The 72,089-nt window shown below is 38.4% G+C and overlaps 1 protein-coding gene across 1 annotated transcript; it reads left to right on the forward strand.

Annotated features, from left to right (window-relative positions):
* The first annotated feature begins 6,316 nt into the window (after positions 1–6,316).
* LOC141630012 (uncharacterized) lies at positions 6,317–42,083 on the forward strand. Its single transcript, XM_074442909.1, has 6 exons — positions 6,317–6,320; positions 6,727–6,968; positions 7,112–7,324; positions 7,607–7,687; positions 41,632–41,736; positions 41,820–42,083. Exons 1-6 carry the CDS (start codon positions 6,317–6,319, stop codon positions 42,081–42,083), a joined length of 909 nt encoding a protein of 302 aa, XP_074299010.1.
* Positions 42,084–72,089: the final 30,006 nt, after the last annotated feature.

Genomic DNA, 72,089 nt, shown 5'->3' on the forward strand with positions numbered 1-72,089 from the left:
TGCTAAATACTTGAGTTTTTGTTTAACAGGAAAAATCAAAGAAAGATTTGAACTGGTTTTACTTAATTGTCCTCAAGTAATACAAATTTTACTTTAATGACCTAAGCTTAGGGTATAGAAGAGGCAAAACATAGCATGTAGAAAGGTCATACTCTCGTCGTAAAAATCGCTAAGTTTGACATCCTATTAATTTGGCTTGTCTTCATCATCTGATGAAATTAATTTTTTATCCGAATCCGCTCAGTCTTGAGTTAACGCTACTTAAGCGTTGAGGAAAAACAGTAAGTAAAGTTTTAAAAGAATGTAATACAGGGGTGATAAATTCAGCTATTAGACAAAAATTTATCGTTCAATCTTAAATAGGTAATGTAACATTGCATATTTATTGCTCAATCTGATTTTGATGATAAGTTGAAATCAGTTTTAAGATCAGTGATTTGTTTGGAAACATATCGACAGATTGTTTTTAAATCACTTCAAGACTATTATATATATATATATATTAGTGAATCATTTTCAATGCAAATGGTTTATCATAACTTTAATAGATGTGCATAATTAAAGTTTGGAAAACCATGTTCCTTGAATGATAGAAAATAAGCACTTATAGAAAATTAAGTTGAAGTCTGTACCAGTGTAGAATCAATCTTTGAACGTCTCCTTAGCCTTACAAATTTTTTTCCAGTTCCAAGCAGTCATCTTTATGCTTATACTGCTCCCAATTCCGCCCTTTAATATTTCCTTTGATTCCGCTTTCATTGAAAAAATTTCACTCTTTGTTATGCTTACTATTTTGTGCAATTTTCTTAAACTTATATATTTTTTTTAGAATTATTAATAAAAATTGAGCAATTACTTGTTCCGATCTTAATTATAGAGCAGCGAGAAGTCAAATTATTGGGCGTAGTATAGAGAATTCGCATAAAATGGAGATACTGAGAACATTAATTTCCAACATAAAAACTATACATATCAAAAAAGAGATAAAGCATAGCATGTAGTCCTGCGACTTTTGCAAGGAAGCAATACAATTCAGCTAAAAAAAAGTGAATCGCTGCATTATCTTAACAAGAAATGTGCCAAGAGGCAGCTTACTAGCTCGAAGGTCCCTTAGTCTCCTAAAAGTCTTGACTTAGTTAGCTCATAGTCTCATGCTTAGACTCGGCCTAGGTCCCTTTCTTCTTATTCTTTTTACTACTTTTATCTCCCCTTCTTAATTCTAAGACTGTCATACTAGCTAGTAACAGCCTCTGCAGGTTATCCTTTGGCCTGCATATACGGTTCGATCCCCAACTGCTTTCCTGCTTTTGGACATATTCCTTCCAGTTCTGCCCTCTTAAGTGTACTTGATGTACCCACTTGATCCATAATTTATCATTCTTAGCAGTAACCCACAACACTAACTTGCCAGCTAATGCTTTGATTCCAGATATTCTGGTATTTAAATGTAAATTAGTCTCATGTGCAACATGACATAAGTAGCAGCTCAAGTCTGTCTATCCTGAACTTAGGCGGGCTTTTAGTTGTAGCGAGGGATTTTTCATTTGAGGAAATACTGACAATTTGTTTGCTCGTTTTTAACCATCGCTGTCTGAAATTAAGCTGTCTTTTTTGGTTTCAAATGGGGATAAATCTTAAGTAGATAATGTAACATTTCATATTTATTGCTCATATTTTGATTATCAGTTGAAATCAGTTTTAAGATCATTGATTTGTTTGCAAACGTATTGACAGATTGTTTTTAAATCATTTCAAGACTATTATTATTATTATTATTATTATTATTATTATTATTATTATTATTATTATTATTATTATATATATATATATATATATATATATAGAGTAAGGATCAAGTGAGTCCACTAAGAAGCATTGAGTCCCTAAGTCCTATTTGGAGCCATTAAAAAGATGGGATGGAGGGTTGAGATTGAAGGGGAAAAGGGAGGGATTAATGCTAAATGGAGGGGATTGAAGCTAATTAATCACTTTCCCTCACTACCTCCACTAATCAACCACTAATTTTACTATATAACATTTATTTTCCACTCACTTCTCTCTCATCTCACACAATTATCATTCCTCTCATCTCTCTAAAAATCAAAAACATTCAATTCCTCTCAAAAATCCAACAAAAATCAAAAACCAAATAATTCAAAAAAATCAAAAAACAAAATTTCCCCCTCATTCACTCACACACCCGCCACCACCACGACCCACCACCGCCCAAACCCAACCACTGCCGCCGCCATCAACCCGATCCACCGCCGCCACCACCACCACCCAAAAAAAACTGCAGCCCCAACAACCCTACACCGACCAGCCGCCACCACCACAGCCCCGACCTCCCTCACCACCGCCATTCACCACCATTTCCGACCCCAGCCGCCACTCCAACAACCACAGCCGCACTCACCACCATTCCCGTCGCCTCCTCTTTTTTTTTTTCAGATCTGGCCGTCCTCATCACGCCGTCCTCACGCCGATCTCTTCAAGTTATTGTGGTGTTGTTTGTTTGTTCAATTTCAAAAACAATGGCTCTTGTTTGTTGTTTGTAGATCGCCTGTTTCAATTTTTTTTTTTTTTTTTTTTCTTCAAATTAATAGGATCTTTTAGTTTTCATCTTTTATTTTAATTTAATAGGTTATTGTGTTGTTGTTGTTTTGTTGTTTGTTTGTTCAATTTCAAAAAAAAATGGTTCTTGTTTGTTGTTTGTAGATCGGCTGTTTCATCATTTTTTTTTTTTTTTTTTTTTTTTTTTTTTCAGATTAATAGGATAGTTTAGTTTTCATCTTTTATTTTAATTTAATAGGTTATTGTGTTGTTGTTTTGTTGTTTGTTTGTTTAATTTCAAAAAAAATTGTTCTTGTTTGTTGTTTGTAGATCGGCTGTTTCATTTTTTTTTTTTTTTTTTTTTTTTTTTTTTTCAGATTAATAAGATCTTTTAGTTTTCATCTTTTATTTTAATTTAATAGGTTATTGTTTGTTGTGGGGGTTATAAATTTTTTGTTAAAGTTATAGATCTACTTTTTTTTATTTAAAGTTATAAATTCTTTAAATTTACACTTGTTTTTCCTCACATTTACACTCGTTTTTATTTAAATTTACACTTGTATCTCCTCACATTTACACTCGTTTTTATTTAAATTTACACTTGTATCTCCTCACATTTACACTCGTATTGCTCTTAAATTTACACTTGTATCTCCTCACATTTACACTCGTATTTCTTTAAATTTACACTCATATTTCTTAACATTTACAATCGTATTTCTTAACATTTACACTTGTTTTTACTCACATTTACACTCGTATTTCTTTACATTTACACTCGTTAAAATTATATAAATTTGCACTCATTTTTTTGTGGATATGAGTTGGTGGGGAGGACGATGATGGTGGCTTTTTTTGGTAGTCGGACTAAAGTTTTACTCGTAAAGGACAAAGTTACACTTATAAAGGACCAAATTCACGCTCAAAGGACAAAAGTTACACTCTAAAACCTTCAAATTGACTAAAAAATCAAATTTACACTCTTAAAATGTTACATTTACACTCGTAAAACATCACATTTACACTTGTAAAATGTTAAAATTATATAAATTCAAAATTTCCGTCACAAAAAATAAAATTTACACTCTTAAAATGTTACATTTACACTCGTAAAACATCACATTTACACTTGTAAAATGTTAAAATTATATAAATTCAAAATTTCCGTCACAAAAAATAAAAATTACACTCTTAAAATGTTACATTTACACTCGTAAAACATCACATTTACACTTGTAAAATGTTAAAATTATATAAATTCAAAATTTCCTTCACAAAAAATCAAATTTACACTCTTAAAAATGTTACATTTACACTCGTAAAACATCACATTTACACTTGTAAAATGTTAAAATTATATAAATTCAAAATTTCCGTCACAAAAAATCAAATTTACACTCTTAAAATATTACATTTACACTCGTAAAACATCACATTTACACTTGTAAAGTGTTAAAATTATATAAATTCAAAATTTCCGTCACAAAAAATCAAATTTACACTCTTAAAATGTTACATTTACACTCGTAAAACATCACATTTACACTTGGAAAGTGTTAAAATTATGTCAATTCAAAATTTCCGTCACAAAAAATCAAATTTACACTCTTAAAATGTTACATTTACACTCGTAAAACATCACATTTACACTTGTAAAGTGTTAAAATTATGTCAATTCAAAATTTCCGTCACAAAAAATCAAATTTACACTCTTAAAATGTTACATTTACACTCGTAAAACCTCACATTTACACTTGTAAAATGTTAAAATTATATAAATTCAAAATTTCCGTCACAAAAAAATCAAATTTACACTCTAAAAATGTTACATTTACACTCGTAAAACTTCACATTTACACTTGTAAAGTGTTAAAATTATATAAATTCAAAATTTCCGTCACAAAAAATAAATTTTACACTCTTAAAATGTTACATTTACACTCGTAAAACTTCACATTTACACTTCTAAAATGTTAAAATTATATAAATTCAAAATTTCCGTCACATTTACACTTGTAAAACTCATACAACATTACATTTACACTTCTGAAATCTAAAACTCAAAACTGATTAATTAGGGGCTAGAGAGAGAAAGAAAAATTAATTAGTGTGTAGAAATTTGATTAGTGATAATTTTTTTTGGTAATTTTCAATCTCAACCACCCATCTCAATCCAACCATCCACATTTTTTTCCTTTTCTTTTTAATGGCCTTTAATCAAATTCATCTCAACCTTCCATTTAGTCCATCCAATGGCCCTTAGAGGGACTTATGGACTCAATGGAAGTGGTGGACTCATTAGATCTTGACTCTATATATATATATATATATATATATATATATATATATATATATATATATATATATTAGTGAATCATTTTCGTTCCAAATGATTTATCATAACTTCATTAATATATTCACAATCAGTAAGCAAGGACTAAAAAGTAGTAAGCATTTTGGCCTTTATGGTATAATTAAATACTTCAAAGTATTTGATAATCCTTAATTAAGATTAACAACAGTGGTTACTGTAACTCTTTAATAGTCAGGTCTTATGGTTCTTTATTGTAGTATTCATTTATCATTTGATTGTCTTCAATTTCAGGGCAGGATCCGGATAATTGGAATTTGGACCAAAGTTTGAACAGTGACGCTACTTCAGTAGTTTCTACGGTGGGTATTTCGAATTCCTATTTTAGTTTTCATTTATTATTAATTTTTTTTCTTTTTTACTTTAGCTACAATAAGTAAGCCTTGTTACTTTGACATCACGTAATAATTTCGTTCTCGTGTATGTGATTGATACTTTTATTCTACAATGTTCTAATTATGTGATTTAATGTGCTGAGATTTATGAGTATTCAATCTTTATGATGTGTAGACAGGGGAAGAAGCACAAGTAGGAGAAGTTAAACCACCTGATTCGTTGTGGAAAATTTTTACTACAAAACCTGCCCGATCCCTTACTACAAACCCCCTACTTTCAAAGACCCACGCCACCGTAAATTCTCATGATCTTGCTGCTAGAAAAGCCCGAGAACTTTCTGCCAAGCAAATTGATGCATCTCAAAAAACAGGGGAACAAGCACAATTAGGAGTTCCACCATCTGGTTCATTGTGCAAAAAATTTACTAAGAAACCTGATGGATCTTTTTATATAAACCCCCTACTTTCAAAGACCCATGCCCCTGAAGATTCTTATGATCTTGCTTCTGCCTTACAACTTGATACAGCTCAAAAGACGGGGGAACAAGCACAAGTAGGAGGAGTTAAACCACCTTCTTCGTTGTGGAAAAATTCTACTACGAAACCTGACCGGTCTTTTATCACAAACCACCTACATTCAAAGACCCATGCCACCACAAATTTGCATGAACCTGCTAATAGAAAATCCCGAGAACTTTCTGCCAAACAGCTCGAAGCATCTCAAAAATTTGGGGAACGAACACAAGTAGGAGGAGTTAAACAATCTAATGTATTGTGGAAAAGTTCTACTAACACGTCCCGAGTTTTCACTCTGAAGTCCACTAGTAGTATAAAGCCTGCATTTTCACTTTCTCAACGGACATCTGAAATTGTTGGCACAACCAACAATGGGTCTAATACTCTTGAGAATTCATTAGTTTAGCCTCAAGAAGAACAAGTTTTGAACCAACAAGATGCTAATCAAACTAGTTTAAAATCTTTCAAACCGAGACGTCGTAGGGTGGTCCACGATTGGCATGATAATGTATAATTTGATGAAAGTGAGGAGGTTCTAGTTATGGGTAAGTTCTCCATTATAATTGATATGTTTTATGACTTGTTTTATTTTGTTTAATAAACAGTTTTTATAAACAATTTTCCATATGCATGCCACAAATAGGCTCTATACAAAACCTTTATCTTGTCAATCACAACTTTAGGGATTATTAATATGTCTGGCCAGTAGTTATGCATTGTCTTAAAACATACTCCGTATTTGATTAAGACTAATATGGCTTCATAAGATAACTTTCTAGATCCCATGCCTCTTATCTTGTCCATTACTTTCTCAACCAAACAGGAACACCAAAACAAATAGCAAAAAGGTCAACAATTCAAATCTGGCTGACCCGACCTGCCACATGGTTGGTACTTACTCTATTGAGAGCACACTGATCTTGCTTCTTTATTTAATATGTGTTTCGACAGATGGAGAAGGAAATATAAAAAAGGTCAACAATTCAGTTCAGCCGCATGATGTATGGTATGCTAAAAATACGAGATACTGTGTCACTTTTAATGAATTTTATCAGCCACTCAAAAAGGGAGGACGCATCCTTGTTAGATTTATTGGTGATACGGCTCGGAAGGAAAACTTTTGTCTAATTAGAGATACAAATTGGCACCATGTCCCTGAGACATTCAAAGTTGATATGATTAAGTGTATTCGGGTATGTTATTGATAACTTGATAACAAGGATTTTCATTTCATTGACCGATGAATGTAAACTAATTTAGATATTTGTGCTTGTTTGATCAACTTATTTTTTTAGATTAACAGTTTTTATGTTTTTTTTTCTTGTTTTTTTCCTAGGAGCATTTTGTTATTCCGGATGGTGATGGCTATGATAAAGGTATTCTGAAACGTGTAGGCAAGAGTGTGAGACAATATAGACATGACCTAAAGAAGGCTTTTTTTAAACCCTTGACAAAAACTAGAGAAGAAATCTGTCGAGCTGTACCAGATGGGGTCCCTCGTGATAGTTGGATTCGTTTAGTGGATTATTGGTATTCTGAGAAGGGAAAGGTATTTGCCCAAATATTAAATAGTCGCTATCATTATCTTTACTATAGAATGCATCTAGTCATAATTACTAGTCATAATTTATTTAATGCAGAAATTGGTATTCTGATAGTTGGATTCGTTTAGCTGCATTCACATAAAAGATGTTGGCTGAATTCGTTTAGCTACATCTAGTCATAATTTGTTTAACGCAAATGTTGGCTGATTCATTTAGCTCCATTATCTTCACTATAGAATGCATCTAGTCATAATTGGTATTTTGATAGTCGAATTTGTTTAATGCAGAAATTTGCTGAATGCGGAAAAGAGGCACGTGCATCACAAAATCATGTTCACACTACCGGTTCAACAAGCTATGCTAATATTGTTGGAGCTTGTGTCCTCCACAAATTAGTGTGATAACATTTATAAATCTCTTTTAGGTTCACAAGGGTATACTTCGTATTTTATCAGTTGATTAACGATTACCTAATAACTGTTGGCTTGCTAGAAAGTTTGACGTTATTATCATACTGATGGCGGTGATCAACTGGTCCCTAAAAGTCACACCTAAAGGATGTGTTTGAGAGATGTGATTGTATGAAAATATAATCACATTGATGCCTGACTAAAAGGTTAGTCCAAGTAATTGACTAAACAGATAGTCAACGTGTTGATGAGACGATTATTTAATGCAGATTAAATAATATTAGCTGAGACGAATTAACTGTCAATTCGTAAATTGAATATAATAAGTTATATTTAATTAATGTATATAATGTTAGAATGTTAGCTTGGACGAATTAATATGTTAATTCGTAATTAAATATAATCGGTTATATTTAATTAGCAAGTTAAAGTATATATTATACGATATTGTCACAGACCGGCATGCATTATTAAATCCACTGCAAGCTGTTGTGTGTAGACTTATTAATACGGAATGATATAAATGACAATTTATAAATAATACATTTTATACATTTTGTATACTACCAAAATAAGAAGATTTAATCTCCTTATTTTTGGGTAGGTAGAAAAACCGAAATAAGAGAAAATAATTCTCTTAATTTCGGATATGGGCCGAAAAATTAAAAGAAGAAAAATCTACCCTAATCACTCCATATACTCGGTTTATAGGGAGATTAAGAGGGGTTTTTTCTAACCTAATTTTTCTAACCTATTCTTGCCTCTCATCTAAAACACAAAACCGAAAAACCCTAAGCAATTTACAGAAATAAGGGATCGATTCTAGCAAGAACACAAAGGGCATATCTCATATCATCTTGGGTGCAACTGATAGGTGAATATCATTGCGATATTGTTCTTAGGCCGATTTTGCTAGGACCGAAGGTTGTTTCTTCATTCTCTACTTTTGTTTATGTAATTCATTTTATGACTCGCATTCGTCATTATAATTCGTTATAATCCTTAATATTAAAGGAAGTATACAGATAATTTCTCACAAGTGGTATCAGAGCCAAGGCCACGAATTTTATTTTGATGATTTTCATAAAATGAATTTGAACAAAGGGTTTATGAATCGAAAAAAAATATATATATATACACATATATATATATATATATATATATATATATATATATATATATATATATATATATATATATATATATATACACTAATTTGAAATTTTTTTGCCGATTGAAAATTTTTTTCTGCCGTGTTTTTGTTCTTGTTTTGATATTATATTTCCATTTTGATTTTTCATATGGTTGTTTTAATCAGTTAGAATGATTATATGAAGAATTGGTAGATGTTTGATTTAATGAAGATTAAGTTAAAATGTAAATGGAATCGTCATGTTGATGATATAAAAATTTGTTTTTGCTATATAGTTTCTGGCATATACGGTTAATTATGTTTCATTAATTCATATGCTAATCATGTTCTAATAGCAACTATAAACGATTTTCTTCATCAAAATTTTTGTTTTAGGGCATTTTTGCCGCAAAAAGAAAAAAGGGCTTTCTTAAGGTTTGCCGAGAGCTCCTAAGAAAAAAAGGGTTTCTGGTTTTTTGTGTTACGTTTTTTTTCAGAAATACCGTATAAAAAAATTTTTTTTGTTTCGGTTTTGCTGAAATACCGAAAAGAGAAAAAAAAAAAGGTTGCTTTGTATTCAGCCGTGAGCAAAGGAAAAAAAGGGAAATTTTTTGTTTTGATTTTGGCTAATTAATTATTGTGAAGCGGTTCATAATTCATAGATACCTAATTATTTTAAAGAGGTTTAAAATAACGATTGGATTAAATTCATATTACAAGTTTAATGTGAATTAAGATTAAAATTAATGTGATTAATTGAGGAATTGTCACTTAATTTGATCATTTAAATAGGTGGTTTGGGTAAAATTAATCTACATAATTAAAGAATTATGTCTTGTATGTTTAATTTTTTTTAGTTGATGCATTTTATTTAGTTGAATGAATCGTTGAATGGTTTACGTATTTTTGCAATCGGTTGTAATTTGTAATACCTAGTGTGGCCTTGGTCAAATTATGTTTTCGTAATGATGGAAACATAATTTTTAATGTAATTTGAGATCTCGTATCTCCGTTTGGTTTTCTTTATTTGTTACGGTTTTGAAATTAGAATGTAAATAGGTTTATTATGTAATTTTAAATTGTAATTTTTGAGAAGACCAAAGATGGAGATTGGAGCTCACTCCCGCTACATGGATCAAGATGGAACATCAAGACAAGCTTCTCGGGTCCAAGGATGGATTCCAAAGTTTTATTTATGTTCATTTTGATAGGATAGGCCACACTAGGACTTTATATTTGTTTTACGTTTTACCGTTCTTATTGCTTTTCATTCACATGCTAGTTAGTGCATCATTTTACGCCTAAAACCAAACCATCTACTAAAATGCATGAAAATTGACACATATAGGTTGTATGTTAGTTTTCATTGACATACAGATGTCACATGTTTTTAAGCCATCACCTTAGTTTATTCATTCACGCATGCTAGATATTAGTTCACTTAAAATGAATTAAAACAAAGTTGATGTGATCTTCCTCTAAAACGGAAATTGAGACTAGTCTTTATAAGGGCAAACAAATATGAATCCCTTCTTCGTCGGTAGGCATAATATGACCCCTTCTACGTTGGGTAAGTAGTTTGTGTTGACTTAGTTTATCTCAACATTATAGTCCGAAGAGTTTCTCGTAATTATGATGGACTAAAGATAGAATTTAGTAAATTTATCGACCAAGAATTCTAACAAAGTAGAATTAGCCAAAAGGTTGGCTTATCAATTTGAGATAATTGAGTCTTGGGATCATTTATATAATTCTTGAGGAAGGTCAATTGTATAAATGCATGAGTCTTCGCGTTATAACAGTATTGCATTAGACTTAAATTAAAATCGATGCACATGCTTATTATTTATTCTTCTTTTCGCAGTGTAGAACACGTTTATATTACTGTTACAACAAATGGCTGGAAATAACGAAATCCCAATGCCAAGTGCCACACTTGGACGCGAGTCCTGGCTGAAAGTTTTTATGGACAAAATGAATTAGTACACGATACTGAAGAATGATGGGTCCAACTTTGCGGACTGGGAGGCAGCACTACGAAATGCTGCCATTGATGACGGTAAGCTCAAGTACTTAGCTGAGCCAATACCGGTAAAGCCAGGCCCCAATGCGGGAGTTAACGAATCACTTGCTTATAGTGATTTCGTCATGGAAGCGGGTGCGATAAAGAACGTACTCATCTTTGCAATGGAAACCAATTTGCAGAGACGCTTCATTGCCCAAGATGCGAACAAGATTTTCACCCTGCTCACTAACGATTTCTCAAAAGCACCAAGAATCGTTACTTATGAGCATACCTGTCGCTTCTTTGATGCGAAACTTTAAAAGGGCCAACCGGTTAGCCCACACATTCTTAACATGATTGAGAATGTCGAGAAATTGGAGGCACTTCATTGTAAAATCAGTGAGAGCATAGTCATTGACCGTATGCTTCATTCTCTTCACGATGGTTTTGCCCTTTTCAGAGCGAATTACTACATGAATGACTTAAAGAAAAGTCCTCATGAGCTACACTCACTTCTCGTACAGACCGAGAAGGATATGAAATTGAGTGGGAGCATGAAGTAGGATGTTCTCACGATTTCCAACAAGGGTAAAGGTAAGGGCAAAGCTCCAGGCGACCTAACTGTGAAGGAAATGTAGATCTTTATACATACTAACATACTCATATATGTTTAAATTAATTTGTCATAAAATTAAATACGGATTTTATGCATGCAAACAAATAAACAATATAAGGAAGAAAAATAATTTTCTCACCATAAAAATCGGATTTATGGGCACAAGTGAGTTCACCTACTCACTTGTTCTTGAGCTCTCCAAATGGAAGAACAAGGACTCAAAGGTAGAATCCCTCCCAAAAGCATATACCCAAGGAATACATCTTAATAAACCAATACTATTTAGATCTAGTAATAATATTAGTTTTACCATAAAAATGACACAAAATAAATTGTATTTTGGCTCTTGAAAATTTCGGTCAAGAGGTGATGTTTTGTGAGATTTTATTTCTCTAGAATTATCATAAATTGTAGAGAGTTTTTGGAGGATTTTTTTACACTAGAAAAGATGGGAAGAATGAATAATGATGATAAAGAGAAGAGCTCTCCTCTCTTTCTTGTGGGAGGCCGAAAAAGAGAGCATTGGGTAGTATGCCCAATGCCTTTTGTTTTTGCTCTTCGCAAAAGCTTAGGCTTGCAAGGCTAGTACTTAGATATCATGATTGTGTTTTCCACTCAAGATAAAAACACAATACATATCTTACACTACCTCCTCATTTTCGGTTTTTAAGCATAAAATGGAGAATCCATTTTATTTTGTAATTTGTCAAATTTGTCACATGTAACATGTTACATGACATGTCACAATGTAATGTATTTTTAACATATTAAAAATCAACATACTCATAAAATATGTCATTTACAAAATCGACTAGTAATTCGTAATTACTTGTACCAAAAATGTTTCCAAATTATAAACTACAACATTCTGTATTTATAATAATTTATTCATTCCGTTTCAATTGTTTCTTTAAACAATAATTTCATCTAAGTGATAAAATAATTCGATTACTTAGACCGTGTCTCATTTAATCATATTTACAATAAGATACGTAAATTATACTCACAAAATCACTCGTCAATTTTAAGCAATTTAATTAACTCGTATCGGTATACGATTAATTAAATAATCAATTAAGAGTATTTCCCTATAGGTATGACCTAAGGGGATCAACTGATCACCACCGCCGCACTACAAGTAATGTCAAACTCTAGTCACCAACCATTACCGATATGTGTGGACCAGTTGACTGTAAAATATTACATCCCATATGTATTCTTAAAATGAGATTTAATAATGATATTTAAATCATGTGATCGCACTATTGTTGAGGACACATTTCCCAACAATCTCCCACTTGTCCTCGACAAGTGTGCGTCACCAATTCTCTTGTCCTATTACTATCTCCCACTCAATGCAAGGTGTCTTTCGGTCGTACTTGCAAGTGATCATATCGAGAGTGGTTTCCTCGATCCGGAGAATAAGCGATTGACCGGATTTATCCACTCGGATACCTTCCGAGCGTGGCCACGCATTTCGATTCATTACTCCTCGAGTGGCCCCGAGATATTGTTTTAACCCTGACAAGGGGATGGACAATTCCTATCGCACTCATTCCCTTCGACTAGCCACAGCCATCATAACCTAAAATATGCCCATTTGACCCCATTTACGAAGGTTGTAGTAACACAAATCAAAGTTAATCTGAAACTGAGCCATCTTAGGTGAATAGTCTTTAGTCAAAAGAATCGACTTATTTGAATACTATAGCAGCTCTCGCCATGACCAGGCTATATAAATTTGCCAGAACTCTATAAGAGGTCATAAGGCCCGACAAAGTGTTCCTAACAATCTGCCTATGTGATCGACTAGTCATCTCACATGACTGTATGGCACTTGAACTTGCCATCAATCGCATCACACTCTAGTCACTTCGAGACGTCACCTCATACAAGTGACTATGGGCGAATACAATGCTAATCCGCGTTCACTTTAACGGGGTTCAATTGTCTTTACAACCCGTTTGGATGTAACAAAGTATAATATAAGAGTTTTAAAGTAAAACTCGAACGACAAATGCGATTATCACATATGAATAGTCAATGCCTGATTACTATTTCATATTCTATAATCTAATTTGATCTTGTACGTAGTTTGTTCATTTCAACTCAATTGAAATGACATGACTCATCATGTTTAGCCTTTGAGAAGGCTTTGGTTAGTAGGTTTTATCAACTTCTTGTACCTTACTCAACCTTACTACATACTCGTTTTCCTTTGTAATGTATACATTTGCATTACAAAACTTTCTGAGTACGTGTCGAGATCTAATCAAGACATAGGCCCTCTAGCCTTAGAATAGCTCCCACTGTTTTCACAGTGTGCGGGACTCATCATTCTTGCACATCTCATGATTGCAAGTGTACTCAATTTCCGTTATAAATATCTCTCATTGTTCTTTATTGCCTAGAACGATTCTAGAAAATCTACTTCTTAATTATCATAGCCACAATGGTATCTTAACCATCCTAATGTGTTTTGATTATGGTTTTGTCGGAAACCATGCGCAATCTCAATTGTCAATTGTCACTTGTGTAACACCCTTTACACAAAATTGCATCATAAACACTTTGCTTTACTTCCTTAATGCTTCTGCAAGCACTTAAGGGTAATCTTTATAGCTTACTTGGTAAAGATTACTTAAATTCGATTTTTGAAAACAACTCATCATGCTCAAAGCATATGAAGTGTTATACATCATTTCCTTTTAATTGATTCGGCAGCGGAAGCAAATGAAACCAATCAAATATGTTCAATTTAATTGAACTGGTCATGAATCTTATCAACATAAGACTTCTTATTGACGCTAATATCACGTGGATTTATCTTCATAAATCCGTATATTAAAGATGTATTATTATACTCCAAAAGTCTTAAATCATTCGCAATGATCAATATGTCATCCACATATAAGACTAATTAAAACTTCCGTAACTCCCACTAAACTCCATGTGTAAACACAACTTCTCGACTTATCGAGAAATGTTTTACCACATGATCAAAACGTTGATTCTAACTCATTGATGTCCTACTTAAGACCCTCTCTTAAGTTTTACATTATCTTAGGATTGCAAGAATCTACTAAACTCAAGACATGTATTGAATACATTCCTTCTATTGAAGAAGTGGGTTTTAGATTCACTCGCTATGTATTCCATAACCTCATGATGAAACACAATCCCTAAGAAGATCCAAATAGACTTAATCATTTCAATTAGTGCAAAACCCTTTGCAACCAATCTTGCTTTGAAATATCTCTTTATTAGTGCAAAACCCTTTGACACTAATCAAGCCCTTTTGTTTCGGATTTTCATGGCTCTAAGCCTTGTATTGAGTTGTGACTTAAACACTCTTATGTAAGTCATATGTTCATTACTTTCTAGAAGTAATCAACTTGAATCAACCAATTTCTTTTGTAAGTTATAAGCTCTTTACTATCTTAAAGTAGCATGAATTCATCATCTTTAACAAGTGACGAATTTAACCTCCTAGGTTTTAAAGAAACAACGTCTTACACAAAACGTCTCATGTAGCCAAGAAAGACCAGTTTCTTGCGACATAACATTCTTTGTGGCTCTTGTATAATTTTCTCCCACTCTGTCTTCTAGAAATAAACTTGTATTTCAGAAAGATGACTTCACGAGCCACAAACCCGGTGTACTCGTGATTATAATAAGAAAAATGAGCATTTGTTTCTTGTGAAAACTTACAAACATGGTACCCTTACCATTTCATATCTCATATGATTCTATTTAGTGGAAAAAATAATTTAGACAAAAATGATAAAATCCCCAAAAGTATCAAGTAACTCAAAGTAACTTGATTGAAGTCCAAACCATATCGAATAGCGTTTGATTTCTTATCCAACCACACATTACTCCATAATGCGTGCTAAGAGAGATTAACTTGTGATACTATATAACATTTCCTTTGGCTTATATCAAAGTCTTCACTTTGATAATCCCATCACGACTAAATCGTGATTCCTTGAACTCTTTGAATTTCTTCAAAAGATTTTTCTATTTACCTCGTCAACTTAAATCGTTGGTAAAAGAAAATGATCAACCTATTTTGGATCAATGATTTACAACCTCGATCTCCTTTTCAACCAAAAGGCACGAGACATCTTGCTTTGAATACAAGATACGCATATACCATTAACAATCTAATGGTTTCAAGAGTACTCGATAACTCTTTGCGTTCATTATTCCAAAACTTAAGGTTTAATCTTGGGTTACCAATTTTGAGTCTTGCATCATCTTCATGATTTATCATTCTAGTTTGGTTTAGAATATAATCACCTTGATAATGGGCTAGCCATATATCAAATCGTGGTGTATAGGGTCACAAAAGTGAAACCTCTTTTGTAACTTAACAAGTTTATATTCTTATTTAGAGTTTATGCACTTAATAGTCACAATTAAGTACAACTATAAACCCAAAACTAGATTGATTACACAATGACTCTATATCTCAATACGATTGTTGCTAGTCGTCATATTCTAATCATCCTATGTATCAAGTACAATGATGAAAACCTCCATTGGTTTCTAATATTGACGAAGTGGTACTAGCAAAATTTATGTTTAATCAAATAAACATTTAAAGAAGAAGGTCCCATTAGATGTCCTACAACTAACTTGTTGATTCTTCAATAATTTGGGGTAGTTTCCTTTCTCGTGTCCAACATTTGAGACACTGGAAACTTTATCGGTCGGGATTGATAGGTTTAGTATCGTCATTCTCAACAACTTTACTTTTAACATTACCTTGTATCAATTCCATTATAATCTTTACTTCTTGAACCTCGTCCTCATCTTAACGGTTTAAGAGAATGCTCCCACTCATTTCAATGAGTCTTTGCTTTGAGTAGCGAAATTGAATTCATGAAGAACACTCTTAATTTGTTCGTTTTAGTCTTAAAAACTTTCATTGAGGTGGTTGCGTTATTTTGGTCAATTACGAATTCTCGACAAAACTAATTACCAAAATAATTTATCGCTTCAAGGTACTTAATTCAATTAAGTATATGAATAACAATCCATTCTAAGTAGATGTGTTAGTCAAGAATCAAAAACCTGTTTGATAATGAATAACTTTAATCTATACTCTTTACAAGAGATCCTTAGCAATGGTTCATTTGAGGTTTTTAGAAGCAAAATTCAAATTTGTCTCTAGTTACGATGTTTTAATGGAGATTTTGAAAAATCGAAATGATATCGTATATGAATTGTGGTAAAGAAATAGAACAATATAATAACGGAATAGTGGAAAGACTTAACATTTATCGTTTTAAATCATACTTGTAAATAAATTAACAAGATATGAGCATTTATATAGTGACCTCTACCCAACTATAAAAATGATTCCGAGATCCAAATTCATATCAACTTGGGCACGGGGTAGCCGATGCAACCCTTATCAATATAACTCGGTGGATTAACTCTTTATTCGATTCTACTTTTAGAACTCTCGGTCGATAAAATTACATTAACATTTATCTTTAGCCCAAAACACATCCGACAAGGGCACGGGGTAGCCGATACATCCCTTATCAAAAAACTTTTGTTGAGTTCAATCCAAATTTCGAATAAATGTGTCCATTATCCAAACCCACATTAACTTGGGCACGGGGTGGCCGATACATCCCTTATCAACATGAATTCGGTGGATAGACATTTATCACCCACTTCCCCTACGTAACAAGGTTTGTACCCCGGGGTAGCCGAGCGCACTCCCTCGCGAAATAGGTTTTCATGGTTTCTACTATTTGGTAAGGCTATGTCTCAATTGATTGTTTTAGCGAGAGGTCATGTCAATTTATTATCTATCACGTTTTAAGTGAACTAAAGCGGTGAACTACGATAATTTTAATTGACACGGTCGATAAACTCGATAAAATAAGGATGCATGTTTTAGTTATGGCGATTTAGCGATGCATGTGACATAAAATAAAATGCAAGCATAAAGATAAATAAATCCTAGTATGGCCTTTCCTAAAATAGAAAAACTATTTATCTATTACATATTCGGAAACCAACTCCATTGGTCCCTTGAACTTCGGTTGTGGCACGCATCTCGAGGTAACACCGTCTTTATGTATCGCCATTCTTGAAGAAATCCGTCTTTGGGAACTCCTGATTGAATAAAATTACATAATAAATTACATAATTTCCTATTATACATTTGTAACTTAAAATAAAATAAATCTATTAAATTACAAAACGGTGATACGAGATCCCAATAAAAATTACAACCGAATCGATATTCCCATACATTTCGGGAAATACCAATTAAAAACTAAGGCCATACTAAGTAAAATTACATAATTCAAAATTACATAAATTAAAATTATGACAATCATAAAGAAAATGCAGCATTATAATATGTATGAACATGCTCAATTTTATGCTAAATCGCCTTTAATTAGCCAATATCGTACATTACTTGGTTTTTACGGATTTGCGTGATTTCAACATTTTATAATCACAAAAATACATAAACTCATATTTATGCATAAGTTAATTACCCTAACCTCTTAGGACTCAAAATTTAGTCTTCACTAATAATTTGACCATAATTAACCAATATTTTATAAAATTGTTCATAAATGGACCAAAAATTACAAAAATAAGCTATTAAACTTCAAATAAATCACAAAATTTCAAATAAATTCAAAATTTGAAATTTAAACTCATGAACATTCTGAAAAATTTCCATGACACTCATAATGTTCAAAATCTTAGGTTAAAAATTTCGAAAATTTACCGGAAAAACAATGTTGCGGTTTATCGATTTTTAATAAAATAATCATAAAAACATGGAAAAATTACTTTCACTAACTTTTTAATTTTAGATCTGAAAAAGATAATAAAATGCAACATTAGACGTTTTTCCTAAGTCATAGATTATGTTTTATTAATTTTCCACTAATAATGTCACTATTTATGCTATTTTTCTTCAAAAATCCATAAATCATGCAAAAAGACTTCTTTATAGCCAATTATTTTACACACATCTTGTAAAATTGCATGTGACAACATATTAATTTTCTATGACCAGATTCGAAATTTAACTCATATTAACCTATTTTTCACCTAAATCCGAATTTAATAATGAAAAATTCATTTTTCGAGCATAACAAGTCCAAAAATTATGAAACTTTACAGATTATCTCAAAATAAAATATGTAACAACATATCCAAAAACCAACTGAAAATTCGAAGTATAGCTAATTTTAGACCAAAAATGACATTTTTACTCATAAAATCATATTTAAATGCCATTATTGTAAAATATGAACAATAAATATCCGTAAAATTAACCAAAATATCCTAAAACATTTTAGGACCAGAAATATTAATATGCATGGATTAATTTCGTGATATATCATAATAACACAAATTTTACAAGTTTTATTTGTTATTCTTATAACTCGGAAAAACTTTTAACCGATTTGCATGCAAACAACCTTGGCTCTTGATACCTGTTGAAGGAAATGTAGATCTTTATACATACTAACATACTCATATATGTTTAAATTAATTTGTCATAAAATTAAATACGGATTTTATGCATGCAAACAAATAAACAATATAAGGAAGAAAAACAATTTTCTCACCATAAAAATCGGATTTATGGGCACAAGTGAGTTCACCTACTCACTTGTTCTTGAGCTCTCCAAATGGAAGAACAAGGACTCAAAGGTAGAATCCCTCCCAAAAGCATATACCCAAGGAATACATCTTAATAAACCAATACTATTTAGATCTAGTAATAATATTAGTTTTACCATAAAAATGACACAAAATAAATTGTATTTTGGCTCTTGAAAATTTCGGTCAAGAGGTGATGTTTTGTGAGATTTTATTTCTCTAGAATTATCATAAATTGTAGAGAGTTTTTGGAGGATTTTTTTACACTAGAAAAAGATGGGAAGAATGAATAATGATGATAAAGAGAAGAGCTCTCCTCTCTTTCTTGTGGGAGGCCGAAAAAGAGAGCATTGGGTAGTATGCCCAATGCCTTTTGTTTTTGCTCTTCTCAAAAGCTTAGGCTTGCAAGGCTAGTACTTAGATATCATGATTATGTTTTCCACTCAAGATAAAAACACAATACATATCTTACACTACCTCCTCATTTTCGGTTTTTAAGCATAAAATGGAGAATCCATTTTATTTTGTAATTTGTCAAATTTGTCACATGTAACATGTTACATGACATGTCACAATGTAATGTATTTTTAACATATTAAAAATCAACATACTCATAAAATATGTCATTTACAAAATCGACTAGTAATTCGTAATTACTTGTACCAAAAATGTTTCCAAATTATAAACTACAACATTCTGTATTTATAATAATTTATTCATTCCGTTTCAATTATTTCTTTAAACAATAATTTCATCTAAGTAATAAAATAATTCGATTACTTAGACCGTGTCTCATTTAATCATATTTACAATAAGATACGTAAATTATACTCACAAAATCACTCGTCAATTTTAAGCAATTTAATTAACTCGTATCGGTATACGATTAATTAAATAATCAATTAAGAGTATTTCCCTATAGGTATGACCTAAGGGGATCAACTGATCACCATCGTCGCACGACAGTAATGTCAAACTCTAGTCAGCCAACCATTACCGATATGTGTGGACCAGTTGACTGTAAAATATTACATCCCATATGTATTCTTAAAATGAGATTTAATAATGATATTTAAATCATGTGATCGCACTATTGTTGAGGACACATTTCCCAACAAACTGTAGGTAAGCCAAAATTCAAGAAGCGAGGAAACGGTAAGAGTGGGCCTGGTGAGACTAGTGGCTCACAGGGCAAGGCAAAGAGCAAGGGCGGTGACATTGAGTGCCACCATTGTCACAAGACTGGACATTGGAGGAGGAACTGTCCCGTGTACCGTGACGACATTAAAGCAGGCCGCGTCGTTCCTGTTGTATGTCATCTTATATTCATATGATTGAGATTAACCATGCAAGTTTCGGAACTTGGGTACTTGATACTGGTCGTGGTTCTCATCTGTGTAATCATTTGCAGAGCCTAAGAAACATCACACCTCTCGGAAAGGGTGATGTGGACCTGCGAGTCGGGAATGGAGCTAGAGTTGCTGCATTCTCGAAGGGAACATATGTAATCCAACTCCCTAGTGATTTTGAGTTATTTTTAAATAACTGTTACTATGTACCCAGTTTGTCTAAGAACATTATTTCAGTTTCCGTACTTGATAAAGATGGATTTTCATTTTTAATAAAGGATAATAGCTGTATTTTCTCTTTCAATGAAATGATTTATGGCAAAGCGGTTTCCATGAATGGAATTTACATCTTAGATCAAACCACGGAAGTATTACACGTGAATAATAAGAAATTAAAGGTTGGTGACAAAGATCAAACCTATCTATGGCATTATCGAATGGGACACATAAATGAGAAATGTGTAAAGAAACTCGTCGATAATGGGACTATTGCCGCATTCGAATTTTCTACATATGGCACGTGTGAATCATGTCTCATTGGCAAAATGACTCGAATTTCCTTCAAAGGTGTTGGAATGCGCGCTAGTGACCTATTAGGACTCATACATACTAATGTTTGTGGACCTATGTCAATTACCGCTAGAGATGGCTATAGATATTTTATCACTTTCACGGACGATTTGAGTAGATACGGATATGTCTACTTAATGAAGCATAAAAGTGAGTCCTTTGAGAAATTCAAGGAATACCAGAACAGGGTTGAGAACCAACTGGGTAGAAAGGTTAAAGCACTCCGTTCGGATCGGGGTGGCGAATATCTTTCAAATGAGTTTGATCAACACCTTAAAGACTGTGGAATCGTTTTGCAGTTAACTCCACCTGGAACACCTCAATTAAATGGTGTGTCCAAACGGAGAAATCGAACCTTACTTGACATGGTTCGATCCATGATGAGTCACAAGGTAGTGCCTGATTCATTATGGGGTTTTTCTCTTTTGTCAGCTCCTCTTATACTTAACCGAAGTCCGACTAAAGCTGTCGATAAGACTCCATATGAAATGTGGAAGGGAACGGTCCCTAACTTGTCCTTTATTCGGGTTTGGGGCTGCGAGGCTTATGTCAAGTGGATACACGAGGATAAGCTCGGCCCGCGATCGGTCAAGACATACTTTATAGGTTATCCAAAAGGAACGTTTGGTCATTACTTCTATTCGCCTACCGAACATTGAGTTTTTGTTGCGGCTAGTGCGACGTTCTTAGAGAAAGAATTTCTCGAGAACAAGACAAGTAATAGAACCTTCGAGCTGTCGGAGATTCAAGAACCAACAACCGAGGAACAGATGGAGGAAGTTGTTCCTCCAACTGATGATACGGTTAATATTCCAGAGGAACCTAGGAGGTCGGGTATAGTCTCTAATCCTCCGGACAGATACATTGGTATGGTCGAGGATAATGACGTTTTGCTCCTAGAGAGTAATGAACCCGCTACCTATAAAGGTGCTATGGCATGTTCTGACTCAAAGCTATGGCTCGAAGCCATGCAATCCGAGATGGATTCCATGTATGAGAATGACGTATGGGATCTTGCTGATTTACCTAATAAGGTAAAACCTCTATAATGCAAATGGCTTTACAAAATAAAGCATTCTGTAGACGCGCAACCAGATACCTATAAGGCACGAATAGTGGCAAAAGGTTTCACTCAAGTGCACGGATTGCATTATGATGAGATTTTTGCACCCATAGTCATGCTACATTCCATTCGGATAATCTTAGCGATTGCCGCTTTTCATGACTATGAAATTTGGCAAATGGATGTGAAAACTGCCTTCTTAAACAGTTTTTTGAGGAAGAGTTGTACATGGTGCAACCCGAAGTTTTCATAGATCCTGAACACCCTAAAAAAGTATGCAAGCTTAAGCGTTCCATTTATGGACTTAAGCAAGCTTCTCGGAGTTGGAATCATCGTTTCGACCAGGTGATAAAAGAGTATGGTTTCACTCGATCGGTCGAAGAACCATGCTTATATATCAAGTCGAGTGGGAGCACGATTGTATTCTTGATATTGTATGTCAATGACATACTGTTGATTGGGAATGACATTCCTCTCCTATCTTCGGTTAAAGGATGGTTAAAGAACCATTTACAGATGAAAGATCTGGGTGAGGCACAACGTATTTTGGGAATCCGTATCTACCGAGATAGATCACGACGAACGTTATCACTTAGTCAGGAGTCTTATTTGGATAAGATTCTTGAGAAGTTCAGCATGACCAACTCCACGAAGGGGAACCTTCCAATGACGTCTGGGATGCAGTTGAGCAAGTCTCAGTCACCCATGACGCCTGAAGGGATTGAGAGCATGAGTCGTGTTCCTTATGAATCTTCAATAGGATTAATCATTTATGCCATGATATGCACACGTCCAGACGTGGCATATGCATTGAGTATGACGACTCGGTACCAAAAGAATCCAAGTGAAACACACTGGATAGCTGTTAAAAATATCCTCAAGTACCTACGGAGGACTAAGGATAGGGTATTGACTTATGGAGGCGATACTAAGCTATGCGCAATCGGTTACGCAGATGCTAGCTTCCAAACGGATCGAGATGATTCAAAATCTCAGTCCGGGTTCGTCTTCACTCTTAATGGTGCTGCGGTCAGTTGGAAGAGTTCCAAACAGAGTATTGTAGCAGATTCTACCACTGAGTCCGAGTACTATGCCGCTTTGGAAGCAGCAAAGGAAGCTATATGGATGCGTCAATTCTTACAAGGACTTACGATAGTTCCTAGTTCGAATGACTCGATCACCATCTATTGTGACAATAGAGGTGCCATCTTCCAGGCTAAGGAGCCTAAGTCTAGCAATAAATCTAGACATATACATCGGAAAGCTCACCTGATCCGTAATTACGTGGAGCAAGAAGAGATAATGAATGACAAGATAGCTTCGGATGACAACATCGCGGACCCTCTCACTAAACCGTTGAATTTTGATAAGCATGAAGGGCACGTTATTTCCATGGGAATTAAACGTGTTCATGAGATGTAGTAGTTGATTATGGATTTGATACATTATCTTTTTCATATACTATTTATAACTTCATCGTTTTTATAATATTTTGTTTTTCATGTGGATTGTACTGACAACATTGAACGCCACAAAGTGAACTGAATTACATTATATTTTTGTTTTGGTCCGTAATCGCCCATATGAGCTGATAACTCTGGCTTTTATATTGTGCAGTCGATTGATGGTGGGTTCAACGAGCCATAAGTCAAATGGTTGACTGTGTGGACACGGCCCTCGGGAACTGCGTCCGCGGGATCCACACTAGGCATAATCGACTCGAGGTTCTTTCGAATCGAATTAAGACATATTAGAGTCGCCACCAAGTTTTTTGGAAACTTGGAACCGTTCAAGTCAACTTTACACCTTTCATCGAAAAGCATAAAGCCAATCGACTACGAGTGATTAAAGATAAAGACTTGTACCCTATATCACTCGATTTGAATGACTCTCGTAATCCAATGGTATTTAGACGGATCCACAAACCATAGATCTTGAGTAAGGGGTGAGGGTACGTGTTGGGAAGCCCATAAGGACACCCAACCCCGCCCGTCAATAACGGCCTCTACTAAGTCAAGTATGAATTTCAAACAAGGTCATAGCAACTACGATATATGAAATGCAAACATCGTTTTAACCCTAACATGTGAAGTTTCTATGTCGATTTAGATGCAACTAAACTAACTTTGTCAAAGTTGTAATTTAGCATGTGGGTTGATTGATCTAAGCAACATATAAACGAAAGCAAACAAGGCTTAGGGGGAATGGGGGAGCCGTTGGGATCTACCTATTACAAACCAGGCATTTCATGCCGACGCAACAACAAATTAAAGATACAACTCGATCTAAATACAATTGCTACATACAACCGTACACGACATAAAACACACGGCCGTTTGGCCTTGAAAACCGTGCACATGAGGGGTGGCCCACGGCTCACATGACCCACGGTCCTTGGGTCACTCCTCGTAATGCGTGCTCGCGCTTAATCTCATCGAATTAGACATAGGGCTACGCACCAAAGCATGCATTAGCATAAACCGGGCCATGTTGCTTTAAACAACATGCGGTTTACTACGCTCCTACAAGCATTGGGGAACAACCGTCTAACCAAACAAGACTAAGGTTTTTAGAAATCATTTGACTCGATAAAAGAAAACGAACTTGAAAGATTACAACTCGATAAACCAACGATAAATTACAAACAATGAAACAATGAGAAAACAAACGGTATAAAAACAAAACGAGAAAGGTAAAGAAAACGGCCACCTCACGGCCCAAACCAACGGCCACCCTCACGGCCAAGACGAGGCCAACCTAGTTCCTAAGTTAGATTCATTGGTTAGATCGAATGATTGCGAAAAGGGATAGGAACCAAGTTAGAAAACGAGTTAAAAACGATGTTGATTGATTGTCGCATGAGGGTGCATTCTACACGGCCTAAAGGGTCTAATTAGGTCAAATTCGCTAATTAATTTAACTCATCGAGTGTCAATAAGAAGGTGCTAATCACGCACTCTTATACTAGCGAGAAATTAGGTGAAAGAGAGAGATGCATTCAATTATTTACAGAATCGTCGATTGATTTTATAACTTACGTCGAGGCCACCTATCGTGTCTAATTAGGTTATTAAATTAAATTAATGTTATCTAAATACGTCATAGGTTAACAATCAGAGGTTAAACTAACATACAACGGGTCCTAGGGTATGTCGATTTGGCCGAAACAGTAAGGGGGTCGAAAGCGATGAAAGTTAGACAACTCGTTTTATTTATGCACTACCTTGAACACGAGGATATGTAAATGAGACGGGGGTGTACGACCGACAGAAGTAGCGGTTTCTTTTCCCATCTCAAGTCAACGCGGGTGTTCATGGTGGTACTTTAACTCATACTCGGACTAACTAGTTTCATAGTTAATTTAAAACAATCGATAAACAAAACGAAAACAAACAAAAAACAAACTATAAAAAAAGCATAAGAAAACGAAATAAAAAAAGGAGAGAAAAGGGGATTTGATGCACCTTCAACCTACATGTATCGTTGACACCATCTTGGGTTGTAATCGATGGTAGATTTTGTCTCGAGAGGCCGTCGTCGACGAAGAATAAAGCAAACACGCGTTTTGGAAACTTTCTGGACAACGATTTTAAAACAGTGATATCTCCCTCGTTTCACGACGAAAATTCGATCTAAAAGATGTTTTGGAAACTAGAAAGAGAGGAGAACAAGGATCTTAAAGCATCCCCTGCTCGTTTTGGGTTATTGGGCACGAAAAACGAGCACAAACAGAACTGGACAGACAAGAAGAAACCGCGAAAACAGAGTGTTATTTCACTCTGTTTTTCGAGGGATTTCGTGTACTCTCAAGGGCAATTTGGCTCGTAATTCTTTGTCTAATGTGTATATGGATGTTATGTGGTTAATTAGGAACAAGAAACTCGAGTTTTTATGGAGGTTTGATGGAGGAACGAATGGGTTTTCGAAGAGGACACACAAACAGTTTCAGTTTGTGTGTCGGTTTTGTTTAGGGTTTTTGAAGGATGTTTAGGGTTTGTTTCTGAGGTTTAAAGCTTATGGGTGATGGTAGGATGTATGTAGAAATTAGAGGAATGAATGTATGGTGAAGGGGTGGTATTTATAGGGAGTTAAAATAGGTTAAAAGAGAGGAAGGGCAAATCGGGCTAGCTCACGGATGGCTGCTGTCCATCGACTTTTGTGAGGGTTTGAGGGGGGTTTTCTTGGTGATTAAGCTAGGATAATATGGGTAGGATACTAGGGTATGGGTTAGGGTTAATGTACTCGAGATTCGTGCCAATTCGTAAAGGAAACGGGCTCAAAAACCGAGCTAAAATCGAGCTAAAAAACAAGTACTCAAAACGAGTTTCCTTCGCTTTTCAAATCGATTTTTCAAATCAATTAATAAATTAAAATAAATGACTTTTCAAATCAAATATACTCATAAAATGATTTTTTCAAATCAAATACTTATTTTATTTTCAATAAAATAAACTTAAGAAAATAAATTCAAAATAAAGCTTTAATTTAAATACCATTTAAATTAATAAAATGAACTCACTAAAAAACATTAATTTAAATATCATTTAAAATAATAAAATGAATTCACTAAAAAAACATTAATTTAAATATCATTTAAATTAATAGAATACTTCATCGACGACGCCCATTCTACCTCGTAAACGAGCTCCAAATAATGACAATGACAACTAAAGAATACACGTGTCCTATCATCATCGGGTGTTTGTCGGGTTCTCTATAAATTCCAATATCGACGGATACGGGTATCTACAGAGCCCCCACTTTGACTGAGGCTTGGACAAGGCGAAAGTCAAAGTATACCCTAGGTCCCTTTCGACCTGAGGATTCTTCGGGTCGTTTATAGTCCATTAGACTTGCGTATATAAGCTCGCCAGCCATAAGAAGAGATCATACCTGAAACTTCGTTGGGGGATTGACCCTTGCTTCTGTTGTGTCGAAATATCATCGTTGGTCATCGACCCATAAATTGCATAAATGGTGGGTTGAGCCTTATCCTTAGGCGCCTACGTATCCGCTTTTCGACGGAATCAAACCGCGTCGTAGTTTAAGAATCGCCGACATATGCCCAAAGTTTATCATCTGCTGGCATTTGTCCAAAATTCATCATCTGCTGACATTTGCCCAAAATTTATCATCTGCTGGCGCTTGTCCGAATGGGACGGGACTTTCCAAGGAGGTTGCCGCCGCTTTCATCATTTGCTTTCAGCTACGGAATTCTTCCATTTCATACTCTTGTATTGAATTGAATTCTTGGTGGATGTCATCCATTACATCTCGATAGTGGTCTCTGAAGCCAACGGCTTCAGAGCCCCCAGTTTGCGATGGCTCTAAAGTCGAAGACTTTAGAGCCCCCAGTTGAAGCATATCCTGCTACATTTGAAACACAAAAAACGTACTAGCAATAATCATCACATAAGCACATTTGGATCATCGATCTTGAAATTGGATCATTTTGAAGTACTGGGTCGTCGACCCGAAAGTTGAATTTGATAATTTTGAATAATTGGGCCATCGACCCGAAAATGTGTTGGGCCATCGACCCTTCGAAATTGAATTTGACAAAATTGGGTCATCAACCCAAAATTTGAACATGTTGAAGATTTTGAATAATTGGGCCATCGACCCGAATTTTGAATTTGAAACGAATCATAAAAAGAAAATATTTGAATTTTGAAATTTTGAAATCGAACCTTGATGGGTGAGCATGAAATGCGACTCAGACATTCTGTATGACTCGTGAACAACGTGGGCGTAGCCCGCTACCGCAAAACAAAAAAAGAAAATAAAACCGTAAGTGTGCACGGGCTTTAATTCAAATATGGACTTGTCGAGGGTAGAAATGTAAATCGGCCGTTCCGGCGCCAAAAGATGGCAAATGGGAATCACAAGGTCGTCGAACTTGGGACGGAGATATCGTATGGCATGGGCGTGCTCCCGAGGGCACATGGGAATCAAGATCACTTGGCATCGACAAGGTGGATTAAACTCACAGAGGAACAACGTTGGCTTCACCCAGACACTAAACACAGGTTAATTTTATGAGAACACTTAGACATCACATGTCACTCTTGTTGGGAACATTCTGTCACTCTTCTCCTCGCCTCCTTTCTTTTCAGCGAGTATTCATCATTTCTTGCCACCGCCTTCTTTCTTTTCAGCGGGCTTTTACTATTTTTCTTCCACGCCTTCTTTCTTTTCAGCGGGTTTTTACTATTTTTCTGTTCCCAACACAAACCTACATCTATATGACTCGGCATCTTTGCCTAAACCGTTAGATAAAGCTCATTCCGAGACTTGACACTACTCATCTGAACCTATATCCTCGTCCTAGCCTACGTCGAGTGCTAAGACTGAGAAGACTCCTAAAACTGACTCACGGGCACGGGTGTGTGGAAACGGTTGGGTTCAAAGGCACACTCGGGCTCAGCCTTAGAAGGGAGGCTTGGTCCTCGCTTGAGTGTAAAAGATAGGCTGGGCCCTCGGGAGGAAATGACGATCCCTCCTAAGGAGCGCGCTAGACAGAACGCAACTGCCCCTCCTCTGCAGGAGCCTCGGTCACGTGACCCAAAAGGCAAAGGGAAAAAGAAGATGTAGGAGCCTTCGACTCCAAATATATTATTTAATACTACTACTTATGATTTGTTGCTAGCTGTTTTCTTCTTTTTTTTCTTTTGAAGGATGTAATGGGCATCGCCCGATCTTTAATAAGACTTACTATCTATTAAAAATTCCCAGTTTCTGCATAAAATTTCATTTTATTTAAAGGAAGGGTCGGTTGTACTCTTTTAAAGAGCTGCCTACGTATCTGTTATCAACAGAATCAAACCGAGCTCGTAGTTCCACAAAACAAATGCGCTATAATCATCGATTTATAACGCACAAAAAAGCAGCGAAGCAAAAGTGCCGCGGCCTAGACTCGCTCACGAGCACTGCAATTCAAAATTTTTATTTTACGACATTGAGAATGAGTTCTACGGATAGTATTTCTTCAGTTGATCCAAATTCGTCGGATTCGCAAAGTCATTTCCATCTAGATCTGTCAGTCTGACTGCGCCTCCCGATAATACCTTCTTTACCAGGTAAGGACCGGCCCAGTTCGGCTTGAATTTTCCCCTCGGGTCAATTGGTAGTAAAGCGCGGACGGACTTTAGGACTAAATCCCCATCCTTTATTCCTCGAGGTTTCACCTTTTTGTTAAATGCCCTTTGTATCCTTTTCTGATAGAGTTGAACATGATGTAGTGCATTTAACCGTCGCTCGTCGAGCATGACCAAGGAATCATACGGCTTGCGCCATCGGCTTCAGGGACCGACTTTCTAACAGGATCCTTAAAGAAGGTACCTCTAATTCGATAGGTGAACGCTTCCATCCCATATGTTAAATAGAACGGAGTTGCTCCAGTGGTTGTGCGAATAGACGTTCGTATCCCCACGGCGAACGGTATCTTTTCCGCCATTCGCGATAATTGTCGGTCATCTTTCCGAGAATCACGGTGATTGTCTTGTTAGCGGCTTCTACTTGCCCCATTTGTTTGAGGTCGATAAGGTGACAACTTGTGGTGTTTGATTTTATACTTTTCAAGTATTACTAGTTTCAGCTGGAAGTGAGTGCCATGATCGCTAATGAGCTCATGCGGCACCCCATATCTGCAAATGATTTCATTCTGAATGAACTTTGCTACCTGCTTTGCTTGTAGAACCTTGTACGATTTCACTTCTACCCACTTCGTGAAGTAATCGATGGCGACTAACATAAAGCAATGCCCATTGTTCCGAGATGGGTTGACCTTTCCAATAATGTCGATTCCCCATGTTGAGAAAGGCCATGGTGATGTCAAAGTATATAAGTTGATGGCGGCACATCTTTGTATGTTTGCGAAGATCCGGCAATTGTGGCAATGTTTGACATATTGGCGACAATCTGTCTCCATCGTTGTCCAATAATACCCTAATCTCATGATTTTACGAACCAAAGATATGGGCATTCATGTGTGGGCCACACTCTCCGTCAGGGACTTCTTCCATGACTCTTTTCGCAGTTGGTGAGTCTATGCATCGCAAAAGGATATTTTGCGCAGTCTTCTTGTACAATTGTCCGTCATTGGTTCTAACGAACTGAGCGGCTAGCATTCGAATAGCGCGCTTTCCGTGGTTATCCATGTCGGGTGGATACTCTCCTGATTCTTTAAATTTCAGAATAGCATGATACCAAGGTTCGGCCTCGGTTTCTTCTGTGTCTCCGATTACATTAACATAAGCAGGTGACGATCTTCGTTCGACGCATATCGGCATAGTATCCATATGATCGGTATGTTGATCGAGCGGCTAGCTTTGATAGTGCATCGACAAACTGGTTTTCGTCGTAGGGGGAGGTGCACGTACTTGACCTCGGTGAACAACTTTTCTAGTTCTTCGATTTTTGCTTGGTACGGAGCCAAGCTATCACTTCGGGTTTTCCACGTCCCGGCCACTTGATTGATCACTAGTGACGAGTCCCCATGTACTACAAGCTTTTTGATGCCCAACTCGAGAGCACTGTGCAAACCGAGTAGGCATGCTTCATATTCGGCCGCGTTATTAGTGACGTTAAAGTCCAATTTGATCGAGATGGGAACATGTTCACCTTCCGGTGAAATGAGTAGAACTCCTATCCCGTATCCCCTATAGTTCGATGCTCCATCGAAATAGAGGTCCCACGTATCATTGTCTATGTGAACGATATCTTCGTCGGGAAACGACCACGTATCCAAAACCTCAGTTTCTTCTATCGGGTTATCCGCCGGGAAAGTCTCGCAACCGCCCTTCCCTTTATCACTTTTAGCGGTACATATTTCAGGTCAAACTCGGAAAGCATTAAAGTCCATCTTGACACCTGCCGTTCGTAATCTGGTTTTTCAAACAAGTATTTGATTGGGTCCATCTTCGAGTGGATGCAGACACTATGACTGAGCATGTAGTGCCGTAACTTCTTTGTCGCCCATACTAAAGCCAAACACGTCTTTTCGAGCTGAGTATACTTGATTTCATACTCCAAGAACTTTTTACTAATGTAGTAAATCGCTCTCTCCTCTTTATCGACCGTTTGCGCCAGCATTGCCCCCATTGCAAAGATTCGTGGATGTAAGATACAACAAAAGTGGTAACTTGACCATTGGTGGGCTAAGCACGGAAGGGGAAGATAGTATTTCTATGATCTTATCGAACGCACTTGAGCGGTGATCATCCCATACGACGTGTTCCCGACCTTCAATTTCTTGAAAATTGGCTCGCATATCATCGTTAGCCTTGCCACGAACCGACTTATATATTGGATTCTTCCCAGGAAACCTCGAATTTCCTTCTCGGTTTTCGGGTGAGGCATTTCCATTATGGCCTTTATTTTCGATGGGTCCACCTCGATGCCACGGTGGCTGACGATGTGGCCCAACAATTTGCCGGATGTGACTCCGAATGCGCATTTTTGTGGATTCAACCTCATGTTATACTTGCGCAATCGTTCGAAGAATTTGCGTAGTGTACCAAGGTGGCCATCACGCTCCTTTGACTTGACAATCATGTCGTCGACATAAACCTCGACCTCCTTGTGCATCAAATCATGTAGCAATGTTGTCGCGGTCCTCTGGTATGTGGCCCCTGCGTTTATCAACCCAAAAGGCATTACTGTGTAGCAATAGGTTCCCCATTGCGTTCGAACGCAGATCTTATGCATATCTTCTTTCGCCATCTTGATCGATTATAACCGGCAGGCGTATCCATCCATGAAGGATAGTAACGCGTGCTTTGCCGTGTTGTCAACCAGGATGTCGATGTGAGGTAATGGGAAATCGTCCTTCGGACTTGCCTTGTTTAAATCCCGGAAGTCAACACAAACCCGAACTTTACCATCTTTCTTAGGCACTGGAACAACGTTAGCCACCCGGTCGAGTATTCGACACCTTGATGAACCCGACTTTGAGTTGCTTGTCGATTTCTTCTTTGACCTTCAGAGACCAATCTGTATGCATTTTGCGTAGTTTCTGCTTGACCGGCTTATATCCCGGCTTGATTGGGATCCTGTGCTCCGCAATTTCCCTATCAATGCCTGGCATGTCTTTGTAGGACCATGCGAAAACATCTTTGAACTCATGCAACAAATCAATGAACCCCTGTCTTTCGGTGGGACTTAAAGTAGTTCCTATTTTAAGCTCCTGTGGTTCTAAGGTTGTACCTATATTGATAGTTTCGGTATCTTCGATGATCGAAGTTTTCTGTTCGTACTCTTCCAACCCTTTTATCAACTGTAGAGGTGGTTCCATTTCTTCTTCTTCTTCTTCTTCTTCTTCGACCAACTGTTCATCCTCGACCTCAGTCTCAATGTCATTATTAAAACAATCATTTTCAAAAATTGAATTGCAATGTGAGTAAGACGAGTCATAAGCAAACTGGTTCATATTATTATTGATTTGAAATTGCGCGAAATGCGCTAACATTTGAGCCAACTGGTCAGAGCTCAGTGGCGAGATAGGGGTATTCGGGACAGGCCCCGGAATACCACCATTAGGAAAAGGTGCATAGGAAGGGAAAGATAGGGGAGGGGTATTTTCAACACCTGACTCCTTAGACTCAATCTTAGGACTTATCTCAGACTCAGACTCAGACTCCGACTCAGACTCAGAATCGGTAACATCATCCGGCTTGAACATCTCTCCTTCTCCCGTTGTCAACTTGAAAAGAAGTCCTTTGTTGTCAGTCCACTTGATTGTTTTCCGCCACCCCGTGTTGGTCCTAAGAGGATCCACATCGGTGATGAGGGTAGATGGGTCAAACCGCCGCTTCTCGGGATCATGCTTACCAAATCTTCGTTTGGTATTGGTGATTTCTTCTCTTCACCGAAAAGGAGACCCATAGCTTTCTCGTCATTTATTGGATCCGGTTTGGTTTCTCGGCATCACGGTCGAGAATGTCTTGGGGATGTAGTAGCAATCTTGGAATACTTCGATTCCTGGGACCATAAGGTTCTTCTTTGGGTCAAAGATAGGTTCGGGAAAGTCCATGCAAGGGAGTTCTTCCCGACTTTCACGAAGTGACCATTGAGAGTTAGGTGATACGGTCCTATTTTAATATCTCGATCTTCGATCGTTCTTCCCTCTTTTCCGTAGATCTTTTTCGGTGGGCTCATATCCAAGCCCGAAGGTTACTCCTTTGGCTACGGGTGGTTTCAACTTGAAAGCCTCCTCCTTTCTAGGATATAGAGAGAAACCGAAGTACTTCCCAGTTTTGAGAATCACCTCGCAGACATGACTTCCCGTATATAGATCCATATTTTCGGAGTTCAACTCGATCATGTTGACAATCTCGAAACCACATGCGTCATTGGTAGCTTCGACCCTTACTTCGGAAGTAATGTCTCCTCCCGCTACTGATAATTGGCGTGGCGTCAATGGTGACGGTTTTGCCATTGAGTGGGACCTTGATTTTTCGATGCAGCGTTGATGTTACGGCCCTTGTAGCGTGGATCCAAGGCCTTCCCAACAATAAGTTGAAGGATGAGCAAATGTCAATTACTTGGCAATTTATTTTCTTTTCCACTTGCCCGGTCTGTACTACCGGATCGACAAGTCCACTCACTCGGCGCACAAAGTGCCATCGAATGCCCGGTATGCGTGTAGTGGGGATGAAGTCATTCTTCTCCAAGCCCGAATATGCGCCGTTTTCGGAGGGAGTACGTTGACAGCCGATCCGTCGTCAACCAAGGTCATAGGGATGTGCTTGTTGAGACATACGAGAGCAATATAGAGGGCCAGGTTATGTCGAGGCCCGAACGGTGGCAGATCTTCGTCGGAGAATGTCACGGCGTTGGTAATCCGAGGCCGTCGGGCGATGTGAGTGACCATGTCCGCAGGAGTAGTATTCGACGACACGGTCATGTTCATCAAAGCTTGTAACAAAGCTTGCCGATGTTCGAAAGAGCTCAGGATAAGTTGCCAGATAGATACGTCGGCCTTAGTCTTTTGGAGTTGCTTGATGAGGGAAGCCTCGGAGGTCGACCCTTCACCAAGAACTTCGACCACTACTGGCTCTTTGAGAGGCGTCTTGTTCGGGGTATCTTTAGCTTTCTCCACACGATACGGGCGTCCGGATCTAGTCAAATGGTTTGACTCTAGGGCGTCTTGCCTCACCTTTAAGATTTCTTCTTGGGTGTGAGGAATTGTCGCACCTTTGACGAGGTAAACATCATCCTCGTCATCGGCCCAAACGCCATTGATTTCATTGCCGCTTCGGAGTATGTAGGGAGTACAATCGACAACAAAATCCCCGAATGTAATCTCGTTTCTCGAGCTTGGTAGGAATTCGGAGCAATCTACGAATATTCTTCCGACGAAAACCCCTTTTAGACGACATGGGCGAATCAGGTGAGAGTAATCGACACTATCTTCGGTAGAGAAAAAGTTAGTGTGGTCGCCAAATGGATTGGTGACGTTGTTGGGCTTTATGGCCGGGATTGGGAGCGTTCCGTTCTCAATCATATCTTGAATTTCGTGCTTTAGTCTAAAGCACCTTTCAGTATCGTGTCCCTTCCCTTGATGAAAGGCACAGTAGGCATTTGGTTTGTACCATTTGCCTTGTTGTTCAGCAGGTGGATCCGGAGTTGGACCAATGGGCTTCAACTTTCCTTGGGCCATGAGCCTTTGGAGAGCATAGGCGTAAGTGCACCCGATATCGGTGAATACCCTCGGAGCTTGGCGCGGAGGCCTTTTTGACTGTCCATCTAAGAGATTGACAGATTCAACAAAGTGGGCCGCTGCGGGTGCTTTTGCTTTAGATGACGAAGCCCCTTGGTATCCCTTTGGCTTCTCAGCTTCAGCAATTCGGACATCGTCCTCTACCTTTATCCCGATCCTTATCAATTCCTTGAAAGAACCAAAATTTTGGTATTTCAGAGCATTACGGTAAACAGGTCGTAAATTCTTCACGAACTTATCTACCATTTCAACTTCATCGGGCTTCTTAGCTAACTTCACGCTTTCAAGCGCCATCTTGCGAGGAACTCGGTAAAGCCCTCTTTCTCCTTTTGTGTCATAACCTCCAAAGTTCTTATGTTGGTTTGAATCTCAACATTGTCAAGCATAGTGCTTACGTAACTCCACCGTAATATCTTCGAAAGTGGGGAAGTTCTTAAGGTCAAGATTGTAGAACCATGCCTTCGGGTGTTCTCCCGCAGATTGGGCAAAAATTTCGGAGAGCATATCGCAGGTACTCCCTTCGGTGCTAAGTACCCTTTATAGGCCTTAACATGGTGGACCGGATCTTGATGCCCTTGAACTTTGGGATGTCGTGAGTACCATGTTCGTGGGCAACTTGTCTGAACGGGGCATAGGCCCTAGCATTCTCATAGTGAATGTTCTTCCCCGGGGAGAGCTTCAAACGGTCCTCGATGAACTTGAACCGTTTCTCCAAATCGTCGAGGTGGGGTAGATGAAGAGGAATCTTCAACCAGCTTAGACTCGATCACATCCATTCGGGTCATCATGAGGTTCACGGCCTCCGTGAGCTTGTTGATAGCATCTTCCATTGCTTGACGTCGGGTTTTTGGCGGCCTTTCTACAAGAAAACCCCGTCTCGAGTCAATATTTAAAGTAAGAGCCCTGCGCACACTTAAGGACACGACCCTAACTTGACTTGAACAAAGACTCGACTTGAGATTGACTAACCAAAGGTTCGACTCACGGTTTGATTTAGACGTTGGTTCATTTTAGACTCGACAAAACGACATGACTCAAACTGTCATAACTCGATTCTAAACTGGACTTGGTGTGACTAAACCCGTGATTGGGCTAACATAGCCCATGGGTTCGAGTGAAACGTCCATAAGGCCTAGCTTGGACGTTTTTTGTGGACTATTCTAGACCAAAAGGTTGACCAACATGACTCAAAGCCCAAGAGGTGAGTTTGGGTGACCCAACAAGGTCGTGTTCTAGACTCTTAGAACGAAACATGCCCGGCCTAACACGGCCATGACCCGGACACGACTCGACGCATTTCATGCTTGGTTGAGGTTCGAGAAACATTTTGGATTGATTTTGAAAAACGAAGGATTGATTTGAAAATGAGATTTGAAATGGGCAGCATGCCGGCTATAAAAGCTTGTTTTGGGCCGAAATTCTAGTCCTATTTGGGCAGCATTCCGCGTTTTTAAAACCATGCTATTTTGAAAATAAGTTGTTCAAAAGTTCGGTTTTGAAAAGGATATGGGAATTTTCGAAAAAACAAGACTCGGGAAAACACATTGCACATTGTCATTCTCATGTTATAAGGATGTATGCTCCTAGACATCTCTAAGTCTCGGCAAGTCTTCTATAAGAAGGTCTATGCCCTCCATCCTTTTGCGGTCTTATACAGCAAGGTGTCTTAAGGTAAAGTACCTAGAAGATCGTCCCCACCATCAAGAACCACGCGAGGCGAAGTGGAAGCGAGCAATGTGCAGCTTCCCGGCATAGTGGGACGTCGCCCCCCACGCATCACGAAGAAACGCTGGGACGGCCCGGGCAAGTCCTTAAGGGTTTATGCATGAATCGTAGCACTATGAGTAATGTTTTACTTTCCAACACTTTCTTTTCAAGTTTCACCTCGGAGGAAAAGACCCTAGAAACACAGTGTAACTAGTCCTCTTTTCCCCGGAGTCGCCAAATCGTGGACACGGCCCTCGGGAAGCTCGCGTCCGCGGGATCCACACTAGGCATAATCGACTCGAGGTTCTTTCGAATCGAATTAAGACATATTAGAGTCGCCACCAAGTTTTTTGGAAACTTGGAACCGTTCAAGTCAACTTTACACCTTTCATCGAAAAGCATAAAGCCAATTGACTACGAGTGATTAAAGATAAAGACTTGTACCCTATATCACTCGATTTGAATGACTCTCGTAATCCAATGGTATTTAGACGGATCCACAAACCATAGATCTTGAGTAAGGGGTGAGGGTACGTGTTGGGAAGCCCATAAGGACACCCAACCCCGCCCGTCAATAACGGCCTCTACTAAGTCAAGTATGAATTTCAAACAAGGTCATAGCTACTACGATATATGAAATGCAAACATCGTTTTAACCCTAACATGTGAAGTTTCTATGTCGATTTAGATGCAACTAAACTAACTTTGTCAAAGTTGTAATTTAGCATGTGGGTTGATTGATCTAAGCAACATATAAACGAAAGAAAACAAGGCTTAGGGGGAATGGGGGAGCCGTTGGGATCTACCTATTACAAACCAGGCATTTCATGCCGACGCAACAACAAATTAAAGATACAACTCGATCTAAATACAATTGCTACATACAACCGTACACGACATAAAACACACGGCCGTTTGGCCTTGAAAACCGTGCACATGAGGGGTGGCCCACGGCTCACATGACCCACGGTCCTTGGGTCACTCCTCGTAATGCGTGCTCGCGCTTAATCTCATCGAATTAGACATAGGGCTACGCACCAAAGCATGCATTAGCATAAACCGGGCCATGTTGCTTTAAACAACATGCGGTTTACTACGCTCCTACAAGCATTGGGGAACAACCGTCTAACCAAACAAGACTAAGGTTTTTAGAAATCATTTGACTCGATAAAAGAAAACGAACTTGAAAGATTACAACTCGATAAACCAACGATAAATTACAAACAATGAAACAACGAGAAAACAAACGGTATAAAAACAAAACGAGAAAGGTAAAGAAAACGGCCACCTCACGGCCCAAACCAACGGCCACCCTCACGGCCAAGACGAGGCCAACCTAGTTCCTAAGTTAGATTCATTGGTTAGATCGAATGATTGCGAAAAGGGATAGGAACCAAGTTAGAAAACGAGTTAAAAACGATGTTGATTGATTGTCGCATGAGGGTGCATTCTACACGGCCTAAAGGGTCTAATTAGGTCAAATTCGCTAATTAATTTAACTCATCGAGTGTCAATAAGAAGGTGCTAATCACGCACTCTTATACTAGCGAGAAATTAGGTGAAAGAGAGAGATGCATTCAATTATTTACAGAATCGTCGATTGATTTTATAACTTACGTCGAGGCCACCTATCGTGTCTAATTAGGTTATTAAATTAAATTAATGTTATCTAAATACGTCATAGGTTAACAATCAGAGGTTAAACTAACATACAATGGGTCCTAGGGTATGTCGATTTGGCCGAAACAGTAAGGGGTCGAAAGCGATGAAAGTTAGACAACTCGTTTTATTTATGCCCTACCTTGAACACGAGGATATGTAAATGAGACGGGGGTGTACGACCGACAGAAGTAGCGGTTTCTTTTCCCATCTCAAGTCAACGCGGGTGTTCATGGTGGTACTTTAACTCATACTCGGACTAACTAGTTTCATAGTTAATTTAAAACAATCGATAAACAAAACGAAAACAAACAAAAAACAAACTATAAAAAAAGCATAAGAAAACGAAATAAAAAAAGGAGAGAAAAGGGGATTTGATGCACCCTCAACCTACATGTATCGTTGACACCGTCTTGGGTCGTAATCGATGGTAGATTTTGTCTCGAGAGGCCGTCGTCGACGAAGAATAAAGCAAACACGCGTTTTGGAAACTTTCTGGACAGCGATTTTAAAACAGTGATACCTCCCTCGTTTCACGACGAAAATTCGATCTAAAAGATGTTTTGGAAACTAGAAAGAGAGGAGAACAAGGATCTTAAAGCAACCCCTGCTCGTTTTGGGTTATTGGGCACAAAAAACGAGCACAAACAGAACTGGACAGACAAGAAGAAACGCGCGAAAAACAGAGTGTTATTTCACTGCTTTTTCGAGGGATTTCGTGTACTCTCAAGGGCAATTTGGCTCGTAATTCTTTGTCTAATGTGTATATGGATGTTATGTGGTTAATTAGGAATAAGAAACTCGAGTTTTTATGGAGGTTTGATGGAGGAACGAATGGGTTTTCGAAGAGGACACACAAACAGTTTCAGTTTGTGTGTCGGTTTTGTTTAGGGTTTTTGAAGGATGTTTAGGGTTTGTTTCTGAGGTTTAAAGCTTATGGGTGATGGTAGGATGTATGTAGAACTTAGAGGAATGAATGTATGGTGAAGGGGTGGTATTTATAGGGAGTTAAAATAGGTTAAAGGAGAGTTAGGGCAAATCGGGCTAGCTCACGGATGGCTGCTGTCCATCGACTTTTGTGAGGGTTTGAGGGGGGTTTTCTTGGTGATTAAGCTAGGATAATATGGGTAGGATACTAGGGTATGGGTTAGGGTTAATGTACTCGAGATTCGTGCCAATTCGTAAAGGAAACGGGCTCAAAAACCGAGCTAAAATCGAGCTCAAAAACAAGTACTCAAAACGAGTTTCCTTCGCTTTTCAAATCGATTTTTCAAATCAATTAATAAATTAAAATAAATGACTTTTCAAATCAAATATACTCATAAAATGATTTTTTCAAATCAAATACTTATTTTATTTTCAATAAAATAAACTTAAGAAAATAAATTCAAAATAAAGCTTTAATTTAAATACCATTTAAATTAATAAAATGAACTCACTAAAAAACATTAATTTAAATATCATTTAAAATAATAAAATGAATTCACTAAAAAACATTAATTTAAATATCATTTAAATTAATAGAATACTTCATCGACGACGCCCATTCTACCTCGTAAACGAGCTCCAAATAATGACAATGACAACTAAAGAATACACGTGTCCTATCATCATCGGGTGTTTGTCGGGTTCTCTATAAATTCCAATATCGACGGATACGGGTATCTACAGACTGATCGATCACAGATGCGAGATTATAACGATACCTCGTAGGACAAATTTTTGTGACAACGTAATGGAGTCCTAAATGTTTAAAAACATTCAGTGCCAGGTCGTGGATAGGAAATCCATTGTGTTCCTAGAGTCAATTCTTTTGACTATCGATTGTCTCTTGAGATTAAGGCAGTTTTTGGGTGACTTTGGTTTCTTTCTCATGGTCTGCCGTAACTGGAGGCTAAGTAGATTTTTTCTGGGTCATTTCATACTGTGCTTACATCTGCAGGATTCGAGTTGAGGAAAATATCCAACCTTTATCAGGTTTAGTTATTTCTCAGGGCCACTCGAGGAGTAGTAACTGAAATGCATGGCCATGCTCGAATGATGATTCGTTTATCAGTTAAGTTACTCTCTAGTTGGGGAAACCACTCTTGATACCGATCACTTGTAAAATACGACCTTTGTGAATACGGATTTTCCAAATTGTTTTACATTGAGTGGGAGAAATTTTAGGATATGAGAATCGGTTATCACACATACACTTGTGAGGACAAGTGGGAGTTTGTTGGAGCTTGTGTCCTCCACAAATTAGTGTGATAACATTTATAAATCTCTTATAGGTTCACAAGGGTATACTTCGTATTTTATCAGTTGATTAACGATTACCTAATAACGGTTGGCTTGCTAGAAAGTTTGACGTTATTATCATACTGATGGCGGTGATCAACTGGTCCCTAAAAGTCACACCTAAAGGATGTGTTTGAGAGATGTGATTGTATGAAAATATAATCACATTGATGCCTGACTAAAAGGTTAGTCCAAGTAATTGACTAAACAGATAGTCAACGTGTTGATGAGACGATTATTTAATGCCGATTAAATAATATTAGCTGAGACGAATTAACTGTCAATTCGTAAATTGAATATAATAAGTTATATTTAATTAATGTATATAATTTTAGAAAGTTAGCTTGGACGAATTAATATGTTAATTCGTAATTAAATGTAATCGGTTATATTTAATTAGCAAGTTAAAGTATATATTATACGATATTGTCACAGACCGGCATTATTAAATCCACTGCAAGCTGTTGTGTGTAGACTTATTAATACGGAATGATATAAATGACAATTTATAAATAATACATTTTATACATTTTGTATACCACCAAAATAAGAAGATTTAATCTCCTTATTTTTGGGTAGGTAGAAAAACCGAAATAAGAGAAAATAATTCTCTTAATTTCGGATATGGGCCAAAAAATTAAAAGAAGAAAAATCTACCCTAATCACTCCATATACTCGGTTTATAGGGAGATTAAGAGGAGTTTTTTCTAACCTAATTTTTCTAACCTATTCTTGCCTCTCATCTAAAACACAAAACCGAAAAACCCTAAGCAATTTACAGAAATAAGGGATCGATTCTAGGAAGAATACAAAGGGCATATCTCATATCATCTTGGGTGCAACTGATAGGTGAATATCATTGCGATATTGTTCTTAGGCCGATTTTGCTAGGACCGAAGGTTGTTTCTTCATTCTCTAGTTTTGTTTATGTAATTCATTTTATGACTCGCATTCGTCATTATAATTCGTTATAATCCTTAATATTAAGGGAAGTATACAGATAATTTCTCACAAATATACGGGCGGAGTTTGTAAATATTCTTTCTTTTATTGATGATTATACTATACCATCTTTACATTTATTTAGAATTTAATACAAGTTTAGGTAGAAGCTAAGTGTTTATGTGGTGATGACTAACAGGAAGAAAAAAACAAAAGGGAACTAACTGAATTGGAGGTTTTCAAGCAAACTCATAAGAGGAAAGATGGGTCCTATGTGAAAGATACCGCAACTGAAAAATTTGTGGTACACATATAGAAAAAAAGTTTGATGTACTCTAAATTTTCTTGTAAATTGACACATACTTAGCACTTTTTAAATGTGTGAAGTTGGATGGTGATACTTATGTTGAATCTGAACTTGCGATTAATCCTACCAAACCTAAAGTGCAAATCCAAAATGAAGCTTTCAGCAAACTAATGTATGGAGAAGATATCCCTAAACGCCCTTTAGGCTATGGTTTCTGTGTAAAAGGAAGTGATGTATTTGGAGTGCATGGTATCTTAAGGAAAGAGGCTTTTGAATCAGGAGAAGTAGTTCTTTGGCTCTCGAGAATAAGGAAAAAATGGAAAATATGGAAAAGGCTGTTATAAGTTTGAACAAGGACAAAGAAGAGCTGCAAAGCAAGTTGAATGAGACGAATATCATCATGTATAAAATCTTGGAAGGCATGAGTTCTGGAATGCCGTCGCCCGAGATAGCTCAGCTCAAATCGACCTTGAATTCACAGGTATTTTTATGTTTATGTTGTCTTTAAATTTAATACATGTATATGCCTTGGAGCTGGAATCGTAGTATGATGTTGTTGGTATCTAGTTTCGTATATGATGGTTTCGTCTATGCTGAAGGTTTTTATATGAATGTTGGTAATTTATGATCCAAGAATAAACTGACTTGAATTGACTAGAAATAACTAATTTGAAATTGTATTGTACGTGTGTGTTTATATACTAACAAATATTTTATACATCGTTCGACATGACCTTTAACATTTCAAATAGCGAATGGCTATCTATATGGATAGATGCGGCAAAAACAAGAATGGCTAGGGAATGGCTATCTACATAGGGTAGTATTTGACCCATTTTACACTTAAGATGGATATGGCCGTCTTAAGGAAGACCGACTCTTAACCTATTGACTTGATGTGAATTGACAGTTTGACACGTATTTGAAGTAAATGACTTGGCGCACACTCGACCCTAATGACCTATTTGCCCAGTCTAGCTCTACCCTGTTGTAGTAGCATTGCAGATTGTACCTTTTATGGCAGCCGAAAGGAACGACTCATAATATGATGAAAATATGGATATATAAATACCTGAAATCGCGCTTCTATCAGAAGTAGAAGAAGAATATTGCCAAAAGCACCAGAGAGAAGACGACTAAGAAGAAAGCAGCCTTATAGATCCCCATAACACAACTCCAATAGAATATTAGCTTCTGTTCATGTTCATGTGCTCACTGTGTGTCTGCGTGCGAACTAGTCTTTCGCCTTTTACTAGAGAATATTAGCTTCTGTTGTGCTGATATTTTTGATTTATGTGGGTATGCCTTTACAATGGGTGGATAAGAATAGCAAAAGAATACAAAGCTACGAAGTTGCACTAATAGATAGTGTAAAGTATACTCTACTTGGTTGTTTATTGTCTGTCTTTTTGCTAATAACCCTCTACTTAACACTCTTGCCCAAATCATTTTGCATGTATGCAACTATATACTTGTTTCACGTCAGCTATACTTTTATAGTTTGTCAGCTATACTTTGCGTTTGCATTTGTGTAAGGGATATGAAGATTCATGTCAACTAGACTTTCATAGTTTCCTAAGTAGTAGTGTGATTTCATCTTTTCCTTATTAGTAGAAAAACTTCCTACATGATTGACTTGTTGACGATATTTAATTTCTTTGCATGTAGATATCGGACTCGACAAATGGTGGCGGTGCATCAAGATAAAAGGAAAAAATATGGAATTCACTTTTTTGGGAGTAGTTTAGTCATATCTTTTGTCTTGGATTTAATCTTTGAGGACATTTTATTATTTTTACGTGGAAAAATTTCTATTGTTCGGATGAAATAATTACGTAGTTCTATTAAATTTGAAAGCAAGTAATTTGATAATGGAATTTTAATTTATGCTATATAATTTTGTTTTGATATATTCTTGTCAAATTAATGTTGTTTAATTTATACTCTCTATGATATGTCATATCTTGTAATCTATATAATTTAATTCAATCGTATTGAAAAAATTGTAGCCGTAGTGAATTTTTCTAGTGCAGGAAAAGCATCGAGAAATTTTGAAATTGCGACGTAAAAAAGTGTAGAGAAACACTGACGTTTAAAGGTAACGCGGCTCTTGACACCAAAAAGTGTCGAAAAGGTTGACGCCAAAAGGCGTCAGAAAATCCTGACACCTCAAATATTTAAAGCGTCAAGAAATAAAATGCCGACGCTTTTAAGCGTCGAAAATAGACTAAAAAAGGGTCGGAAAATGGCGAGCTGTGTCGTAGTGAGTAAGCCTCGCCGGCCAGGGTGCGTATATGAGGAGGGCTCACCAGCCGCGGTGCCTTGTAAGGCTCACCAGCCATGGTGCATATATGAGGAGGGCTCGCTAGCCGCGGTGCGTTGTAGGGCTAGCCAGCCATTGTGCGTATATGAGGAGGGCTCGCCAGCCGCGGTGCGCTGTAAGGCTCGCCATTCATGGTGCGTTGTAAGGCTCGCCAGCCATGGTGCGTATATGAGGAGGGCTCGCCAGCCGCGGTGCGTTGTAAGGCTCGCCAGCCATGGTGCGTATATGAGGAGAGCTCGTCAGCCGCGGAGCGTATATGAGGAGGGCTCGCCAGCCATGGTGCGTATATGAGGAGGGCTCGCCAACCGCGAAGCGTATATGAGGAGGGCTCGCCAGCCGCGGTGCTTTGTAAGGCTCGCCAGCCATGGTGCATATATGAGAAGGGCTCGCCAGCCACGGTGCGTTGTAAGGCTCGCCAGCCGCGGTGCGTATATGAGGAGGGCTCGCCAGCCGCAGTGCGGTGTAAAGCTCGCCAGCCATGGTGCGTTGTAAGGCTCGCCAGCCATGGTGCATTTGTAAGGCTCGTCAGCCATGGTGCGTATATGAGGAGGGCTTGCCAGCCGCGGTGCGTTGTAAGGCTCGCCAGCCATGGTGCATATATGAGGAGGGCTCGCCAGCCGCGGTGTGTTGTAAGGCTCGCCAGCCATGGTGGGGTCGGTTGATCGACCATGAGAATAGCCGCGTTGAATGGGTTTGTTTTGAAATAGTGGACTCTTGATGGCGCCGTGGAAATAATGAATTTTGAATTTCACTATTATTGTTTTTGAAGTGACGGTTTATGTTGCCGCCGTTGACATTTAAAGGAATAGTGAATTTTGAATTTCACTATTTGTTTTTGAAGTGACAGTTTATGTTACCGCCGTTGACATTTGAAGAAATAGTGAATTTCAATTTCACTATTATGTTTTTTGAAATGACGGTTTATGTTGCCGCCGTTGACATTTGAAGGAATTGTGAATTTTGAATTTCACTATTTGTTTTTAAAGTGACGGTTTATGTTGCCGCCGTTGACATTTGAAGAAATAGTGAATTTGAATTTCACTATTATGTTTTTGAAATGACGGTTTTAATTTCCGTCGTTTGAATTTTGGTTTGTTATGGGAAATTGGGCCAAAGCCCAAAGTTTCGCTGAATGAAGCAGGGAGCACCCCATTGAGGCACGAGCTACTTGGCGAGGTAAGGGGGCTTCCCTATTTTCTGTCAAAGATGCGAGAATGGCTTGTTCGTCATTCTCACTTCGTCTTCTTCATCCTCTTGACGAAACCCAAACAAATCGCCATTGTTGGTCTTCTTGCTTGCTTGTGTTCGTGCCATCATAAACATGTCATCTCAAGGTATGTATTTCCTCTTGAATCAATTTGAATTTGTTGGTCTTTTGATTGATTGAATTAGGGCGAAATTTGATACCCTTAAAATCGATTTGGGCGTTTTTTATTGAGCCTATTTTGAGTGAAATTGATGATTGCATTAGGTTAGAAACCTGTTTAGGAGTATAGGGGTGCTTTTAGTTTACATTTTGGTCCCCGCTTACGTCCCTTATGCTCGAAAAACGCGAGCGAGGCGAAGAAACCGTCTCATTTGACAATCCCAAGTTTATTTGCTTGGGTAATGGGTCCCACTAGGTTGTATTGTAGTCGGGAAAGACTGTGTTTGCCATTGTGGACCTTTGTCGGGTGTTATGGGCAAAGTTGAAATTTTTGCCTTTGAAGCGGTCTCATGTCTGACGAAATAAGCGCCTGTCCGGGCTTGAATTGCGTCAGTTCGTTCTGAAATGGACCTTATTAGTAGTTTAGGTCGCTTTGAGGGTGGTAAAGTCACGTTTCCTCGTTGTGGTCGTATTTTGAAAATTTGACCGGTTTGCGCTCAAACTGGCGTAGAAATTGCCTTTTTGAGTTGTAGAAAAATACCCCATTGTGTCGGGAACGTATTTCGGGTTGTTGGGGGACCTCGTGTGGGTATTGAGGTGCCATTTTCTTTTGTTGTTGTTTTGACTCGCCTTTTGATTGAAAAGAAGGGCGAGTCGTTTTTTTGTGCGTTTTTTTTTGTGAATTGTTTTTGGTTGGTTGGGTTTTTGGTTGGGTTTGGGCGGGATTGCCCTTGTTCTGCTTTGCAAGTTTTTTTTTGGATTTGTCCATTTAACGCCGTCGTAATGCCGAAATTTCGGCTGACGTTCTTTGTTTGTTCTTTTGATTTTAGGGGAGTGCTCGGGACCTGTCGGGTCCATTGCTGAGGTCTTGGAGGAGGAGGATGATCCGGGAGGAGCAGCGACGACTGTTTTTTGTTACAGGCTTGGTTTTGTTTTCCCTGGTGGCCTTTGCCCGGCCAATGATCGGATATCAATCGTTGGTCGTTGTCTGCGGAGGTTCGGATGTCCGATGAGTGGGGTTCAAAACGGGCATGTTATCCCACGTTGTCGTCTTCGATTGTTGTCGAGTTCTGGTGATTCGGGTTCAACATCGGGGTAATACCCGGTGTGATGGTTCCCTTTCATCCTTGAATTCTGATGATTGGAGGTCAACGTCGGAATAACGTGTTAAGTTACGATCCTCGATTTTCGCGTCATCCGAAGTCTGCCAGGCATCATTTTTGTTTTTGTCATGGAGTGGGAACGTGGTGTTACCGCCATGGTAACCACCTCTGCTTCCGTTGCTAATCCTCCGGTTCCCGTGTTGCTCCTTTTCTTTTTTGATGGGAAGGATAGGGAGTGCTTAGTCCGGTAGGTGGCAGGTAGCCCCCAGTTTGTTGTCTTAGGCCAGTGTCTGTATCATAAATGTCTGTACCGGATTCCGTTTGTACGGTCAGTCGCTTGTATCGAATGTGCGTCGATGTATTTTGTGTGAGGCGGTTTGTATATATGTGTTTTTGGATTGTGGTTTATTTTGTGATTTTGGCTTTTTTGTGTTGTGTTTCAGAGAAGCGTTGTCGATTGCCAGTTCCCCTTTTGCTTTGCACCAGTTTCTGCATCGTTAGTGTAGAAAACAGGCGACAGGTAGCACATACGCATAAATGTAAACACGACAAAAGCATTCAATTGAAAATAAAAATTAACCGCGATAACTCGAACTTAAAATTGGAATTCGAAATTTGAAATGATATTTTGAAAAATTCCGCGACGAGTCATCGCGTTCGGACTTCTTATAAAGAAATTGATTTGAAAATTGAGCAAATTAACTTGTGTTTTGAATTAAATTGCATCGAAATTGTTGAAATTGATTTGTAACTCGAAAAATTCAAACTCAAACCGTCAGGGGTGAATTTTAGAATATAATTTTTTTTTTTGCGAGTATATTTGATTTGATTTTTGTGAGATCAAGACACGAATTTGTGAGTGCTTGAATTTTTGAGGAAAACTGATGTTGTGTTATCAGCTTTCGATTTTTATTTTTGCTGGGAAAATTACGAAAAAGCGAAAAAAAATTCGGAATTTCGACTGACATGGAAACGATCTATCGCGGATCGGGACGACTAGCCCTTCCCCCTTTTAAAAAAGAAAGAAAAATCCGTATGTTTAAAGCTGCGTCATGGAAACCGTGTTGGATTTCGTAAAACGCGAAAACAAGGAAATGTGAGTGTGAGAAAGCACAAAATGTCCAGACCATCCCGAAGAGGCGCGAGCATTCTGACGGGAGGTTTGGCATGTCAGGAGAAAACACAACTTGAAAGGGACAATTCAAGGTGGGAATCCTGAGAACAGGGCCAAAGAGGCGCGAGCTGCTTGGCGATAGGAGCCAGGTCTCCCTTTTTTCTGAAAAACGCGCTGATTGTTTTGTATAAATAGGTATGTTTGTCCTTCATTGTTTCATTATCCGAAACACGAAAAACATCTCTACAAAACCTCTTCTTCTTCCACAAAAATATTTCATGGATGCCTTTGAGAATGCGTTGCGACAATTGTGCCGGGACTTGTCGACTCCCGAGAAGTATCAACTCGTTTGCATGGGAGTTGGTCAATTATTGGTGATACGTCAAGTCAAGGTGCAATCCTCATTTCTTGAAGCATGTTCTCGGTTTTGAGATTCGAAACATCATGTTTTCGTTTTCCCGAAAGGCGAAATTTGTTCTCTTGCCGAAGAAGTTGGAGCCATTGGTGGGTGGTCGGGTTGTGTTCTGGTGCTTCCTCCGACTCGGTGGTATTATAAGGAGAAATTTCGTTCAATGTTGGGCTTGTCAACAAGCCAATTCAACTTTCTTCTTGCTCGTCACGGTGTGGATATGTTGGCTCTCATCAACATTTTCTCAAACCGATTGGACGCCAATGTTTCGGAGGTGTCTAGGAGAAGGGCTCTTGCCTTTTGCCTTGTCCATGTATACCTCTTTGTTGATGCTTTGAAGAAGGAGGGGCCAAAATGCTATGGTAGCATGACCCTTGTACATGTAGTTGAGCAAATGGAGCATGGTAGGGATCCATCATGGTTGGTGCTTGGCGAGATCATCCAAACTTTGGACAAGGAGGGCTCTTATGGAGAAGCTCCCTCGTTTGGATCTCCAAGGATCCTCCAAGTGTGGCTATTGGAGAGGCTAAGTTATATACAGCCTCCGGTTGATTCCTCCTCTTATTCCTTTCGTCACCTTACTATGAGGAAGAAGTTGTACTCGGATAGCTTTGCTTCCACTGAGGCCTATTGGGCCGCGAAATTGGCGGAGGAGGGTGGTCCTCACATCCATTGGGTGGTGCCATGGTGGCACTTAAGGTCCTTCACGGGGTTGCCCGCTTCGGGTGCTAGTCCTCGTTCTTTGATTGTGGTGGGTTTGAAGGTTGCTTCCTTCATTTATCCCGAAAGGCTCATGAGGCAAATGGGGCGTCAACAAAAGGTGCCCGCTCAAGATACACTTGTCCAAGAGAATGTTTTCCGAAACTCCGAGCTTGTGGAGGTCTTCGAAAGATGGTGGGCCGCTCGCCCGCTTTGGGAGGTACCAAACCCTGTTGCCACGACATGGGTGACTCCCGCTTATGTCAAGTGGTCAAGAGCTTCATCCTTGGAGGAGAGGTCCAAAACCGTAAGGACGAGGTTGTCGACTTGAAATATCGAGAGGTTGGCAAGCCCAACCGTGCCTTTTTTGAGGATTATATTGATGGAGTTAGCCCGGATGTGATGAGGCCACCAAAGAAGAGAAGCTCGGGTCCCAAAAATGTAGTGGGCCGTGCATGGGCTCGTTTTGGGCCGAACATGGGGTCTTGCAATAGACCAGAAGCGTTTCCATTATAGATCCATTGAGGATCCGTTCTGAGGAGGAAGCCCGTGCTAGGCGGGCCAACAAGAAGAACAAGGGGAAGATGTACCCCGAGGAAAAAGGCGAGGGTAGAATTGAAGAATGAAAACCTCCATTACTCACTTTATTATTATGTTGTATTAGCGTTGTGACTTTTTATTATGTTGTACTAGCTATGTTTTGTGTGTTTTGTGCTAGTTTTACTATGTGAGGTGTTTTAGTCGACACCTTAGCTTTGACAAGTTGTAGACTCGTCGAGCTTTATTTGTTGTTGAAATTGCAATCCCTCCCATTATTAATTAAATAAGAGGATTGCTCGTGTCAAAATTGTGAATGCTTGTTTCTTCCATCCATTTTGTAAAGGCAATTCAGTTTGAATCGTACTAAACATTTGCACTCGGGAAGGTGGGATTTTGCTAGGAAGGGAGAAAGGCTTCTTTTGTATTTTTGTGGAAAAAGGAATGTTTTTCTTTTTTTTTTTTTACGGGGATGTTTTTTTTATTATGGGGATGGTTGTATCCTTCTTGTGTAAGAAAGGACTGCCTACGTATCCACGTGAAGAGGCGAAATCAAACCATGATCGTAGTTCAAAATGTTTTGTAAATTTGATTGGGTTTTGTGGTTGTATCCCTCATGTATAAGAAGGACTTCCTACGTATCCGCCTGAAGAGGTGAAATCAAATCATGCTCGTAGTTCAGGGGGTTTGTTTGACTGCAAATGGATGTTACCTTTGACAGATCAAAGGACATTTGAAACGGGCAAGGTGCCGCCACTTAGACTCGATAAAACATGCAATTTCAAATCAGAATACGTTGAGGAACTTGACTTTAAGAGGGTTAAGGTGGTTGCTAGTTGTAAAACTAGGGTTAGGTCGTTGGTTGCTACGGCTTAAGAGTAGTATTTCTGGAGTTGGTCTACGTTGGTCGGGTTTGTAAAATCCTCCCCGTCTAGGTCACTCAGTCTCACTGCGCCCCTCGAAAGTATTTTCTTGACCAGGTATGGCACGGCCCAGTTGGGTTTGAACTTTCCCCTCGGATCGACGGGTAACGGTGCTCGAACTGACTTGAGGACCAAGTCGCCCTCCTTGATGTTCCTGGGTTTAACCTTCTTGTTGAATGCCCGTTGTATACGTCGTTGGTATAGCTTGACATTGTGCAAGGCGTTGTGTCGCTGCTCGTCTAGAAGAGTGAGTTGTTCGTATCATCGACGGGTCTATTCCGCCTCAGGGACCTGACTCTCCAGTAGGATGCGTAGAGAAGGGACCTCTAATTCTGCCGGTTGAACCGCCTCCATACCGTATGCTAGGTAGAAGGGTGTGGCGCATGTCGGTGTTCGGATGGAGGTTCGATATCCCTAGAGTGCGAATGGGAGTTTGCTCGGCAAATCGCGGTAGTTGTCTTGCATTTTCTTGATAATGGTGACAAGAGTTTTGTTCGCTGCCTCCACCGCTCCGTTGGTTTGAAGACGGTAGGTTGATGATCGATGTCGTTTGATCTTGTATTTGTCTAGTAAGGCCTGAGTTTCCGCCCAGAAGTGAGAGCCTTGATCGCTGGTGATTTCATGGGGTACCCCATAGCGGCAGATGATGTTGTCTTGGATGAACTTGGCCACTTGTTTGGCGGTCAAGACGACATATGACTGTGCTTTCACCCATTTAGTGAAGTAGTCGATTGCAACGAGGACGAAGCAATGCCCCTTAGTGCCTATAGGGTTAACTTTCCCGATGATGTCGATGCCCCAGGTTGAGAAAGGCCAGGGTGATGTCATGGTGTATAAAAGGGATGGTGGTATGTCTTGTATGTTGGCAAAGATTTGGCAGTTGTGGCAATGTTTGACGTAATTGCGGCAATCGGCTTCCATGGTGGTCCAATAGTAACCTAACCGCATGATTTTTCGGGTAAGCATCATTGCGCTCATGTGAGGGCCACATTCTTCGTTGTGGACCTCTCCCATGACTTTTTTGGCTTTGTGATGGTCAATGCAAAGGAGGGGAATCCCCCGGGGTGTTCTTTTGTATAGTTGATCTTGGTTTATCACGAATTGTGATGAAAGTAAACGGGTGGCTCTTTGTCCTCTTGGATCAGAGTTAGGAGGGAATTCGTTTTTGGTTTTGTAGTTGAGGATGCCTTGGTACCAGGGTTCCACATGGTTTTCCTCGTCGTTGTTGATGGCACAGATGTGAGCTGGTTCGCTCCTTTTTCCGACACATAGGGGCATCGATGTCACGTCGTCAGGTATATTGATGAGCGCGACAAGTTTCGCAAGGGCATCGGCAAATTGATTTTCCTCTCGTGGTAAGTGGAAGTAGTCGACTTGGTCGACGAACTTGGCCTCTTGATCGATTTTCACTCGGTAGGGAGCTAAGCTGTCACTTCGAATTTTCCATGATCCGGATACCTGATTGATGATGAGCGAGTAATCGCCGTTGACCCTCAGTCTCTTGATGCCAAATGTTATGGCTGCTTGTAGGCCGATGAGACATGCTTCATATTCAGCGGCATTGTTGGTGACGGCGAAGTCTAGCTTGACCGAGATCGGAACATGTTCTCCCATGCGTCGGAGTCGGCACAAAGGATGTCTTCGTCAGGAAGTGACCATGTGTCGGTCGTTGGATCATCGTTGACGGGATTTTCTGCTAGGAAATCGGCGATCGCCCTTCCCTTGATAACCTTGAGGGGTACAAACTTGAGATCAAATCCGAACAGCATGAGTGTCCACCTAGACAGCCTTCCGTTTAGTACGGGTTTCTCGGAGATGTATTTGACCGGGTCCAAAATAGTATAGATGTGGACCATGTAGCTGATCATGTAATGCCGCAGCTTCTTTGTTGGGTGTACCTCGTCTCATAATCGATGAACTTTTTGCTGATGTAGTAGATGGCTCGTTCTTCACCGTCGACTGTTTGTGCTAGCATTACTCCCATGGCTGTGTCTGTGACAGTCAGGTATAGGGATAAGGGAATCCCTTGTTGAGGTGGCATGAGGACAGAAGAATTGGATAGGATCTCCTTTATCCTGTCGAAGGCCTTCTGACAGTCGTCGTCCTAATCGGTGTGATCAGAGGCGCGAAGCTTCTTGAAGATTGGTTCACAAATCATGTTGAGCTTGGCTATGAAGCGGCTGATGTATTGAACCTGACCGAGAAATCTTTGAATTTCCTTCTCGTTCTTAGGCCGTGGCATTTGCTGAAGGGCCTTGATTTTGGTTGGATCAATCTCAATTCCTCTTTTGCTGACGACGTGTCCCAGGAGTTTTCCGGAGGTGACCCCGAATGCATATTTCTGAGGATTTAGTCTCATGTTATATTTCCGCAGACGAGCGAAGAACTTCCGGAGGGCGCTGATGTGGCCGACCCGTTCTCTTGATTTGACGATTATATCATCGACATATACCTCTACCTCCTTGTGCATCATATCATATAAGAGAGTGGTAGCGGTCCTTTGATAGGTTGCTCCGGCATTGATGAGGCCGAAGGGCATGACCGTGTAGCAGTATGTACCTCACTGTGTAGTGAATGAAGTATTGTGCATGTCTTCCTCAACCATTTTGATCTGGTTGTACCCAGCATACCCGTCCATGAATGATAGGAGAGCATGCTCGGCGGTATTATCCACCAGAATGTCAACATGTGGCAAAGGGAAGTTGTCCTTTGGACTCGCCTTGTTCAGATCCCTGAAGTCGACGCAAACCCGAATCCTCCCGTCTTTCTTTGGTACAGGAACAATGTTGGCCACCTAGTCAGAGTACTCAGACACTTTGATGAACCCGGCCTTGAACTGTTTATCCACTTCTTCTATGATTTTCAGGGCCCATTCAGGACGCATTCGACGCAGCTTTTGCTTCACGGGTTTAGCTCAGGGTTTAATGGGTATCCGCTGCTCTGTAATTTCCCTGTCAATCCCAGGCATATCTTTGTAGGGCCAGGTGAATACGTCCTTGTATTCGTATAAGAGGTCAATGAACTGTTGTCTTTCCGAGGGGTCAAGGGTTGTCCCTAACCTAAGTTCTTGAGGTGTATTGTCGGTTCCTATGTTAATAGGTTCGGTCTCCTCAATGATGGGGGTCCTGGTTTCCCGTTTGTCAATTTTTTTGGCTAAGTGAGGTGGGTAGCCACTCAAGTCAAATTCCTCATAGTCATTCAAAATTGCATTGCAGTTAAATTGAGACGAGTCATAAGCAAACTTAGCGTTCATTAAGTTGACACGAGCGAAAAGCTCGGAGAGCACAGACATCTCATGGTCAGTCAGAGGCGACACAACAGAGGAGGTGGCCCCTGGAACAGGCTCCGGGTTGTCACCTTCCATGGAAGTGGGGACGACCCTAGTTGGCTCAGCCTCTGAAGCAGCCACAAGCTTGTGATAGAACAGCGGGAAGGGGACCTTGACTGGGATATCAGGATTGTTAGGAGCTATGGCAGACTCTAACTCCGACTCAGACTCAGATTCTTCTTTACTTCCCTCTTTGAACATAGGGCCTTCTCCAGTTGTGATCTTGATAATGCGGCCTTGGCGATCAGTCCACTTGGCGGTCTTCCTCCAGCCTTTCGTAGCTTTCTCCGTGTCAGTATCGGAGATCAATGCGGTCGGGTCAAATTGGTCGTCCCTCAGAGCAATGTTGATGATGTCCTCATAGTCGAGGTGCTTGATGTTATCCACTCCAAAGAGGAGAGTGACCGCTTGTCCGTCGAGGCATGGGGACGACTTAGACTCGGTTGATGCAACTTTGGTGTTGTTGGGGTTGAAGTAGCAGTCCTGGAAGACTTCTACACCCGGGTGTCTGACCTTGGGTACAGAGTTATAGATCGGCTCAGGAAAGCCATGGTAGAGCTCAGACTCTCCCTCGGGGACAAAGTATCCATTGAGGGTCAAATGATAGGGACGGAGGATAATTCCGTGCTTCTTGCGCTTCCGAACTAGGAGGTTCATCTCCTGGATATCCTCATTGGTAGGTTCATAGCCTAGCCCAAAGGGGATGTTGGGGACCTTAGCTTGTTTTAAGGGAGGTAAGGCACTCTTCAGCGGATTGAGGGGTAAACCCGGGAAATAACACCGACGCATCAGAATGCGGTTGACTGTGACGTTGGCAAATGGGTCATAATCAAAGAGTGTTGATTCATCAGTGAGGGCATTCACAGCTTGAAATCCCCACATTTCACTGTCGTCCTCCTCAATGGCTTGGGAGGCTATTCCCTTTTTCATGACGGCTTTGATCGGGGAAGCAGAAATCGTGATCGCTTTCCCGTTGAAGGGGACCCTGATTTTCTGATGAAGGTTAGAAGTAACCGCTTTGACGACGTGAATCCAGGGACGTCCTAGAAGCATATTGAAGGAGGCGTCAATGTCGACTACCTGAAAACTGGTTTGCTTTTCCAGTGGTCCGGTTGCGACGGTTAGAGTGATAAGCCCTGCGACCTTACGACGAGTGACGTCATAAGCGCGTACTCCTTGATTGGTTGGGACCAAATCAGCTTCTTTGATACCCAGTTTGTGAGCCATTTTGAGGGGAATCACATTAACCGTAGATCCGTCATCCACAAGATAAATAGTCACATTCTTTTTGAGGCACTGTACTGTGATGTATAGTGCCAGGTTGTGGTTGGCTCCGAAGGGAGGGATATCTTCGTCAGAGAAGATAACCGGGTTGCTCAGATCAGGGACATCCCTTGTCATGTGTGCTACCACTTCTTCCGGGGAGGAGGTAGAGGGCACGGTCAGTTTTCCCAAGGCTTGTAGTAGAGCTTGTTGATGCTCAAAGGACGTGGCAATCAGTTGCCAAATTGAAATTTCGGCTTTTGCCTTCTATAGCTATTTGAGGATCGAATTCTCGGGAGCCTTGAGTTGAGTGTCCACGTCCGGGACAACCTGGTCGCTCGTTGTTGGAACGACTGTTGGGGTTTTGATAAGGGCGTCCGGACCGGTTATGCGTGCATTTTATAAAGGTATTTTGTACTTCATTTGCACGCATTTCTATGCATTTTGTGTGGTGTTTGGCTACAAATGTTCACCGAATAGTCTAATTTGGTTTATCTTATATTATTTGCAGGTATTAACCGAAAAGGAGCGTAATCAAGCCTAAAACATGTCCCTATGTATGCATTTAGGAGATGAGTTGAGTCGGAGCTTGGAAACTACTAATTGTGATGCGCAAAGAAGTAAGATAGCTAGGCGAGCAAAGGAAGAACTTCAAATTACTAGTTCCTACTTTGAAGAGCCATATCTCGAGTTATATAACTGATTTTCAGGTTATTCCAATTGAAGATGAAAGCTTGTCCTCCTATATTTCCAACGCCACCGGAAATGCCCTCTTTTCCCAAGTAACGAAGAAATGCCAGCCGTTTGAAGTTCAGTGCGCGAAGTATGTAGGAATTGTCCGCTGGAAAGTACTCGATCGAGTACAATTGTGTTCGATCGACTCCTTTTTCTACTCAATTGAATAATGCCTATTTAATAAGTGTTCGATCGAGTACCTAAAGTACTCGATCGAGAGGTTTTAGCTTGTATTTGTTCGATCGAGTGATATAAAGTTACTCGATCGAGTGATTAGCTTATATACTCGGGATTTTTAACCCGTGTTAGGTTTATTTTATGTGAATAATGACTTCCCTATATAAAGGAAGTCGGGATTAGGTCAAAAACTCTCTTTTCTCATACACTCTTCACTGTTAATCACTTTTTCTCTTCCCCTTTAATCTCTTGCTTTGCTATTGGATTGATCTTTACGCCGGATTGCTTTAGATTGTAATCACTTTTCTCTCTTTATCTTAATCTTTTTGTTTGTTTGCTTTAAATTCTTTCTTTCTCTCTTTAATATTTCTGCCCTAATTTAGTTTATGCTTAATCATCTTTATTCCATCATGCTTTTGATTAGTATGCTCATTATTATTATTGTTGACACCATTAGTAGTATGAGTAGCTAATTTCTTCTATATTAGAACTAGGGAATCCATGGTAGGATTGTGACGATGTAGCGAATAGACTAGATGTTTTACTTGGGAGAATCTATCCCATAGCAATATAACTGTACACCAATTTAGTTGAATGCATGCTCCTAAATTACATTAATCTGGTTAATTTCGTTCCTGGATCGGAAGATTGGAATGAACAGACTTGCTATGAACAGTAAACTACCCTAATGAGGACGGAAGTAAAGTTAGCGGAAATCTAGGATAGAAAGTGGACCGGAAGGACCTTTCCTGTATCCTTCTCACAGTAGATTGTTTAGGCTATTTGCAACTGAGTCGATAAACCGCCATGGTGAACCGAAGTCCTGACATACTCTCTTTTATTTGATCACTTCTATCATTTTCTTCCTATACTGCTCTTACTTTATTTCTCTTACCTTTTGACTTCCAGTAGTTTAGAAAATCAAATTTAAAAACCCCAATTGTGACTTAGATAGACGGATTACAGATAGATACCTTGCCTCCCTGTGGAGATCAACCCTACTTATCACTAGCTTCTGTTAGTTATATTTAGGTTTATTTTTGGTACAGAAACGACCGTATCAACCGGGTAAGATGACTGATCTCTTTCGCCTGTTTCACTTTCCCTGGGACTATATAGACATCCTCAACATCATCTCTCTAGATGCCATTGATTTCAGGATCTCGAGGGTACCTTGGAGGGTTATTCCTCGGTGGGCAGTTTTTGTGAGGAAATTTTTGCGAGGGTAGTTTTTATGAGGGAAATTTTTATGAGGTTGAATATTGTGGGGGTGATTATTGTGAGGGTGATTATCATGAGGTGCATGCCAAAATGGTCGCGGGAGCAATCCATCCTGGTGAGGGTAGTTTTGGGTGCCTGGGGGACCTTCCCTTGGGCGTGGCGTTGGAGGATTGAAAATCAGTCGGCGGTAAGCATCGTCAAGTCGGGTAATCCTTTCGGAGAGACTGGCTATAGCTTCCTCAACTTGTTGGAACATGGCAAGCATGGTTGCGGCACTGAACACAAATACCCCATCCGAGGCATCCCTCACCAAGGCATTCACCTCGTCATCAATTGGCAGGATGAGGTGTGAGCAGTCTAAGGTCGGCTCATAATCGGAGATAGCATGGATTCCCAAGGGTTTGTTTTGTTGTTTGGTTTAGTCGGTGGAGGCAAAGGCGATTCCTCTTTCTCGATCATGTCTTGGATGATGTGTTTGAGCTTGAAGCAGGTTTCCGTGTCATGCCCTTTCCCTTGGTGGTACTGACAGTAGGCATTAGGGTTCCAGAAGCGGGGTTTCTTAGCATCAGACGGATCTGGGGTGGGTCCGATCGGTTGCAACTTCCCTTGGTCCATAAGCCTTTTCAGGGCGCTTGCATAAGTTGACCCTATATTGGTGAACACTCTTTGGGGGCGCTCAGCTCTCTTGGCGGTTGGTTCAAGGAGGTTGACCTCATCAATCTTGTTCGTCTGACCATAGGGGCGAGATCCGGTTGATGTGGACCCCTGGTAGCCTCTACCGGTGGTTTTGGCTAGAACACCCTTTCGGAGGTCGTCTTCAATGCGTGTCTTAAGGATTTGTAGATCCTGGAACGTCTTGATGTTTTGGTATCTCAGTAAGTTGGCATACACCGGGCGGAGATTGTTGACAAAATTTTCCACCAAGGTTGACTTACTCGGTTTGCTGACCAACTGAGTGATTACCCTCCTCCAACGGGTTAAGAAATCGGTGAATCCCTCCTTGTTGTTTTGGGTTAGGACCTCAAGAGTACGAGTATTGGCTTGGATTTCGACATTGTCGGCATATTGCTTAGCAAATTCAACTGCGACCTCATCCCAGGTAGTGAGGTTCTTCGGGTCAAGGGAGTAGTACCATTGGCGAGGGATCGGTTCCAAGGATGATGGAAAGATCCGGGTGAAAAGTTCCTGTTTGGCCCCTTTTATAGCCATGTAGTCTTTTAAGGCTCGAATATGATTGAGAGGGTCCTCCACTCCCTTGAATTTGGGCACATCGGTCAAGTTAAAGTTGTCAGGTAGTTGATCCCCAACAGGTTTGAACCTTCGGTTGTTCTCGAGATGGATATTTTTACCCTTGGCTAGGAGTTGTTCTTCCAAGAGCTTGAGCCTTTTCTCAGTTTCAGTCAAGGGTGGAGTGTTGTGCTCTCCAGTTTCCTTGTTTTCCAGGGTGTCGATACGGGTCTCAACACGGTCCAGAGTGACCTTAAGAGCAGTGAGCAGGCTGGCTAGCTGAGCAGTTGTGACATCTCTGTTGACGTTGTTATTGGACGAAACTGAAGACGGGGCCATGGTTTTGAGGCAGAGAAAACGGCTCACATTATAACTCAATCCGACACGGTTAGAAAACTGAACGCAGACAACACAAAGGACAGGACAAAGATAAGACTCAACCAGACGAGGGTGACCGTGTGTGGTACCTCGGTGCTGACTCGATTTATGACGTGACGGTGTTGATCGAACCTTTGGCACGCGTCCAACGTAGCGGCGTGACGCCATTGAATGAGTCTCGTTATGAGACGACTCATAAGTAAACACCCATAAGTACGTTTGCTTCGACTCGATAGACACGAGGCGGAATTGGAATGGTGGACTGAAGTTTTCAAAAATACAAATTTTTAAAAAGATTCGTTTGTCACTTTATGGACGGCTTCCGAAGATAGGGATCTCCGCAAGTCGGTCAGTTGGAAAGGTTGTCTTAAGCTTTTTTGCAAAAGACGTGAGTTTGAGTCGACTCAGAAAACAATGTATTGTTTCCCAAGACGGTTTTTGAAATTCAAAATGTATGTTTTGAAAATCGGGTTTGAAATGCTTGAAAAGGTCTCGGGGACGGTGCATGGTCCTCGGGGTCCCGAAAGCGTCTCGAGAAAAGGGCGTGTGCTCCTCTCGGGTTTTGAAAGAGCCATTGTCGGCGCGAAACAGGTTAAAATCCGTGTCTTGACGCGGCGATTATAACGGCGTTTGAAATGGTTGTAGAATGCCGAGTTTGAAAATCGTCATTACGACGACCTAGAAAGGCGTGTTGAAGTGGTTATAAAAACCGGGTTTCAAAATCCTCATTACGACGGCCTAGAAAGGCGTGTTGAAATGGTTATAAAACCCGGGTTCAAAAATAGTTATTACGACGTCCTAGAAAGACGTGTTGAAATGGTTATAAAAACCGGGTTTGAAAATCGTCATTACGACGGCCTAAAAAGGCTTGTTGAAAAGCAACGGTCAGCGAAAGACCGAGGTTTGAAATTGCCATTATAATGGCGCAAAAAGGTGTTTTTTGAAAGTTTGAAAATAACACGGAAGGACTTATGATCATATAGCACATAAGCACTCACAGTTTCATTATTTTATGCATAATGCTGACACGGGTTTTGGCTTAGAGGGTGGGTTACACACCAAGCAATCAAACCCCGATTTGCGAGAGGGATACCAATCCAAACAAAATGTGTAAGGAGGGTGCCCTAGCCTCGTGCTCGAATGTAATGAAAGATCTTTGACGAAACAGAAATGAATATCGTCAATGGTATGCTTGAATCAATCGGGATGAGAAACACGGGGATGAGAAAACTCACGCCGACGAGACGAGCCAATTGGTCGAAAAGGGTTAGGTTGTGGGCCCGGACAAGGAACCCGACCGTGACCGTAATATCAATTAATGCATTCCAACCAAGACCTCATTCGAGTCTCACCATCTAGGGATCACAAAGACATAAGCGTCCTAGTTTTCCCCAGCAGAGTCGCCAATCTGTGGACATGGCCACCTACACGCCAAGCCAATCTGTGGACGTATAACAGTCTTTTGAAAGCCACGCTCGGTGGCGTAAAAATATGCTTTCGACCGGATCGTTTTAGATCGGTTTGTTTCGTCTCGGCAAGGGTCTCGAAACGATTAGAGATGTTCGGAGTCGCCACCAAGCATTTGTGGGATGCTTGAATCCCGTTCGAATCCACTTTATACCTCGGTCAAACAAAGCACAAAGCAGTGTTTGACATAGGTACTAAAGATAAGGAATCGTCCCTCTTTAGCATCCTATCTCTAGAATGACTCTCGTACGCCCTGGATAAGGTCGTCCACTATCCAAAGTTTCTGAGTAAGAGGTGAAGGTACGTATTGGGAAGCCTTTTAATAAGACACCCAATCCTGCCCGCGGTAGCGGCCTCTACTGATTGATCTTGGTTGGTTGAATGCAAAAGTTGATAAAACGGTTTAAATGCATGAATGCTCATCCAATAGTTTAAACCTAACATGTGAGAGCTTTCTAAGTCGGATGATTTAATCCAAATATCAAGTATAAGATGTCGAGTGGGATTTATGGTTGATTTGCATGCAAGACGGAAATTAAACATCCATTTACCAAATTAGGTTTATGGTGCATAACGTGATCCATCTGTCTTAGTAAAACGTTTTCCAATTTGATATTTGAATGAGCGAATTAGTCGTGTGATCCGTCTTATATCCGGGTTAGCCGGAGTCGGGATCGTCCTAGACCAATGCTGGAAGGGAAACAGACCCTGCATCAGGCAGCCAGAAGAGGCGCGAGCCTATTGGCGATGTAAGGGGGTCTCCCCTGGTTTGAAAATAAAAAAGAAGTGGCCTGTTTAGGCGCGGGTCAGTCAACGGTATATGACATATTCTGACCATTGAAAAACGTTTATAAAACGTGTTGAAAAATGGGTATTTGACCAATTTTGGTTTGAAAAGGCCGTTTAGGCCGCTTTTGTGTTGATTTGAAGAACGAGACTTGAATAATCGTCATTGTTTTGATGATATTCGATGTCGGGATCGACTTTGCAAGCTTGACATAAATAGTTTTGAAAATGGTTATAAACTAATTGTTTTAAGTTCATTTGAATATAATTAGTCAATATTCATCATCGTACTCGGGTTAAAATCCGACATGGTATGTAGAACTAAAGATGACTTTGTATTGGTGACTAATACATTTATTTTAAAAGTGTAATTAAATTATGAAAGTTAAGATACCCTTCAAAATGTAAATAAATGAGATTAAAGGCTTTAAAATACCTTTTAAATGTAATTAACCAAATATTATCACCGAAACACGGATTAAACCGTCATGGTATTAAGAACCAAGGGTGAAAAATGTTTTATGGTTAAAAACTTGTAAAAATAAAAAGGATTTAAAAATATTTGAAATGGTAAAAATCGTTTACAAATATGAAAATAAGTGGGATGAAGAGACCAAATACGGATTGGACTTAAGGCTGGGCAGGGTGCTTTAGGCGCGAGCCTATGTGCTACGTAAGTAGCCTCTGCCTCAACCAAAAAGTCCGGTTTTGGCTCATTCTTCCCATGTTTTGGACCATGTTATGCATGATTTAGCATGTTATAGTCATGAAACAAGTAAAGATATGATAAAAAAGGATTTTTACACCCTCACACTTACATGCTTGGCTTATGGCGAGAAACCGACGTAAGTGTATCAACTCGTTTGGTCGGAAAAGACTCGGTTTAAAACTGTTTTAGTAAGTAAAAAGAGTGTTTTGTTAAGTTTAGTGATGGTGTAGTGGTCGAAATGGTCGGTCAAGTGATTTAATGCACGATGACGGTACCAAACAATGTGTAAGGCTTGTGTTTACGATCGGTAGGTCGTAAACACGTGTCGGATTGTAACTTAGGAAGTCGAGTCGATAATTTTAAGGGAGAAAAGAGGGGGCGGACACTTGCGTAAGTTCTCAAATGGTGGCATTTTAGGGGTATTTATAGGAGAATGAGTGGTTGTGTGAGTTTTGAGCGACGTGGCCACCTGGGCTGTTCAAAGAGGCGCGAGCCACGTTGCACGTCTTCGAGGTGTCTTGTCGCTTTCACACAAATGCAATCATGATTTGTTCTATCCTAGTATTTTTATGCACATGTTTGGTACTTGACCATTCATGATCCCGGGAAATCTTAACATGGAAGCATTTGAATGGTTTGTTTTTTGTGTTTGACTCGGTTTGACACGTTGTTGGAGTCGAGATTTGAATTTTGAGTGGGTTTTTGGTCCGGTGTCGGTTTTGACTCTAGTTAGTGTCATTGCGACCCCGTCGTCATGCATTAAACACTCCAGGTACTCTTGAAAAGTTTTGAAATGTTTTATTTTCAAAATCGTTTTAAGTTTTCCGACGCAAAGTTGTACACGAAATGTCGATCAAACGCTGCGATTCCAAAGCATGTTGTAGTCCGATAATCATCGGGTGTTTGTTGGAGTCTCAGCATATACTGGGTATCTACATAATGACAAATGTGTACTTTATATTATATATACTCTTACTCGTAATCGTTTGTTTAGTCTTTAATAGATTGATTAAAGTTTACAATTTAAGCAAGTAATGTTATAGCAACCTTGGCTATAACATTGAAGATTTGTGAAGCATCGTTCAAGTAATGTCATAGTGGGTTGAGCTATAACATTAAAGATTCTTAAAGCGTCATAGTAACTGTAACAAGTTTCAAGTATAATGATCACTCAAGCAAAAGGCTCGATCAAGTCAATAACAAGCTCAAGATGAAGAGCTTATGATCAAGATAAAGAGATGATCCTACCACTGAAGATCTCCAGGAATATTAGCTAGTATAGGACATCGTCTAATAACGGTATCTTAAGAAGTAATATTGGGAAGGTAAAGTTTTAGCTATTTCACCTATAACTTTACTTACCAAACTTAAGGTTATAACCATTTCTACTATAACTTTGGGTTGCATTTTAAAGGCACGATTTTAATAATTTTAAAATCAATTTTCAAAAGATTAAATTCTTCAAATATGTTTCGAAATCATGTGTGTATATGATAGAGATGAAATACGGTTTGCTTAGAATGAATAATTTACGTTATCCTATTGGTTAGTAAAACGACTTATGAGTCGTCATGCTACCTAGGGTTTGCTAAATTATCTAAACCTAACCCTAATCTACTCCTTGATATTTTGACCTAGGGTTTCGGCTAAGTTGGGTTTATGAGCCGTGTGGATGCCGAGTTAGCTCCCTATGCAAGTAAATATTATTAGGTCAAATCCATAATATATTGCTATAAGATATTTTCATATCTTGTCAATTATATTAGATTTACTATATTTACTTAATCAATATTTAGTAGATTAAATTATGAAGAGATAAGATTTGTTTCCTATGAGACAAACTACCATGCCTCACGGCACACTTAGGGTTTCGACCAAAACCCTAGTTTCTCTCTTCTACTATATATACGCATGATGTTCATCGATCCAAACAAGCTTTTCGAAATATAAAAATTCCTTGCAAACCAATTGAGTTTAAATTCTAATCGAGTATTTTATTTGTTTTGCATTTGAAAATCTTTTACGAAAAGTCGTGCTCTTTAATTTGCGTATTAATTCTTAAGGTTACGTTATAAGATAATAGTACTTCATATTGTTTCTACTCGTTCAATTGTGTGAACACCTAGAAGAACAATCAAGTGCTTTCTTAGTAACTTAAGATAGTTAAAACCGAATATCTAGTGATATTCAAATTGAGTTATAGCTAGAGTTACTTATACGAGTGGGTTGATAATTTTGTAATCCGGAGAACGGTACTAAAATTCTTAATCAAGAATAGTGGACGTAGGCTTCAACGTGTGAAGCTGAACCACTTCAAATATCGTGTGTCCTTGCAATTTTCTTTATCGTTCATTTCATTACGTTTATAAATCGTTTAGTTAATTAGTTACAGTTTAATCAATAAATTTGAAGTAATTAATTATTTAGATATAAAATAAAAAGTGGGCATAAGTTTTTAAATAATCAATTCACCCCCCCCCCCCCCCCCGAGTATTTCGACTTGGATAGACTCTTCAACCAGGTTCATTTTATTAGACTAACTACGTTCATTAGGCTCATTGGTTACAGGTTCTAAAGTCGTCGCTCTGATACCACTTTGTAACACCCCCATCTACCAAGGAGCCTTAACAAGACCTTCCCCATCAGATAAGGGCGTTACCATCTTGGTTGCCCGAGGAATAGTAAATATCAAATGTCAATAAAAGAACAATTAAGTTATTTACAAGTTATCAACAAAATAAAAGATATAACTCGTGACATCTATCAACTACATGATACTATCTCTGCCATGACTCGTGGAGGACACGTCCCTCCAAGGCACCCGGCTAAGCTCCACATATCAACTTGCTAAGACCGACTGTTCACCATAATGGATCACGGTAGACACAACACAAGAAGAAAACACAGACAACACCACACAAGGTCAGTACATGAAGGAACACACAAAAACTAGATACAACAAACATACACCCAACACCTCCTCCAATCGCCAACACCCCTCTGACTGCTCGAAGATCAAGTCCTGCTAGATTACGGCCGCAACCAATAATCCTCGCCGCCAGTGGGGGGGACCGCAGCCGTTCCTACCTAATCCCCGCTCATAAACACTGAGCGAAAACCCATGATCCTTAATGTGCATATCCCCCTTGTGATGGGAACCACAAGGGGCAAATTAAGGTCGTGAAGCCACTCCCGCAAGTGACTCCACTCAGCCGAGGACACACCTCGCGAACCAGAGACAAACACACAACCACCAACTACAATCAATCCACACTACTATTCACAATACCAATACAATCAGACACTACAAAACATACTAAACAACCAACAGTACTGAGTAGAAAAACCTACCTTTAGCAATCCGCAGCAATACCGCATACGACCATAAGACGACAAGTAACCACCATAACCACCTATTACATATAGTATGACAATCTATTACTACTACCACAACCATAAATAGAACAAAGGAAGACGATGATGATAATAACATACCTATACATAGCATCGCGGAGACAAGACCGCTACCCGACTCATGCTTCCCATCCCGTGGTGTCTCAACTCACAAGGGCTCCAAAAGGATGAATATGGGTGAGGGATAGAGATGTGACGGCAGTTAGGTTTAGGAGAAAAAGAATGAAATGATTTTGGTTTCACGACTTATATTTTACCGCTGAACTCCAGTTACTCGATCGAGTATGTAACTTATTCGATTGAGTGTCCTCTACTCAATCGAGTGGCTAAGCTAATCGATCGAGTAGCCTCCGCTAGATCGAGCCTCCTAAACTCAAAGGGTTACTAGGACGTAAGGCTACCAAAGGTCTAGACATGTGTCTAAGGTCAGTCAACGACAGTCAACGGGTCCCTAAAAGGACGAATATTACAATTATTCAAATTGCAAATAATTTTCCTATATATAGTACATTTATTTACGGAAATTATATTAAAACCAAATACTAATCCGATAGTCCGGTGTAGTTAATTGAGGAACCCAGGCTTAGTAATAATAATCATTGCTTGGCAAAACAATTCATGTTCAACGCAAACTCGACATTAGGATGGTACTTGTCAACTTGTGTAACAGTGTGCTCCCTAGTTTCAATAATTTTTTTTCGCCTTATTTTACTTTTTGTGGGGTATTTTAATCGAATACAAATAAATGATTTTAACACACAGGATAAGTATAAAATAATTAATCAGTGACTTTCAATTATTATCAGCTACTACTATTTCATTCCACATTTTTTTGTATTACTTTTCAGTTGCAAAATAAAGCAAATAAACTATTTAGACGAACAATTAGTGCATCTCTAAAATATAGTTTTCAATTTTACGATCATAAGAATATACAATATCAATGTTTATTTTCTCAACAAAATACTAAGGGGGCGTTTGATTCAACTCATAAAGATATGAGGTATGAGTTTGGAATGAGTCAAACCTATATCAAGTGTTTGTTTGGCAAAAATAAGGGTTTTATACCCATACCCAAAACCCATGAGGTATGGGTTTCTCATACCCAAGGGGGGAGGTGGGTATGAGATTGATACCCATGGGTATCAACTAATAAAATCAAAAAACATGAAAAAAACTTAAATGGAACATTTTAAATGAATTTTTTTTTACATTTATTTGATTAACTCTTCATTTTCATGATTTTTTAGTATCAAAAATAATTATTTTCAATGTTGTATTTTAGATTTTTTTTACTTTGATGAAGTTCGATCTCATTCCACCTGAAATTGAAACAAACGCATGGTATGAGGAATCAAGTTCCAAACCCATACCACCCGGGTATGATTCCTGATTCTAAACTCATATTCATGCGCGAACCAAACACCCCCTAAGTATATCATCAATGGTTGCCCTCGTATGCTTTTGGGTGTAAAAATTGCACACTACCAATTGCCAAACTCCCCTAATTTCATTTTTGTATCTTAAACAATACAATGAAATTCATTAAAATGGCATAGTAAACGTTGTTAAATGTTACAAATCTGATAAATCATCATACAAAATCAAATGAGTATGACTATAATAGCAAAACTACCCATTAAAACACCAACTTAAGTGGTATTAACCACCATTAAAAGAATTTTACCCGAATTACGGTTTGTAATTCATCAAAATAGTGGAAAACAAATGACACTATTAACCCATATTTAAACAAATTGATCAAATATTAAAACTGGTAAATAAATTCTTTAAATGGCTAAAATTTTCCAACGTAACTTGTTCCTTGCATAAGGGTTCAATATTAAAAATTTCATATGAGATTTAAGAGAAAGTGACGAACAATTTAAACAAACAAAGATCTACATAAAGTCTATTTCTCACGCGGAGTATTTCATGAACAATTTAAACAAACGGAACATAGTCCGAGAGACTTAGAGAAATAAAAAACACACCAAACTTTATACGACAGAGCTTGACTTTGAGCCGTATATGGGCATGAAGCTTCTAATAAATATGTTCCACCTGAATACCTGATCATTAATAAGTCAAAAAATAATGGAAAGATTAGATTTTATATGAGATCTTATAGAAATTCATGTCAAGTATTATCTCTTTACCATTGAAGAGAAATAAGAATAAGTTGATCAGAAGCATAATGAAGAAGAAAGCAAACTTCGCTCCAATAAAATCTCAGGAGGTAGAATAAGTATAAATATAAATAAATTGTAGAATAAGTATAAATATAAATAAATATACAATATACAATGAATTCTAATGTGCTATTAAACGATGATCAGAAGCATGGTCAAGGCTTTTATAATGAAGAAGAAAGCAAACTTCGCTCCAATAAAATCTCAGGAGGTAGAGTTTAACTAATCCTTAACATAGTATACTACTAGCTGGACTAATTTGTGATAAGCTCAAATTCTTTTTTATGGAAGTGATAAGCTCAAATTTTAGAAATCAATGTAGTAAAATACATAAGTCATTCGAAAAATTTGGACTCTTTATAATCGCTCAGAAAAAGCTTCTTTTATTAATATACTAGACTAGATTTAATGCCCGTGTGATGCACAGGCCTACATATAATATCGTCTTATTTAAACTTTTTTTAAGGTTGACAATTTATTATATCGTGAAAAAAAATAATTGTTTGACAAATTGTTTATTAGAATCATGATTTAACCGAAAACAATTAATGGCCATGGTTGAAACAAAACATATATTCGGATTTTGATTTCCATGGTGGTAGTTTTTCTTGAAGATTAGCGTTTAAGCATATAGGGAGACTTTTTTTTATCTCTTTACCATTGAAGAGAAATAAGAGTTTCGTAATTAATGATGTGTATTTGATGTGTCAAAGAAAAAGTTTTGTATAAAACTCTAATTATTGATACTGGCCGCCTACTGCCCTAAAATCCCATGTATGAGAAGGAATTGTTTAAATAAATATTCCCTCCGTCCCGGTCATTTGTTGTTCTTTCGTTTTGGCACAAAGACCAAGGAAAGAGGAGAGGACCAATTGTTAAATGACAAGTGGAACAAATAGAGGGTGAATGATCAAATTACTCACATTCTTAAAATAGAAAGGACAACAAATGATTGAGACACCAAAAAATGGAAAAGGACAACAAATGACCGGGACAGAGGGAGTAGATGGTTAATTATGTATGAGTCTTGCCATGCACACACCTTGATTGATTAACAATAATCTTAATCAAGCCTCAATTAATGATATGTAAACATTAAACCTTAATTAGTCTAATACTTTCGATATTGATCGTATAATCCCTTTTATGTGTTACCGTCACCTTGTTTTCTACCCTAGAGTACTCTTACGTGGATGATTGGGATATGCATCTTTGCATGATGTATTATGAAAGAAAAAAAATAATACTTCGTAGCTAATATGATAAAAGAAGTTACATGGTTGAAAATCGATCTTTATTGAAGTTCATATATAGCTTCCATCAAAATACAGCGCATGGAAGTTTTGACATTCAATGATGCACGGGCCTTTTAGTACTTTCTTTCAATATACTGAAAATTTTAGAGGTGGTTTCTAGGCAAGTTATTAAAAGAGCACTTCCTCATAGCTAATATATAACATTTTTTTTGTACCCCTTCTACCATTTTTAATGGTACCCAATTTTATAGTATATGTACTCGATTTATTACTCCCTCCGTCCTGATCATTTGTTGTACTTTGATTTTTGGCACAAAGACCAAGGAAAGGGGATAGGGTCAATTATTAAATGACAAGTGAAATAAATTGAGTGTAAATGATCAAATTACTCATCAAATTCATTCTTAAAATAGAAAGAACAACAAATGATTGGGACACCCCAAAATGGAAAAGGACAATAAATAAAATGACCGGGACAGAGGGGTACTTTTTACACTATTTTTCCATTAATTTGTAGTTGGTTTCTTAATGCTAGCTGATGGTTTTGATACTACTCCGTATATGTTTTAGTCATGTTAGACGCGATTGTAATGTTGGTGCTCATAACATTTGCACACTATATGCCTCTAGATTACACGACCCGAGTGTGCGCATATTGTATGTCCGGAGTGGATGCTGTTGTCACTGATTTTGTTCTTTCCTTGGAGTAAGTTAATATAAAGCACCTTTCAAAAAAAAAAAAAAAAGATCTACGTGATCACTACTACAATTATGGGGATATGTATCAGATTATAGCAGGAGAAGAACTTTGACATAAGAAGAAAACCCGACACGAAATTAACAGGTTAGGAATGAAGCTGGATGACTCATTTAGGTAATTGGGTTAACGCGAATACGACACGATAATTATTTGAGTCGGGTTTGGGTTAAAGGGTTAGGGACTCATTTATATGTGACATGAACACGAACCCGACCCCGACACGACCCGATCTGTTTGCCAGGTTTATTCATAATAAGATAGATTTCTTATTTATTTGGTTCTATGATTATCTTTCATAACGATTTATATATTAGTTTATTACATAATTTACATGCATAAGTAGGTGTATGGAATTATTGTTCTCAAATCTCAACGATGGTATTTATCCATTCCTTTCTTAATAGCGATAACCAAATTGTTCTCAAATCTCAACGATGGTATTTATCCATTCCTTTCCCAATAGCGATAACCAAATTCATATTTAACTGTTTAAATTTAATAATTTTATTTTAATGTTTTTAGGGTATTTCATAAAATTTGGAGACTGACCTAATATTGCTCGAATGTCGTTTAAAAAAGTTGAACCCTCTATAACCGTTCGAAATCGTACCCTTAAGCAAACCTCTCACACAAAAACAATGGTTAAATAGAAAAAATATAAAACAATACACAAAAATATGTAGTAGGAGAAGTGTTGTTTAGTTTAAGCAATTAGTAATAAAATATTGACCTAATATTGCTCCACAATATGGTCTTTGGTTTAGTTTCCGCAATTAATTGTAACTTGTAAGATATGGAGACTATAATATTTACTCGAAAGTTGAAAAAAAAAATGCTCAAAAGTGTTTCATAAGTCGGACTTTCTCAACTTGCTCAAAAAAACTTAATTATCAACATATATACATAATGTCAATGAAACCATAACAACACCAGTTAAATTCACCAAATAAACTATCGCATTGTATTGCCTTTATAATTTATCAAGTTAATTATTACCATCGGATTATAAAGCCTTGTAAGTAAATTAAGGCAAAGATCAATTGGAAGAATAATCATATTTCAAAGCTATTGCACTAATTAAGCATAAAAGCACTTTGAGCTCAAAATCATTGTATACCTTACCCTTGTATTGCAGTATCAAATATCAAAGTGTGATCAATGATGTAGTACCTTCACCAAAAGCCTTTTTTTGGCAATATATATTAGATTTTTTATTGGTTTGCACCATTTTACAATTGCACTTCACCCGCATCACAATGAATAACACAATGTTCTTAAAAAAAAAAAAGAAATTTACGCTCAACACTAACAAAAGAAAAAAAAAGGTAAGCAAGCAAGTAATTAAAGATTTAAGTGACCTAACCGGCCATAAGCATATATACAAAGTGCGGAGCCATGATTTCAAATAAGCGATGAAGAATTTCACCGAGGCAAATGGGTAATAATAGTCTAAGATAATGTAAACGCAAAAAAAAAAAATTCAAAATTCCTAACCGTAAACTTCGAAATATTCACGCTCCGCTACTCTCCTAGCTAGCCTCTTCTATCCAGCTCCCTCAATGAAATAAATTAGATCAACCGGCAACAAATTAAAGGTGGATAATCAAACTCCATGTGAAAATTATGTGATCTTGCTCCTTCATTTAAAGATAATCGTGAACCTACATGTATAGTATGAAAGACATATTAGTAAGAATCATACGGAGTAATATATAACATGCAATAGATTAAATGAAGCCGACATAAATATCATCTATGGAGCTAAATGATATGACAATAATTAGGCACTACTATAGCAAGTTCATCATCAAAAAATAATAAGCAGATAATTCAAGCTAGATTATAGAAGTAATAATTTGGGAAGAATACATAATTAGAGAAACAAAAATAAGAAGACAAACAACACCCATAACAATTGAGGAAAACATGAAGACAAGGAAGAATTATATATACACATCTAGGTAATAGTGTTTTCTTAGTATTCTTATTCCCAAAGAATTTTTATTTATGAACAACTCAAATACACATTAACAACCAACTCCAATACTCCATGTATGTGTAGACCTGTAGTGTAGGTATTAGTAAAGGGGATTATTTTTCAAATTATTTAATTGTTAATTTATTTTAGGTAGTTTGTAAAAGTTGGACTCTTTGTAATCGCTCGAAAAAAGCTTCCTTTAATAATATAGATAGACTAGAAGACTAGACTAGACTAGACTAGACTGAACTACACTAGACTAGATTCATGCCCGTGCGATGTACGGGCCTAGATTAATCCGCATTAATATTTTCTTTTGGACTTACAATGTGATTGTTCTCCATATAATAGAAATGCAATAGTGATTGCTTGGTTGTCTACAAAGAAAAATAGGAGGTGTAATTTCTTAGGATTTAGACTCTGTTCTTTTATTGAAATTGTTGAACTGAATTGATCTTATCTGAATTAAACTTATAAGAAATAAAAAAATTTAGGCTCTGTTTGGTAAAATTAGCTGAAAAGGTAGCTGAAATCTGAAAAGGTAGGTGAAAAATGAAAAGTTAACTGAAATCTGAAAAGGTAGCTGACTGATTAGGTAGCTGAAAATTAGGATCGGAACTGATATGGTAGCTGATTATATAAAAAAGTGTTTGGTAAACTAACTAAAAAGGTAACTGATTTTGATGAAATGACGTAAAAGGATATGATAATTATTTAATAGTATAAATTTAAGGGGTAAAAAATGAAAATCAAATCAAAATAGGTACCTGAAATCTCAAATGTTCCTCTAGAAAACATTTCATTTCAGGTAGCTTATTTGATTAAATAAGCTACTTGCCAAACGCTTATAAAAAAATAAGGTAATGGAATTTTGGTCAAATAAGCTACTTTGACCAAATCAGATACCTGAAATGCCTTGCGAAATGCAGCCTTAATAATAATAATAATAATAATAATAATAATAATAATAATAATAATAATAATA

Source organism: Silene latifolia, chromosome Y (assembly GCF_048544455.1).
Source record: "Silene latifolia isolate original U9 population chromosome Y, ASM4854445v1, whole genome shotgun sequence".
Taxonomy (NCBI): domain Eukaryota; kingdom Viridiplantae; phylum Streptophyta; class Magnoliopsida; order Caryophyllales; family Caryophyllaceae; genus Silene; species Silene latifolia.

Coding starts and splice junctions, on each gene's coding strand:
- LOC141630012 (XM_074442909.1), top strand. Junction 6,969..7,111: donor ATATGATTAAGTGTATTCGG/GTATGTTATTGA, acceptor TTTTTTTCCTAG/GAGCATTTTGTTATTCCGGA. Junction 7,325..7,606: donor GGTATTCTGAGAAGGGAAAG/GTATTTGCCCAA, acceptor TGTTTAATGCAG/AAATTTGCTGAATGCGGAAA.